The sequence below is a fragment of the Trachemys scripta genome, chromosome 1, assembly GCF_013100865.1.
Source record: "Trachemys scripta elegans isolate TJP31775 chromosome 1, CAS_Tse_1.0, whole genome shotgun sequence".
Taxonomy (NCBI): domain Eukaryota; kingdom Metazoa; phylum Chordata; order Testudines; family Emydidae; genus Trachemys; species Trachemys scripta.
The window spans coordinates 231,052,665-231,124,753 of NC_048298.1; the positions used below are offsets into that span (position 1 = coordinate 231,052,665).

General features: G+C 43.3%; 1 protein-coding gene across 1 annotated transcript; it reads right to left on the bottom strand.

Moving 5' to 3' along the window:
• Positions 1 to 11,036: 11,036 nt before the first annotated feature.
• Positions 11,037 to 54,883, bottom strand: LONRF2 (LON peptidase N-terminal domain and ring finger 2). The gene is made up of 12 exons (XM_034757974.1): positions 54,002 to 54,883; positions 30,151 to 30,269; positions 28,951 to 29,073; positions 27,203 to 27,346; positions 26,238 to 26,460; positions 23,007 to 23,106; positions 22,508 to 22,622; positions 20,643 to 20,764; positions 19,575 to 19,733; positions 16,266 to 16,428; positions 14,640 to 14,789; positions 11,037 to 14,279 (listed from the first exon to the last, which is right to left on the bottom strand). The coding sequence occupies exons 1-12, from the start codon at positions 54,669 to 54,671 to the stop codon at positions 14,121 to 14,123; spliced, it is 2,247 nt and encodes a 748-aa protein (XP_034613865.1). The 5' UTR covers positions 54,672 to 54,883; the 3' UTR covers positions 11,037 to 14,120.
• Positions 54,884 to 72,089: the final 17,206 nt, after the last annotated feature.

The following is a 72,089-nucleotide window of genomic DNA, read 5'->3' on the forward strand; positions in this document are numbered from 1 at the left end:
AAGTCAATGAAGACCCAGAGTTCAGAGGTGTGTTCATGGGAATTCACCTCCTAACCTGGGGTGGAGGGGGATGAAGGGAGGGTTGAGCAACACCTCAGCTGCTGCGCCGTCACAACTGGCTCACACTTGCTGCTGTTCACTCTTCCACCATCGCCGCCCTTGGCTGCTGCTGCCAGCCCCTGCTACCGCTGTCTCTCTGTTGCGATGTCACATAGTGAGGTTCCACCACTTAACCCAGCTCTCAGTGATTGCAGCAGGTTGTGGGGAACCTCGCTGTTAATACAGGTTGTGCAGCCTCTTTCTCTGCAACACTGTCCCACACCAGGTCTAAGGCTCAGCATTTGGTTATCAGCAATTTCAGCTCGAGTGATCACTGAACAAAACAAGAACTTTCAATTGAGTCTAATCAGCTGTCTTTAAACAGTGGAGAGGGAGGGTCAAATGGTGTCTAGGATTTCTTTGGCAGAGTCCACACCTCTTCCCAGTCTCTCTCTCTTCTTCACTGGGATTTGGTATCTCCACCCCTGCTTAGTGAGTGCAGTTGAGTTTAGGGTGACCCCTTCAATCAGGGCAAGCTAAAGGGCAGCAGAACTGTGATTACTCATACAATAAGGATAACATTTCATTAGCACTAATAAAATTGAATCCAGGGGTAATGTTAAAGATTATATAATATACAGGTTAAGAAGAGTGTCTCTGTACATCTAGGTATAGTACTTAGATTTAAAACAAACTTTGTATTTGTGGATAAGGTCGTAAGATACATCTAGTGCATAATCAGCAATAACCCAAATGTAGATAAATTTAATGATACAGTTTAGATATTAGAATCCAAATACTTGGGTACATCACTCATGAAAAGTTATACAGAGAGTTGGTTGTAGAAAGCAAATATAGGAATGAGTGTAGATTGTCCCTCAGTATTTGAGAAATTAGGGTAGGTTGTCCATTACAGAATACAATCCATCAGGGCAGTATTTCAGTTACATTCCCAACTGCGCTTCTCATCGGCACTCCAGCTCATCTCTCCTGGTATTGCCGCTGTCCTCTAGATAGTGATTTGTAACCCAATACCAGCCAAACGTGATCATTTCGGCAAAACAACTCCATCATGCTATGCACCTAGGCAGAGTAGCATGTCTGTGCAAACACGGTCTACTCCTGAGGTCTTTTCCCCCAGCTCATCACTAGATGTCAGGGGAGAGCTCATTCAGACACTGCTTGCATATATAAGATTGTAAGTTTGGATAAAATTAGATGCATGTCATTGAGAGCAATACAGAAGCTTCACTGATTCCTCTCAAAACACTTCACACCATCCTGAATCCAAAGATTTTAATTCTTTCATCTCTGCCCCTTCCTTCTCTTGAAAGAAGTGAAAATGACCCCCATCCCAGCAGGGCGGCTGTTAATTATGATTTGAGCTGGTAGAAAACAATTTTTTGCTAAAACATTTGGGAAAATATGATTGTTTCCCTCCCCCTTCTCTCCTTTTCCATCTTTTGTCTACAGAAGAGAAAGGGGGGAAGGAGGTGGGGAGACGAATAAGGGGGGGACCCCTAAAACCCACCCACAATATTTTTGTGAAACAAATTTTCTGCAGAAATTTTCATTTCCAGAAAACACTATTCTTCACTGAAAAATGTTATCCAAGAGAATAGTGTGATCAGCTGTAGTTATGACAAGCTTTCTATCTAGGTTTTTCTACTGTACTCATGACTGTAGTATCAGAATGGATTCCAAAAAAGTCAGACAAATATTAAGAGTCTTTGTTTGGTTCTCTCTCCCACGTCCACCAACATCTCTCGCACTGGCACACACAGATACAGTGTGACACACCAGTATCTGTAAGAGCACTAGGGAATTTGACTCCAAGAAAGGGGTAATTGGCAAGAGTCTGGAGCTGGCAGCAATAAAGATTTTGAAGCCATGGGGAAAGAGAGCTGAAGGAGCAGGCAGGTGGGAATGGGCATGGAGCCAAGCTTGAACGAGGGAGGTTGTGGTGAAGGGGACTTGGGTGTGTCAGAGACCTTTCCAAAGTTTCTTTGGACAAAATAGCACTCATGCTTATGCATAGCTGTAGTGACTAAGGGAAAGGCTGCTACTGGTTACTGCAGTAAATAGTTCTCTACTGGTGTAAATGCATTTCCTACCTCCAGCAGTTGAAAGCTGATCATTCTCAGCTACCACCTTTCCATTATGATCTAAAAGAGTAAAGGAACTAAGAACAGCCATAATGGGTCAGACCACAGGTCCATCTAGCCCAATATCCTGTCTTCCGACAGTGGCCAGTGCCAGGTGACCCAGAGGGAATGACCAGAACAGGTAATCATCAAGTGATCCATCACCCATTCCCAGCTTCTGGCAAACATAGGCCAGGGACATCATCCCTGCCCATCCTGGCTAATAGCCATTGATGGACCTATTCTCCATGAATTTATCTAGTTCTTTTTTGAACCCTGCTATAGTGTTGGCCTTCACAACATCCTCTGGCAAGGAGTTCCACAGGTTGACTGTGCGTTGTGTGAAAAAATACTTCATTTGTTTTAAACTTGCTGCCTATTAACTCAGCGTTTGATCTGAGCAGTGTCTGTACTGTAGTCACCTCCCTAGAAGGGACTAGAAATAGATCATTTCCCACCACTGATTCTGCTCTATTCCACATCTGGATCTCTTTTTAAACACACCTCATAATTGACATAGGGAGATCAAACTAGGACAAATGTAAAACCTTGCACATTGACTTGTATATGGACTGCCTGCTCCTCCTCTCTCCTTTTCTATACTGTCTGTCAATATACACCGCTACCTCGATATAACGCAACCCGATATAACACGAATTCAGATATAACGCGGTAAAGCAGTGCTTGGGGGTGGAGGGGGGAGAGCGGGACAGCGTTATATTGAGGTAGAGGTGTAGTACCTAACCATACCTGACCTTTAACACTCATAGGTACAACATACCTAGAACTTCACCCCCACCCTCCAAAAAAGTGCAAGGGAACAAGCTGTCCTGAGATAATCCTGTGTCCCTGTTTCTTTTTCACAAGCAGAGGGCCCCTACGTGTTTTTATTTGCAGTAGCTGTTTCCTCATTTCTCCCTGAGCTGTGCATGTCAGACGTGAGCAGGGAGCTCCTGTTCCAGGAACTATTCCAATCTAATACGTGAGGGCAAGACTGACTCCCAAAGCAGGGACAAATGACTCATGCTAGTATTAAGAAATATTTAACCCCTTGGTGCCAGTAGTCAGGCTTTCCAACACTAAGCACTTATAAAAAAATGCAACTCCAAGCAGATATTAACTGAAAGAAGCAGTTGAAAGTATACAGGCAGCTAGGTTTTTGTTTTAAATTCAGGCTACCAATGAAACAAAGGAATTTACATAAGACCTCTTGTAACAGAAGTACCTCAACTGTATCTGTCTTGGCACACATTCTCCCCTCTCTAAGGCAGCATTATTATTGCTTGTAAAAACTCAAAACATCCTACATTAAAAGTAGCTCATGGAGGCGGATGACATTCGAAAGGGGCCAGACAAAACTGACACACACACAAAGGATCAATTACCAGCACTGTTAACAAAAATTACTTGCCTGAAGGTCCGGAAGGCAATGGGGTCACAAAGGAGCCACCACTAAAAAGATAGAGGGTGCCAGCAAAAGGCCAGAAATTCAAATAAATCCAGTCCAGCAGCAGTCAAGAAAAAAAAAAAAAAACAAAAAAAAAAACCCTAATGTTCTTAATGGATTCTAACAGGATTGAAAGTATTATAATGCTATTATATAAATCAGTGGAATGACCTCACTTAGACTGATCACCGTACTCCATCTAAAAAACGGAATTCAGAGACAGGCAATAAAAAGTAGAGCAATAGAAAAAATTGTTGGTGACAAGAGTGAAATACCTGATAAATAAGAGGGGATATGATAATGGTTTACAGGATATTGAATGGTACAGAGAGGTAGAGCAGGCATTTCTATTTATCTTCTCCTAAAACAAGAACAAAACGGAGATTCCAAGCTACTGAAAGGCAGCAGATTTAATGCTGGTCGTTTTATTCAGTACAATTAACTTGTAGAACTCATGGCCATGTGATGTCAGTGAGGCCACAAGCCTTGCAGGCTTCAGGAAAGGATTGGATATTTTTATGATGATTGACAGGAACATCCAGAGTTTCAACAGTCAGGATTTAAAAACTAAAACACACACCAGAAGTTTGCAAGGGCAAGAAACGCACATTTTTCTGGGCACAAACCAACTGCTAATTGAGGGGTTCAAAAGGTCCTGTTACGCAGATTGCCCACTTGAAGGTTTCTTCAACCTTCTTCCGAAGCATCTGATAGAAGCCACTGTCAGAGACAGGATACTGGACCAGACAGACCTCTATGGCAATTCCTACAGATATTGTACAGAATCACACCTCAGCATAGACAATTCATGTCTCCTGATACGGGGGTGGGGGGGAAGAGTTGAGGGAAACACTCTAAAGGGGAGGACAGGTGACCACCCCACATCTCCTCTGCCCAGTGACCCGTCCACGCCCATCCCAGGGCCACCACACTCTCTCCGCCCCCTGGCAGGCGGGCATGGGCAGGAGCAGAAGGAAGCTGCTTCTCACACCAGCTGAAGCTGGCTGCCCCAGGTCACTGCTCTGTGCAGTGCAAGAGCTGCTTGAGAAACAGAGCCCGGCTAGGGAGCCCTCCTGCCTGGGCCCAGCTGTCAGGGACAGGGACCCAGTGAACCAGAAATGTAGGGAGGGGACCCGGCTTGCTCAGCCCCTGTCCCCAGCAACCAGGCCGGGAGCGGCCTGCCACAGAACAGCAACCCGGAGCGGCAGGTCTCTCCCCTTCCGATCTCCGCCCAGGCCCGACTGCCAGGGACAGGGGCTGAACATGCCAGGGGGCAGGCACAGCAGCAGGACGGAGCCCCTCCTCCCACCCTGGCAGGCCAAGCAGAAATCTGGGGGGGGGGAGGGCATATGGCCCACATATTCCCCACACATCATCTATTCACCTCAGTGTCTTGTCTATGCTTAATGTGAGCTTGAATATTAAGTTAAAAAAAAATGTTAGGTATCCTTAATGGTAGCGTCACAAAAACAAACAAAAATGCTATGGCAGCCAGTTTGCAGTATTTTCTACCTTTTTTGTTTTAATTGCACTCCAGGTACCATGCCTTCTTGAACTATTCCACCTCACTTAAGTTTGAATGAAGCGACACTCCTGCAGTTCGCGGACATGGTATTAACCAATGGCTTGCCTACTTGTGGCAAGCAACGTTAATCTGCAAATATGGATTAATACTAAATACTGAAAAACCTGAGTAGAATTTAGATAAAAATTTGGGTACTGTGTGTGCATGTTAGCCACTTTAGCTAATTTAGACTTTTCAGAAACCTCAGATGCATCAAGTAAATAAAAATGGCATTTCTTCCCCTGGAAATAGGCTGCACAGTTCCATGGAAAACTAGAGAGAAGGTGGTCTGAGATTCCCTTGCCTTTATTGGTTTCCTCCAACTCATTGTATGGTGGTGATACATTGCTCCTCTCTGGAATGAATACACAGTTTGCCTCCAAATCCCAAAGCTCTCCCAGGACATATAAAACCATCTCCACTGCATTTGCTCTTGGCCCCCAGCCTCTCATTGGGGGCTCAGACAACGTAGCTCCAATAGGAAGATGTTGCAATGCATCTGAACAAATGAAGAATGAGTTACATTTAAATATGAAGTTATTTCCCCTCTATAATGTATTCAAGTTTCATTTAGCAAGCTCATTCAGAGAGCAAAATGCCAGACCATCCTCTGAGCGTGAATTTTGATTTAGAGATAACACAATCCACACACAGAGAATAAGTCCAATAAAAAAGCCACACCCAAGCTGTTAAAACTGTACAAAGAAATTGTTCCATGAATGTAAAAGCGCTACCATTGAGAGAAGTTATTCACAGCTAATCTACTCAAATCGCCTTTTACTGTGCATATATTATAAATCTTCTCACATTTGTTATTCTAGTTTACTCACTTGTTTTTTACTCCAATAGTTCATAATGAGCAGCAGTGAGTATTCAGCACTCCTGTTCCAAAGTGTAAGCTGTGCTGGACAGTAGCAATTGCCCGCTGGTAAAACGGCATAATTTCTGTTCCTGACTGAGTGAAGGTAACAAGCACGATAACTGCAGTGGTGGCTAAAAGTTTTCAGTCTGTGGGAAGCATCATGGAAGATTGAGAGAATTGGAGAAAACTGTTAGCTTTTCCTTTCTGGGCCACACAACAGCCTTACAGAGAAAAGACTGCAAGAAAAACCTCTTGCTACAGTGAGAGATTTATTGGTTGTGTGCAGCTTTTCCCCCGCTGCCATTATACTCACACCAAGTAATTGTGGGTATGGTCTTAGCTGGGAAAGGTGCAGTCAGAGATCCTTGTCTGGCTCATTTAATTGCCTCTGTGCTGGGACTGTAGAGAGATTTTGGAAATCTTCTTTAGTGTGTTAAAGCAGCATTGTTTTAAATATACTTACATATAGATGTAATTACTTGAACAAGTGATCTTTACTTTCACTCTACAGGAGCACCACCACAACTGAAGCTCAATAGCTTAGGTACTCACAGAAAACGTATATAAAGGGAGGACAAACCTGGCTGAAGTCAGCCTTTTTTTTTTTTTTTAATTAAATAAAAAGTAATTTTTTAGAATATATATTTCCAGTATTAGGTCAGCTATCATGCCCGAGATTCCCCTTCATGGCAAGAGCTACTGAAATATTCTACAATCTATCAATATTTTCCTCTAACCCTCAAAATTGCATTTATATATTTTCTGCACAGCTCCTTGGCAGAAAAGCCAAAGCCAGTATGAGCAGAGAATACATCCTGACATTTTTGTAAGGTACATCTATTGACTATTTCAAACCAAAGAACAGGTGCGGGTGGCAGTGTCTCAAGTATGAATGTTAAGAGTCAATAAACCAGTTCAATATTTGAAGGGGGGAAACTAATTTGGAAATTTATTTAATTATAAACCAGTCAGGTTAGGTTTAAAAATCAGCAACCCAAGCTCCCTATGCTGGAATTTCTGAAACAGAGAAAGTAACTATGTAGCCTCCATCCTTATCCCTGCTCCATTGCCTCCCCTTTTATATACTCATCTCTAACTCCCCCTTTTCTTCTGGTCTCATGTTCTTTACTATCCTCCCACCCCATCAGCACTGCCTCTTCCCATTCACGAATCTCTCACTCTTACTTCCTTCTCCGTAGCCGGCCATGTGTCTGAATCTAGTCCTTTCCCAGATGCCACAACTCTTGCCCTCTGCCCGAGGCTCTGTATGTTATCTTTTGGCTCAATCCCATTGTAGTAAACAGCAAAACCCATTGACTTCATGGCACAGGATCTTGCCTTCTGTTCCCATTCACTACCTGCTGTCCCCTTGCTCTCTGCAGTGAGCACCCCACACACTGGCAACAGTTAAAGGCTGGTGGGCTGGCAGCAGAAGGACTGAGTTTATTCTCGGTTCTGCCACTAACCTGCTGAGACCCCTTGGGTGAGTCAGCTCACTACTCCATGCGGCCATGTCCACACCCACCCCCACCCTTCGTCAGTCTTGTTTATTTAGATTCTGTCTAGTGCCTCACACAACCGGGCCCCACTCACCTCAGGGCCTTGAGACACTTATTTAGAATACAAATAATGCACTTACTTTCTCTCTTGCTCACCCCAGCCTCTTCCTCTCACTGAGACAGAGGGATTCTGTAGTCACAGATTCCTTTACATATTCTCTGCAGTGACAGGCTCCTGTCATCTGCATCTCATTTCCAACTGTTCCATCGCACCTCATCCAAAATCCCCTCTTCTCTCACACTCAGCAGCTGCTCTATCTGCAGGCATCTGCTGCATTGATTGCCATGCTATCAGATACCATAGTGAAAGTATCAGATCCTCAAACGTTTCCTCCACCTTCTTTTTATAGGTCAGCTCTTTCTACTTAGCCTGCAGTGGGGGGAGTCTAACCTGTGTCAGCTGTCTGATGCCTTTCACTCCTTAGCCATTTTGTTTGGCTTCCAACTCTAGATTATTTCCTAGGCTTCTAGCAGGGGTGAGGGGGAAATGACAAGTCAGCTACCCACTTCTCCACTGACAAACCTGGCCCAGACAGAAATAAGTTTATTTTAGGCCCAGATCTCAGGGAGCAGCCTTCCATTTTTCTTGGTAGCATGGTGTAAGAATGACTGGCAATGCCTAGGCCACAGCACACTATCCACCAAGAATGGCAGAGGTCTCAAAAAATTCTAGCATTACTGTACACTAAATAGTGCTTCTGAACAGAGACAACTGCTGTCCAATTGACTCTAATTGGCTATTTTAGCCTTGAGTTTGGCCTCCTTTAAAATGGTCATAGGGACTGGTTTTAATTTTCTTAACCCCAAACCATAGGTCTCTGACTTAATTACTCACTCTAGGACAAGCTCCTGAAGTACTTCAGGGGTGCCATGACATGGCAGTGCAAAGTGCCTCAGCTACATTAGTTTTCAGCATCTCATCCAGATGCCTCAGTAATGGCATTGACTGGCCAAGAAAGGAACTACATTACATTTGTATGCTGACAAGATGCCTGTAGCTGTAATTTTCACTCCATGCCTCTGAAGAAGTGGGGTTTTTACCCACGAATTACCCAAATAAATCTGTTAGTCTTTAAGGTGCCACCGGACTCATTGTTTTTGTGGATACAGACTAAGATGGCTACCCTTCTGATACTTAGTAGATAGTCCATCTTAGAAAGCTTCTGGTTTAGCCTCTTTTTAGAAAGGAGACAGCTTTCTAGCTGGGGCTGCAAGTCTGTCATGGAGGTCACTGATTCCGTGACTTTCCGGGACCTTTGATTTCTGCAGTGGCCGGTGCAGCTGACCTGGGGGCCGCCTGAGCAGCTCAGGAAGCCCCTGGGCCAGCTGCTGCTGGGGCAGGTTTGGGCCGCCGTACCCCCACCCCAGCAGGAGTGAGTGTGGGAGGGGGCTCCAGGCTGAGACAGGGGGTTGGTGTGTGGGAGGGGGTGAGGGCTCCGGGCAGCACTTACGGTGGTGGGGGGCTCCATGGAAGCGGCAATCTGTCCTTTGGCTCAGAGGCAGAGGTGCAGCCACCTGGCTGCGCGCGCTGCCTCCCCCTGCAGACGCCACCCCCACATCGCCTACTGGCCATGGTTCCCGGCCAATGGGAGCTGGAACTTGGGGCGGGGGCAGCATGCCTCTGCCTAAGAGCAGAAGGACATGTTGCTGCTTCCAGGAAGCCATGCAGGGAGCCTGCCAGCCCCCCTCTCCAACAGAAGCAGGGGTCCCCCGCCCCCTCTACCACTGGCAGCACCCCTGGGCTGGCCCCAGACCACCCAACTTTTAGTTACGGGTATATAGTACAAGTCATGCACAGGTCACGGGCCGTGAATTTTTGTTTACTGCCCGTGACTTTTACTAAAAATACCCATGACTAAAACATAGCCTTAGTCATAGCTAGTAAAGAGTGAGAGACTCCTACCGCTTTAAAGCAGATCTCTTGAAGGATCAACTGGGAAAAAAGGTGCTTACGTGCCAGAAAAGACTACAAAGAGGAAGAGAAAAAAGGAAACCCAAGAGTACCTTTTGATATAGGAAGTGTAATACATTCTCCCACCATCCTCTTTCACTTGTGATCTATAATCACCAGGACCTCTTACAAAGAGCTTCAGACTTGTAACAGTAGTTTGTTGACCCCAATTAAATAAAAATTCCAACCCCTACTCCACATGTTAAAGAAGCATTCTTGGGAAAACACACATGTGTTGTCTGAGTGGTCTGCCCCAAGACAGATTTACAGACAATTAAGGTGTTTAAAATTACAAGAAGTGTTAACGGAAACTGATTACAAGGGCCTACAGCCCTAAATCCAAACTAACAGCAATAGATGAACACATGCACACTTCCAAGTAACCTTAACATTTCACATAGGATGAGTTTTTGTTAAAAAAGACACTGCTAAATGTGATCTGTTTATTCAAAATGTCACATAAATTAAATACATTTCCCATGAACATTGCAAATATACATGAAATGAACATTGCAATTTTTAAAAAAAGTTTGGCTTTGCTTATGCAACAAGTACCAAATGTGGTTAGAACATGGACTTGTCCTGAATTTACTAAATACAAAATGGTGGTTTAATTTATATTTATACATATGTACATACAGTTTCCTAACTAGCTTTAAAACAGTAAAAAAATTGTTTCAAGTTTATCTACATTACACATACTTGTTTTAATCTGGTCACAAGCCCCAGATGAAATTTTTTTATTGATACAATCATTTCACAACTGCAAATTTAAGGCGCTACCAAATACCAATTCCACCAGTGTGAAAGGTAATATGAACCGAGTGTACAGCTTTTTGAATAGCTTTATATTTCAGTTTCAAAATGGACTCGAGCATGAGAAAGGGAAGCAGTAAGAAACTGAACTGATCATCAGCATGTTAGAAGTCCAAAGCAATCGATAAAATGAAACAGACTGGACATGTTAAAATACAGTAGATAAAGGCCTTGATGGCACAATTTACATGCTTCTTGAAAGGTGAAGCTACAAAATATTTTGTGAAGTCTTACAGGTGACTCACAAGGGGGAAAAAATAGATTTGGACATTTTTGTTTCTTTATGATGTATAAAGGATCTCTCCAAAGTGGAGACTTTCCTACCACATTGCCCAAGCTAGGAAATAAGTATGAAAAATGTAGTGTTAAAGGACAGCGAAACACCTGTCTTTTCATAGAATCAGAATGTCAAGATTGGAAGGGACCTCAGGAGGTCATCTAGTCCAACCCGCTGCTCAAGGCGGGACCAATCCCCAGACAGATTTTTGCCCCAGATCCTTAAATGGCCCCCTCAAGGATTGAATTTACAACCCTGGATTTAACAGGCCAATGCTCAAACCACTGAGCAATCCCTCCCCCCTTTCTTTTTCCAGCTGCTTAGCTCACGGTTTCAATACTGTACCATGGAGACCAGAACTAAGTAAAGATGTAAGATAGCTGCAATATGGACATTTGCCTCTAATCCAGAGAGGAGGCAACTTGTTCCTCCATCTATTTGCTGCTGCACAAACCACGACGGAGAACTTGGTAGGAATAAAGCATGCACTCTACCCCTAGAGACTATGTGCCCATGAATAGGGTTTCTCTTTAGCTTTGCTATATGATCCAGTATTTGAGGTTTTGGAAGAAACTGAGTTTGGGTTGTTAGTTTAACATTTGCATACAGATACTGACTATTTTATATTATTTATCCAAAATGTTAGTCACTTAAGTGTTAATACAAATAATTAATATTTGTTTTTAAACATAACACCAGGAGCCCCAGTCATGGACCAGGATCCCATTGTGCTAGAAATAGTTTAAAACTCACCAAAAATTCTGTCGCTCAGCTTTCACTCAAGTGATGACATTTCATTAGTTATCCTGGCATCCTTAGACTGTAATGTAATTTAATGCAAAAAAGCTAGACAATCTTAACGTCTTCTTTATTGCTGTTCCATGATGTATTAAAGGTAGCATTTTATTTTGTAGTGTCACTTTTAAAAGTACTTAAAGGACAGACATCTTAAATCACTGGCTTTTGCAAAGAGGAGAAATTTACATTGCCTTCACTAATTAGAATCCAGGAGACAGCAACTAACATTTCAATTCTAAAAGGATGCATATCTGTGTAAGGTTAAGCTCATATGTAACACTGTGCAGGTGCAAGGTCTAGGATTGTATGATTCTGTCAATGTCCCTTTGCAGCCAAAACATTAAAACTCAATGCATGAACGGACAAGGAGAGAGACATGGACGAGTAAGAAAAAGACAGCAAGGACAATGACGACAAGAGTGGCATACAGAACAAAAAACGATGTGAAAGTTCACAAAGAGAATTCATTTTCCCAACTGAAAATGAGTTGGGTTGCCAAACTCTGAAGGTGAACTACCTAAAGAGCTGGTAGTCTAAAATGGGTTAACTGGAAAAACACTGGGGTGAAGTATGGGAGTTACTAATGCATGGATGGAGGGGGAAGTGCCCCATAAGACTTCAAGCTGTTTTGTTTGCAGCTTTGGGGCTCGGATGCCTTCTCAACCCTCTCAGGAATCTCATACAGCTTTTACTTTTAGTACTCTTATGACGGTAGCAGAACTTGCAGCAAGGCTATTGTGGAGATTACGACATCATTGGTTGTAACTTATGCACTTCACAATTGAAAGGATAAATTACAAATCACTATTTAACTAGAAAAGGCGTGTTCAAGGTAGAGGCAATTACAGTACATTCAGAGCAGGTTACAGAAACTGTTTCTGGTAAAGGTTTGCTGAAAGAAAAGTTAACTAGATCACTGGTTTTCAGCCTGTGGTACATGGACCCCCTGCAGATCCATAGACTGTGTCTAAGATTTCCAAAGGGGTCCACACCTCCATTTGAAGTTTTTTGTAAGTGACCTCAAATGAAAAAAAAGTTTGAAACCCACTGTACTAGATACTTTGGTTTCCCAGACCACAAAAGTTGTAATTACAGTATCCAAGAAAGCAGTCAATACATGTTAATGCATTTGTTTATGCAGTTTTCTTCCAGAACTCATGTGCAAATTTTTTTATATATATATCTTCATGGACAAAAACAAAAAGATTCAAAGCAAACTAAAAACTAGGCACTTTAAACATGTAGATAAGACACCATTTTTATCATACCAGAGTGTTGCACATGAAGAAGTGTCTCTAAAAGCATCTCGCTATACTTTGAGCACACAGATTCTGGCTAACTTTTCATGTTGGTAAAATTACTTCTACTTATAGGAAGCTACACAAATTAGTAACACTGTTCATTATTTCAGTGGCTATTTAGAAAACTAAGTAGTTTGACTAACCAGCAACATATTCAATAGCTATCAAAGATAGATATTAACACAACCAATATATTAAAAACCAAGACAAACAAATGAAGGGGACACCTGACTTAAGCTTGCATTGAGACTTGCCTTTTGTTAGTGTTTAGTTTGGACCTCCTTCTATGATGTCATCACAGACCAAGGTTCTAACCACGTGCAGCACTTATGATATAAAACATAACCCTAACTTTTAAACACAAAGTTCTAACAAATATTGTTCTAATGTAACATTAGCTTGGCACATCATTTGAAGGTGGGAAGGGAAATGGAATCTTCCCCAATGTTTATCCTAGCCAAGTTTACTTTAAGAATACACATCAGCTGAGTACTACAGAATGCTTTCCCAGAATTTGGAGTGAAATAGCTATTTCACAACAGCCTTTGACTAATTTCATGTTTCAGAGAATTTGTTTGGTTTGTGTTTAGTGACAACAGACCAGCTGGGATTACTTTGATTTTATAAAAGTAAATGCACACTTTTGACATTTGATATACTCATTCCACTACAACATGCAAATCACAACACAAGGGATTAGTTAAGACTACCAAATTGCTGTTCAGTAGCTACTACTCTTTCTGACACACAGCCGTGACCATGTAAATACTACACTCCTGGACAACCTCCAAAACCTTAATCTTGAAAATTGTTTTATAGACCAATATTTCTTGAACAAGTAGATCAAAGTGCAGAGAGAATCTACCAACTCATTAAGAGAACATCCTGTCAGCTATGCACTTTGTGCATTCTTTATCCACAGGAAAGTTCAGTTTCCCTTCTGCTGACCATCTTAGGAAAATTGTAGTAAGTCCATCTTCAGTCTGTGATCCATTGAAGGGAAAATAATTCTTGCAAAGTGTAAATCCAAACTGCACATAGGCCATTTGTGGTGTTCTAGTACTTAAAACTCAGTCTCTCACAGGCTAGAAACATCAATTCTTGATTAGGAACAGTACTTCAAAGTAGTTATACACAACTACCAACTACATTGTAATTGTAGCACAACTTCATAGGGGCTCAGATTTCACTAGGACGACAGGCACAGAGTGCTTGTTAATTACAGAGTAGAGTGCAAAGTATGGTGAACATCCAGAATAGTGAATGTCAGACAACCAGAAAGAACTGTTCATCTCTGCATGACGGTTTTTAAAACCGTATCTCCCAACATACAGTCAGTGCCTGTTCACAGCTAAGTCCATGTCATCTGGGTCTCTTGCGTGTTACAAATATTAATACACGTCTGATGGCAATAAGACGATCTTTAAGGGAAGTCATAGCAAGTATAGCCAGCTGAGCCCTGTTTTCTAATGGCAACACTGCCAATAGCCACCAGTACCAGGCTGGGCCACTGGGGTTACTCTGCAAGAGAAAAAAAAAAAGACGTGTTTACGGATTACAGGTTAGTGTTAGCAATCTTCCCTCCCATTTTTCCTCTATTTTAGTAGATACAACTAATGCCCATCTATATATTAGGGGTTTCTTGAGCTCTACACCAACTTCAAATGTTTCCTCTTTGTGTAATTAAGTAGCAATGACATCTTCAAAAGCCAAAACCACAGGGAGTAGTTGGCAAAGTTTTTCCAACCTTGATTCTAGTGAACCAGAACTGGGTAATCATTAATAAGCTTGATATGTATGAGACAACAGATCCTTCTATCAGATATTTGTCTGGGAGATCCATAGATCTATGGCGGTAGTGCATGTTTAGGAAATATTTACCTGTGGCTCTGATTCTTTTCCTGGCATTGATCCAAAATGATTGAGAATTTGTGCTTTCATGTTGTCTTTAAGGGAAGTAAACCAGGCAACAGCTTGATCATAAACTGAATCATGAAGACGGACAAGTTCTTCATACTCTGCTCCCTCCACCTAAAAAAAAAAAAAAAGGGATACAAAATCAGATTTCATATTCTGTACAATTTAAATGCCTCAGAGGGAGCCAATTTTAACCCAATTATGCTTAACAGCAACAACTACTCCTTACTAAGGGATGGTTATGCCACTTAACATGGATATCTCCAGCTAGCAAAGTGGTGCACAAGTCTCATGCATCCTAAACTGATGCCAGTTTGGTTTTTTGATCTCTCCTACAGAAGTTTTAGGTCCTTTCAGCAACCAAGTCATAAGTATTGCTATTGGAGTCTTCAGCTGATTAGGAATTCCTCTTATTGAGAATGAGGAGCCCTCCTCTTGGGGCTTCTGCATTAAGGGGATTCTACAAAGTAGTAGTGTTGTTTTCAAATACAGTAGAAATGGTTCTCAGGTCAAGGGAGTAGTGGAAGGATGGCAGGGAGAAACAAAACAAGTATGTAAGTGAGACTGACTTCCCAGTACCGGGGAGGATATTAACAAGGTTTCTGCCAACATACACAAACATCTGATATGACTATATGCTTCACCTTCACTCAGTGGGGACCCTGAGCGGTAACATGGGACATTAGACCACTTTAACCTTGAAGAGACATTTTATCCCCATTCTCTCTTTTTCTGTGTGCTTGTTGGCAATTGAACTGCACAGCACAAATTGGGAGAAGCCTCCTAGAAATTAAACAGGCTTGCAGTTAGCTGTGAAAGTCTGCTTGAGAACCATGTGACCTGACTGGACTTTTCTAATGCCATCCACTGGCCTGAACTCTCCACTGAGCGCACTGTGAAGTGGTATCACTGTTTTACTGGCATTCATTTGAGATATCCAGCATAAAACTAGACCATTATGCAGGCCATTCTGGTTTTGGCCAATAAATTCCAACACATTATTTCGCTACATTTTAGAAATCACCAGATTTTAGAAAAGAAAGTTGTTTTAACTGGTAAATTTCCTTAGATGCCATACATACACAAGCATTTGAATAACAAAATATATTAGTACCAAGTTCTCCTCTGGGTTCTACCTTAAAAAAAAAAAAAAAAAAAAAAAAGGTTTTCTATTCAGTGTGTGGCGAGGTCAGATCATCTGTGGGAGCTAGAAACAGATACTGTGCATCAATGCAAAATATGGAATCTTAAGCACTTTAATAAAACTTAGACATGTGTGTCTTTAGAATGGTTTTGAACCAGTGTCATTTTTAACTGCCTCTTTAGAACCTGATCTAAACAGGACATGGTAGTTTGTATCTTTTCGAGTATCAAAGGTTTGAAAGCTACCCTGAGATTTATGATGACAAATACCACGGGCAGAGAGGATTAAACTACAGAGAGCTAGTAACAGTCAGAAGGGCAAAATAATTTATTCCATGGTTTCAGAAATAAAGAAAATGTGCCTTATGACCATGTAAATAAAAAACTTCAACTTGAGATGTGTCAGGGACAGAACATTTAAGTGAACATGAATGCACAAGAGATCACCTTTTTATCTTCAAGATATTCAATGTTCGCAGTGTTATACCCATCCCGTTGACCATGGTTCAAGACCTTAAACCGACGAACACCAACCGTATCAACAACTGAACGCCCATCAGGAAAAAACTTTACATCCCTGATCTCTAGCATGCAGCCATAATCAGCAAACCTGAAATGATAAAAGGGCACAGAAAATTAGGAAGTCACACTGACAGGTGTTTATATAAGTTCGGACACTTATAAACATACTGGACCCGATTCACCACTGTTACATTGGTGGAAAAATGAAAGTAACTCCATGATTTTCCAACACAATGATGCTTTTGGTAAGAGACAGACACACACACACACACACACACACACACACACACACACACACACCTCTCATGATTAAAGCAACAGCTTTTTAAAATTAGAATAATTTGTGAGGAAGGAGGGAGGGGTAGGTTTTTAAATAAATTGAGCAGATTTCATGCTGTGAGTTCCTGAGTTCTGGGGGCAAGTTATACAGGGGTTTGCAACTATTTTATAGAGATAGCTCTATTACACTGCTGAGGAAGGCACAGTAGTGCCTAGAGAAGATGCTGAAGCTGTGCAAGTGAAGAGAATGTCTTTTATTGCTTCACCACACTTTTACTCCACTTGAGCCTCTGATAAACGTTCCCATTGCTGCTACTACTGGTTCAGCTCCAATAGCTAAGACAATGGTGGGACGTTTTAGCAAAAACAATCTTGGCACAAAGCAACAGAGGGTCCTGTGGCACCTTTAAGACTAACAGAAGTACTGGGAGCATAAGCTTTCGTGGGTAAGAACCTCTCTTCTTCAGATGCAAGCAATGGAAATCTCCAGAGGCAGGTATAAATCAGTATGGAGATAACGAGGTTAGTTCAATCAGGGAGGGTGAGGTGCTCTGCTAGCAGTTGAGGTGTGAACACCAAGGGAGGAGAAACTGCTTCTGTAGTTGGATAGCCATTCACAGCCTTCGTTTAATCCTGATCTGATGGTGTCAAATTTGCAAAAGATTAAACAAAGTGAGGTTCTTACCCACGAAAGCTTATGCTCCCAATACTTCTGTTAGTCTTAAAAGTGCCACAGAACCCTCTGTTGCTTTTTACAGATTCAGACTAACAGGGCTACCCCTCTGAATCTTGGCACAAGATATTCAAAGTTAACACTCCATTGTAAGCAAGTTCTGATGCACTCTAAGGCCTTGGCTACACTGGCAATTCACAGCGTTGCACTTGCTACGCTCAGGGGTGTGAAAACTCCCCCCTCCCCCCCGAGCGCAGTGAGTGGAGCGCTGTAAAGTGCCAGTGTAATCAGCGCCTGCAGCTCTGCAAGCTATTCCCCTCGGAGAGGTGGAGTACTTGCAGTGTTGCAAGAGAGCTCTCGCAACGCTGGCGGCGCGACTACACTCGCGCTTCACAGCGCTGCCGCGGCAGCGCTGTGAATCCGCGAGCGCAGCCAAGGCCTGTGAAGTTTAGGAGTAAGTTATCAGCCACCATGTAGATAATGATGCACTCCAAGAGGATTATTACTCCTCTCCCTCTCTCCTTATTTCTGGTTGGGTGGGGAGAAGGAAGAGAAGGAAAAGAAGTTGCCACCAGTACTTACAGGGGAAAGCAAGGAGAGAACAGGTGAGAGGAAACCTTAGTTGCTGATATTACTACAGCTGGTCTCTGCTAGTAAGAGACACCAACCAGAGACTCCTCACCCACAAGCTGACAGTGCCACCTGCAACTGGAAGAGCAACCAGGAAGAGGTATTTTGTCAGGAAAGTCCTCTCCTGTTCTAGAGAAACTCCGTGTAACTGGGTTACACACTACACCCGTTTAGAAGAAGGCAACTGGAGCTAAATTCATCCATTAAAATTCAGGGTAATTACTGCTGAGTCATGATGGTAGGTGGGTCCAGTACCTCCAGTGTGAATACATTATTTGTAGTACCTAGGGACACTGACCAAGATTGAGACCATGTTGTGCCAGGCACTGTACAAGTCAGGAGGTAAGCTCTTCAGAGCAGCGATTGTCTCTCTTCTAGCAAGGTGATGGGAGTGTCTGTGCCAGAAAGAATTAAGCCAGAGGTGGTCTTACAGATAATCTTAACAGCCACACTTGAGAAGCAGCTTAAGTTGAGGTTTACATGGTGTTATTTCCAGGTTACCAATAAAGCCAAACCCCCAGAAGGGGGAGGATTTTGGAAACTAACTGTTCTGCATGCTCCAAGGACAAAGCAGAGAATCCAGTTATTCTCCACTTCCTCTCTCTTTCAAAGGAATCAGCAATTCACTGTAAGATTCCGCTGTACATGCTCACAGCTACACCATGCCATCAGGGGAAATAGAACATCCATGACCTCTTTAGGATTCTTCGATTCCTACAAATGCAAAGCTCATATCTAGCGTCCTCATCCACCAAGCATGTAATTATCCTTCAAAGAGCCTAATTTTCCACTTAAAAACCTACTGTATGGTCCAGCTTTATTAACCCAGGATAGTCATAAAAGTCCGATCTGAACCCAAAGCTTAGGAGACAGGAAGCTGTTTTAGGGTACATCTACACAGGGATAAAAGACTGATGGCACGGCTGTGGCTGGTCTAAGTCAGCTGACTCAGGCTCATGGGCTAAAAATTGCTGTGTAGACTTCAGGCTGGGGCAGGAGGCCGAGCTCTGGGACCTCACCCCCTGAGGATCCCAGTCCCGAACATCTACAGTGCGATTTTTCAGCCCCAGAGCCCACTCCCCACAACCCGAGTCAGCTGACCCAGGCCAGCCAGGGGATTTTTATCTCTGTGTAGACATACCCTTACAGAGGAAACAGACAGAAAAGCAACCCTCACCTTGATTTAGTCAACAGACTTTACTGGGAACCAAACTGTGGATCAGAAATTGTCCTAATGGGCTCTCTGTAGAACTACTGACCCCAAACCAATCATACATAATGTAATAGGAAATAGATGCCATGTGCACTCCAGTCTTTTGACATATTACTATTTTCTAGTTAAATATAACATAACTATTCCAAAGCACATCCACAATGAAACATACTTTCCAGGAATACGTAAAGGCAGTTGGATGGATAGCTAGAGCATAAGTCAACTTTCTGGGTCTAACATTGAGATATTAGAAAGTTCAGTAGAAAGGGGGATGTTTATAGATTACATAAAAACCTGGCAACAAAACCCCCCTTAACATTTGTATCTGCTAGCATGAGACCTAAAACGGATCCAACTCATTGTGGAAGACCAACAGTACTATGGTTCGCCACTGGTTTCCAAAAGTCACGACCGGGATGTTCTCAGCAAGATTCCTTACCCTTTTAGTTCATCAGCTAAGCACATGCCGAATTGTTTGGTACCAGTTTCCATGCATCTTCTTATCATTAGCCGATACCGAGGTTCAAAGACATGAAGTGGGCAAGGGATGGTAGGGAAGGCCATGGTACACACAAAGATGGGAACATCTTCATTCAAACTGCAAAAATACAAATATGAACAGTCAGTCTCCTCCCGCATACTATATTTATTCAGCACAAAACCTTATAGTTGAGGTTTGATTAGAGTGGTTTCTCAGACTTGTTTCTCGTAAAATAAGCTCTTGGCCAACAAAAATGTGTTTCTTTCACAGGCACCAGAGAACCAAGGGCTCTCCCAGCTATTAATGTACTCTAGGTACCAATACCTCCATTCTTCGGTTTTAACAGAGAACGTTTGGAAAATGCAATCACAGTCTCAAGAATGTGCATGGAAAAAAGCATCTAATTTGCACATCACTGAGTCTTTTACAGCTTTTATCTGTAATTTTCAAAAAGATATATTACTGTACACTACATATACTTTAAACATGGCTAGAAAGCAATCCTTATATTCCAAAGTGACATTGAGTGTTTGTAGGAATTCAGTGGAAACGGGGACTCAGGGACAGAGTTAACTTTCAGCCTCTAGTTTTGTAACATACATTCATGTTACTTTCATTTTTCTGTTGTGATTTTTTTTTTAATTCAGCTATATGGCAAGTACAAGTAATCATGGATAAAGCAACCAATACATGTACTTATAAGCATTTGCTTCTCCTATTCCTAATCCCCCACTTCCTACTTTCGGGGAAGATGTTTTAATTAGTTTTAAATTATGGGGTTTTTATTCATAGAAATAAATCACTATATTTATTGCCAAATAAAATTAATATTTTCCATTGATGTTGTGCACCTCTCACATCCAAGCCTATTTTTTCTTGATTACTATCTACTACAAACATGCCAGCATTGGAACAAATTAAGTCAACCTTTGAAATCTACTTTCATAAATAAATTAAAGGTTTCTTCAGTAATCTGGACCAAAATAAAATTTTACAACATTTAGATACAACCGAAAAACAACTTACTTTGATAACTCCTTCATTTCTTCTTCATAAACTTTCTTTCTTTCTGACAATTCTTCCGGCAAGTAACGAACTATTAGTTCTTCTGTAAGGACAGTCTTTTTATAAGTTCTGCTTGCCAAAAACTATAGAGAAGAGAGTTAAAGTTTAAGTACTAATATTTAATCAATTCTGTCTAGTCCCCATTCCAAGAGCAAGATAGCTCAAGATGGTTTGCAAACAGTGACAAAACAATGAATGCAGCAGCTTCCTGATGTAAAGTTGTTCTAATCCCCCTTCCTCTCTCACCCTTTCAAAAATGTTACATTATCTCTGGGATACAAGAGTGGACACACTATTCACTTCAGTGCCCATAAGCTTCCAGAAGGGTGCATTTATCATAGGCTCTACAACATAATCATAAAAAAAATAGGTACTCTTCAGACCTGTGAGAATAACTGACTTGCAATTAACTGGCAGTTCCAAAAAGAGTTGAAAACAATTCAGTTTGACTCAAAAATTCCAAAATATTTCAGGTTTGGTTCAGCATATCAAAAGAGTTGGGAAAAACTTGTATCAGGCCATCTAAAGAAAAAACATTTTGGATAGCGATGGTCCCTTATTACCTAGCTGTTAAAGCACTGACCCAGAATGTGAAAAACCCAGGTTCAAATCCCCACTCTAGAACAGGGACTTGAATCTGGGTCTCCACCACTCCCAGGTAACTGCCCCAACCACCAGGGTCAGAGAATATTCTCAGTTTCTTCTGTTGAAGCTACTCCACTCTGTGTAAAGTGTTTAAGTATTCACTGGACCGGAGAGAGTGAGCGAATGAGAATGACTATTGCCCAGTGGTTAAGGCACTCACCTGGGAGGGTAGGCACCACTCAGGTTCCAGTCCCTGCTCCAATGAATATTTAATCATGTATGTAAAGTGTAACAGCTTCAGTAAGAAAGAAGGGGGGAGGGTGCTTTAACCAGGCTAAAGGGTGTAAGTGTTCAACACCACTTGTAGTTTGGTGAATTTAAACGAACAAAAACAAAAACGTTTAGGTTTCAGAAGTGTTGAAACAAAGCTGGTTTGACATTTCTGAATTTCTTCTGAGCCTTAACCCTCCTGCCCCCTCCCCATTTTGACTGAAACAACTAATTGAAGCAGACAGGAGCTTGTGAAATTTTTTGGTCTATGCAAATCAGCATTTTTCTGCTAAATATTTTCTGTCCCCCTCCCCCATCACCACAAAAGCCCAAAACACTTTTGTCAACCTCTAGTCCTCTTTACTTAGAGTAAAGGACATAATCCCTTTTGACTCTAAAGCTGCCAAGTTATTGCCACCTGAAGAGTCTAAATATTTGGGAATCACGTTTCCTGCAGCTGAGCATACATTCTCTACACCGGAATGGCCAGAAGCGTACTTTGTTCACCAACACAGTATCAGTAGAGATACTGCAATGACAGTACAGCCTCTTCAGCATTTTCACAGTCTTTGTTAGAGACTACAAAAACAACAAAAGCTTATGCCCAAATAAATCTGTTAGTCTTTAAGGTGCCACTGGACTCCTCGTTGTTTTTGTGCATACAGACTAACACAGCTACCCCCTGATATTTGTTAGAGACTGTTCAGACAAAAACTAAAACGCCTAATTTCAATGTGAGAAAGTAACGAACAATTTTGGTCAGTACTTCCCTTCCCTACAGCCTGCTCCAGATTATTAATACACCTTAATAAATACTAGTGTTCGTATTCAGAATACGTCTGGGAAGAGCACAACAAGACTACTATGTTGGCCCTATATTGTTCAGCTGTATGTATGCAAAGAGATTTTGCACAATATGCCAAGATCTTAATAAGAGCTTCTAAACAAACCCCTCACAAATACAAACTTACTTCAGAGAGCTTTTCTTTGCAGAGTGGGCAATACGGGTTATGATCAAGGCAACGCTCGAGACATTTGAGACAAAACGTATGTCCACAGGGAGTGGTAACAGGCTCGTAGAATAACCTGAACACAACAGTTGGGACAAAATAAAATTGGTTCTTTATAATTTCCATCCAACACACAAACAACACAGATCGTAATGAGTCACTAAGCCTATCATTTTTAAAGCTATTTTCCCCCTGCAAGTTGATCTTATGTGACATTTTTATCATCTAGTCTCTATCCTATGATGTAAAAGGGATTTCATTTTTAAAATAAATCCATTATGTTGACATGTTGCAAAAATAATTCCAGCCTCTCCAGTGAAGTTAACATTTATTACATTTTTGCAAAGATGAAACAAAACCTTTAGTTCATGTTAGAATAGCTTCCAGTACAACCCTTCCCTCAAAACCAAATAAATTTGATCTAAAGTTTAGGAAGACTCTCAGCTCTATGCAGTCATACCTCATGCAGAGGGAACACTCGAAGTCAGATGCATCCACAAGGATTGCTGGTATCTCACGTAACACAGAGGTGGCAGAGTTTTCAAGTACAGTATCTCCATCTAAGGGAGAAGGACAGCTCTATGTCAAACATTCAGGTAAAGCAGGCACTATGTACGTACACATTATGGAATCAGAGTAGTGACCCTATGCTAGTTTTCTACTATGAACCCAGTTTTTGTATCTGTTCTCTATGAACACAAACTCCCCCCCGCAAAAAGCTCCTTTCCACCTTAAATATTACAGATGACCTCCTTCCAGAGGGTAACTTTTCTGAGAGGGTACTGTTTGAGAGCCAAAGTTTGAGACAAGACAAAAAACACTTCAGAGTTGGAAATAGGTTTTAATTTTTCCAAGAGTTTCATGTTTCAAACAAAACCTCCCCAACCCCCTCCACCCCCAAAACAAGCTTAATTTAAGAACTCCACATTTGTTTTTTTAACACCCCCTTCTCCCTCTGAAGTCAGGACTATTGCATTTAAGTATTTTTTGGGAAGGCTGGAGGTAAATGTGCTAACACATTTGAATCTGAGAACTTTGCTTTTGCAATAATGTTTAGTGTTCTCAAGGGCAGGCACTGTTTATAAGAGTGAAGAGCATTAACGAACTTCTAGCATAACCTGCTTTGTTAGGAAGTTCTGTATAGCTGAATTCCTGATTTTCAAGAATTTTAAACTTAATGCACAGCCCAGAGAATTAAGCTCTGTGACTAAACCAAGCAGGCTGAGCGTTTAAGGGCTGAAGCCAGAAGAGCTGGACTAAGAGACCTTACTAAATTCACAGGTTCAGCCTAAGTCCCCCAGATCTGAAGACTCCTAAATTCTTGGGTCTTGAGAAACTTACAAATGCCTCAAAACTGCGTGGACAGGTCTTGTCTCCCTGTAGACAAGATTTCTACAAGTTTGGACCTAGAAGCTCTGTAACAGTATAAGCTCCATAATGGTTACTCTGGCACTTACAAGGTCTGATCCTGCAATAAGATCTCCGCAGGCAGATTCCTTCATCTGTGCACAACTCACGGCAGGATCAGTATCTTTGTCCAATAATTTTAAACACTGTTGTTCAAAAAGTCTAAGCAGCAGAAAGTCTAGAAGTACTAAGCAAGAGTTCCAATACCATTGGCAACTCTGCCTCCTAACCCTCTGGTGGAGGAGTCTAACTAGATGCCACATGAAAAATTAAGTTCCCCCCCTTCATGCGGTTACAACACTATGCTTTGTCATGGGACAACCTGTACAAAACCCTCTGGCCTGTATCAAGCACAGGGGAGAGGTGGAGGGCATGGGGGTCTTGTGGCTGATAGATTAGTGGTTTTCATAGAAAATGTTTATCTTTAACCTATATCTTGAGTGTGGGATCCCTGAACAATAGCAGGACCCTAAATGGGCTATTCAGGGGACAGTAACAGGGCATCCCATCTTGTATAAACTGTAAATTGACAGTTAAAGTGTGAAATGGCTCTAAATCCCTTACTGTGAAGGTAGGGGAAGGTTACATTTCCCACCCCGGTGATTGGGTGGGTTTGCAGTTCACAGGCCACTCTGTAGGAGTTTTCCTATCACAGCAGGGTGGGGGGCCATTTTTATTACCTGGAAGAAATGTGTTGTGTGTGGAGAGGTGGAAAACAGACAGCGGTACTCTGCGTGTAAATTTCAAGGCAGAAGTCAGATTTCTAACCTTCAACATTTGGTGAAACAATGAATGGTAATACAGTGGAGATTTAAAAAAACATCCATTAACCACTTATTTTACTATACAGCACATTACTACCTTCTAGCATTCCTTCACACTGCTAACCCCGTTACAGATTTTTGTTTTAAAAGCCTGAAATATCTATGTAAGCAGATGCATCAAATAGCAGAATGGATGGGGCTACTGCTCTTTTAAATGGATTCTTGGTTTTCTGGGGAAAATAGATATTAACATGTAAAGCAAATTAGCTCCCCCTCGTTGGGCTTACTGTGCATCTTTTTCATGTAAAGAGAGACTCTGAAGTTTAGCTATACCTCAGAGACCTAATAACTACAGCAGTCTTGTCACTAGCAGCACAATATCTAAGCTGTTAGGGAATGAAGCATCAGAAAGGCAACATTTGCAGAAGAGAAGTGTGTATTCCTTAGATGAATCAAAACTGCTCTGGAACAATATTGATTTTTAGACAAGGGTTTCAACTCTACTCATCACAACAAACAAGAATGACTAGTTGTCTGAAGTCGTGTTGCAGCCGTGTAGCCCTCTGACCACACATGCCTACTTGTCACCTACCACCCCACACTAGAACCCATATGGGGTATCAAACAATTGCAACCCATAGCCAATGGGAACCACATCCTGAAAGAAATCTTCCCTGAACTCCCTCTTCTAGCCTTGAAACAACTCCCTCACCTCACCACGCTCATCACCAGAAGCAAGCTCCCCACTATGATTTTGAGTGAACTCACACACAAAAAACAAAAAAAGACACCATATCACCTCTGGGTGAACGCTTTTCACAAAGCGATCACTCTATATCTAACCTATCAGCACTCATCCTCAAAGGAAACCTACACAACACCCTCCAAAGATGAACCTGGGAGCTTAAATTCATAACTTCGCTAGGCACTAAAAATGATGGTCTTAATAAAGAGACAGGATTTCTAGTTTATTACAACAATTTGTAACCCACTACCTCCCCATTTTTGTCCTATTATTGCAGAGGTGTTAATGGGCCACTTCACATTGTATAGTCTCTTAGAATGTGTCTTAACTACTTGTACTAAGATCTGGTCCACACTGAGGGTATGTCTACACTTAAAATGCAACAGAAATGCAGCTGCACCACTTCAGTATAGACACTACTTACACCGATGGGAAGGCTTCTCCTGTCTGCATAGGTAATCGACTGCCCTGAGAGGCGGTAGCTAGGTTGATGGAAGAATTCTACGCTGGGGGCTAGGTCAATATTGCTGTCTCTCTCCGGGTACGGATTTTTCACACCCCTGAGAGACATAGCTCTACTAAAGTAAATTCCTAGTGTAGACCAGGCCTAAGTACTTTCCCAGACCTGAAGAGCGCTCTCTCTCTCTCTGTTTTACCTACAAACAGTAACAAAGCAGTGTTATTTTCCTATCTCTTTTAAAATAGAGTGTCATAACCCAACACCCCCACTACCCCCATCAACCTCCCCTCCCCCCCAAAACACAACAGGACAGACCTTTTTTAGGAATCTTATTAGGGACATCCAAGCTTTGTAAATCCATCAAGTCACTGGATAGCTTTCTTTTTAAACGTGCACTAGGTAAGCTGGAGAGGATTGTTCCCAATGACTTTTTATTGTCTTCAAAATGCAAATCCAGTACATTGTGAGAGAGAGATGAATTAGTGCGAAGTACATCGGGCTCTTGGGACAGGGCTTTTGTTAATCTGAATACAGTATCCTGAAAAGAGACAAACTGCGTGAAAGTCAGACAGATTTTGTTTCCTCGTTTTCTGCACTAATTCTATCCATAGAAATGATAAGACAGTAGTGTCATGGTGGCAACCTGGTAACTGATCTGAGCCAATACTAATAAGAGATACTTGCTCCAATTGCCTCAGAAATAGAGGGCTATTTCTCTCATTACAATTCTCATTCTTTTCTAACCACCCCTCCTGACATCATATAATTGTGCATTCTCAAAGTGCACACAGAATAACAAAAATAAAATGTTATTTAAAACATGATGAAAACAGCAATTTGGCTCTCTTAGAAAGTGGTACCCCAATCTAATATTAGGTAGCCTCAGGGTATGCCTACATAGTAAAGAAAAACCCATGGCTAGCCCGTGCCATTCGACTCAGGCTCGGACTGTGGGGCTATTTCCAGGTTTGGGCCCAAGCTCGGAAGTCTACACAGTAATGAAACAGCCCCACAGCCCAAGTCGCACAAGTCCGAGCCAGCTGGCCAGCCATGGGTTGATTTTTTTTTTTTAAACTGTGTTGAGAGATCTAAATACAATTCATACTTCCTTCTATCTTTTTATCATAGTGCTCTAAAATTTGAGAAAGGAAGAGATGCACTAGTAATAACTAAGTTTGTATATAAACATATGCAACAATTCAAGTCAGGTAGATTGGATATAACAAGATGCTTAATATTAAAACCAAGAGTAAATTTGGTTTGAGTATTTTATTCTTTACCTCAGAGCACCCAGCAGCAGAACCATCATCAACAGTATTTAAGCTGCTTAAAAATGCAGGTTTCAACCTTGTCCGACTAGAGAAAGGTGCAGTGAGGCTGTCATGCACATTTTCAAAGGCTGGGAAAAACATCTCGCACATTATCTAGTAAATGAGAAAAAAAATTTTGAGATAAGTTACAGAAACAAACGTGTGTGGTCTAAATGAAGATTACTTGCTTGTAACCAGGGTTCTTCAAGATGTACTCTGCATATTCACAGGTGTAGCCTGCACGGTTAGAACTCTAGCTAGCAGTAGCTCTTGGAGCGCTCACATGCCTTCCCCAAACCTCCCCACAGTGAACACTCAATGTTCCAGGGAGAGGGTATAAAAGAGGCATGGCACTCCAGCTACCTCAGTTCCTTCCCCATGTGCCAAGCCCTTTGTAAGGTGGACTCCAAGACAGTGGGGAAAAACAGGCAGGGAGTGTGAATATGCTGGTTACAGGTAAGTAACCTTCATTTCTTCAAGTGCCCTTGGCATATTGCCCCACGAGACAGTAGTCCTCTGATGAAGGATGGTGGGACCATGGAATCCTAATTGAATAAAGGACTGCAGAACAGCCATACCAAATATGCATCAGATCTAGATTCTACTTATGCATTTGAGTGGTCGACCTGCTCAGGTGATATACAAGGGTATTTTGTTCCCCTCTATACATGAATTGTTATTGGGTGATCGATCACCTTGTTACGAATCCCAGACACCTTGCCTGTATGCACAATTGTAGGGAACGAACTCCCCTTTATTTCTTCAGATAATATAAACACTGTCCTATTGTCTGTCATGATCTGGCATACCCTATGTTTGACTTGAGGCAGAAGTGATTTGAGCGTCAACCTGATTGCTCTTAGTTTTAGATACTGATATGTAGATTCTTTTCCTTTGGTGACCAGTGAGCTCTTACCAATAAATTTTTGTTTAAATGGGCACCACCCAACCCAGCATAGACGCATCAGAAATAGGTATTACTGATAGCAAGACAGATTACTGATAGCAAGACAGACCGAAAGGTATAACCTTCATTACATTTAGAGCACATCCACCACATCAGTGTTAACTTTTACGGTAGAATTACAAATTCGCAATGAACATCATGTAAGCCAAGTTTGTAATTTCTCCTAGCCAGTGCTCTTCCCCCACCCTGGTTCCTGCTACCCCCTACAATATTCTGTATAAGACTCTCTTATAAAAAAGAGTCCAGGCTACAGACTCTCTCCACACACAGCAAGTTATGCTGTCGATTTGGATTTCTCTGCCTGCAGCATGGGTGAGTCTGATTTTCCTGTGAATCATGCTTTTCCGGTGTTCTGATTTGCACCAACAAAATTTAGGTCTGTGCCCACTGAAAACCTAAACTGTTCCCTGAAATTCTGGAAGTAATTCTATTAGACACCATTAAGTTGAGATTAGACCTCACTTCACTCAGCCTATAAGCATCTGCAACTTGCTTCCACAGGACAGTGGTAAGGCACATAGTTTAGTAAAACTCACCTACAAGCAAGACAAGGAGGTGATCAAGGAGATAGAAGTCTCTCCCATGGCACAGTACTGTGCAATTAGATACACTAAGGTTTTATTTGATATTATGCCAAAATGGGTTGTTGTTTTTTTATTAACATGGAATGCATCTGAATCCAAAGATTTTCCTTAGCTGTAGGGCACAACAGACCCGCATACAAAAGAGTGGCATGATGTAGTTACTGTACCTTTTGGGCTTCTTTCTTCATTAAGCTCCATTCAGGATTTAGGGCAACACAATAAAGAAACTCCTTCAGTGCTTCTTCAGTCCTTCCCAATCCAGAAAGAGCTTGTGCTTTCACATAATGACCCTGCATGCAAACAAAAGGTGTGTGAAACTGACATTTCCAAAGTGACTGATTGTAACACGAGACCAATGAACACTGCTTTTATTTTCTCAAGACACACGGCACTCTTTCAAATGGAGCAGAAGTTAGAAATAGGATGGGGAGTGGGTTGCAATGCTCTGATCTAAAAGTACAAGATGGATGCTTCCATTCCTGTTGTGGCCTTTCCATGAATTGGAAACCAGGAATGGAACACAGCTTTTCCTGAAATTCTTGCACAGCTCCACAGACCCTCTGGATAATGTCAAGTGATCTCATTTGAGCAAACCAATAGGTAACCCTTTTACTTCTGGACCGAGAGAGTCTGGCACCAGTCATGCGGCTCAACTTCAGATAGGGGTAGTTGGGAGACCTACAGATAGATCTGAGGCAAGCCTGGGTGGCTTCTGATGCTGCACTTGTTCTACCTATCACTTGCAAAGAGGCATTAGTTTTTCCCCTGTTGTACTTAATGGACTGCTTCAAAATTTACCATATAACCTGTACCATATAACCTGTATTTCTTTCCACAGTGTCTAACCTTCTCCCTCCCCTTCCCCTCCACCCTCCCCCCCAAAAGTGCAGCCATGGGTCATGTCTGAGATTTAGATACACACATTGTTGAACCAAATTTGAGTTTAAAAAATTTGAAGTAAATGTAGCATTTTCCTCAGAAAAGTGATACAGTGTAGAGGGCTGGTTGAGCCACTGGGGGAAAAAACAAACCTAGAGGGAATTTCAGGAGGTGGAGCATTCCCCTACTGCCAGTGACTGACAAGTCTAGTTTTGTCTCCAAGCATGCCAATGTACCCATTTTAACAGATCAGTGGACCTTAGCATGAAGGACCAATGGATGTTCACGTCACAGCAATTCCATGCACTAACACAGATTTAAGGTTCCACCACAGATCTTGTTGTTTTATGTAGAATTTAAGCTTTCATTCAAGTTTCTAGCCGTTGGTTGCCAAAATAGCCTTCCAAAAGTGACCTGGAAAAGTTCTGTCCTCACCACAAAGAAACCCTGATTCATGCTTCAAAGACAGAAATATGTGAGTACTGTACCTTGGGCCAGAGGGGTTTGTTTTGGCAGAGTGCATCTGCATCATGGAGAGCTTGTTGATAGTTTTTCATGGTTATCCACAGTTCTGCTCGTTGTGCTATTAACGAACATTTGCAGGGAGCTGGGAAAAAAAAAAAAAAAAAAAAAGGTTAAGAACTCCACAAAGTGAAGGATAATCACGTGTAAAACATAATATCCTAGCCTGAATTTGAGTTCTCCCCATGCTATTGCAATGAAGTATTTTATTTGTATGCTTACCTACTAGAAACAAACAAAATCCTTTTCTTCCTGTAAGCTATGTATATTCCTTTCTCAACATGGCACTACTCAATTATTCTCATATATTGAAAGTTCAGGGCCAGACTCTTAAGAGTTTATGGATAGGGCTGGCAGAATTAGATTTTTTTTTTTCTTAATTATGACAATCAATACTGATTCTTATTTAAGGTTTTTTTCTCCTAGCTGGGGGGAGGTCAGGTTGGGGCTGTGGGGAGTTCCCAGCACCAACAGTGGGGCCCATGACATCAGGAGGCTGAGGTCTTGGCCCAGAGGAGCAGATACCTTCTCTTCCTCCCTCCCCTCAGGGTGAGTCCTGGCCCTGGAGGAGGCCAACCTGCTGCCAAATGGCTGTTCCTGGCCAACAGCCATTCTGCAGTGGGCTGGCCGCCTCCAGGGCCAGGGACTCGTCCTCCTCCTTGCAGTCCTGGCCTGGCATCACAACCTCCCCCCCATCCCACCACCCAGGACTGCAAGTCTTCCCTGCATCTTGTGCCTACTGGGATCCGGTGTCACCAACCCTGCGGCAGCACAGGGAGCCCTCTGAAACCCCACTGTCATGAACCCACTCGTTCCTGTGACAGCAGAGCTGGAGAGGGCTTCCTGCGCTGCCCCAGGGCAGGTGCCACCTGAACCCCACAGGCCTGCTGACTGTTGCCCATTGATTCCCCCCCCCCCCCAAATCAATTTCAGCGTCTCAGCTGAAATCCATGTTTACCAACATTTATTGACAAACTGAATCCTGAGAAGCCTAATTATGAATACGTAGCAAATAACGTCCTCTGACTCTTCACAATTCTGTTGTATGCTTTTCCCCGTTCCTTGGGGAAAGACACCTAACGTCAGTAGTGCCAAGCACAATTCTGGGGCAATACAGACACTCCCCAACTTATGCAAGCATTCTGTTCCGAAATGCCTTGCATAAGTCGAATTTTGCGTAAGTCGGGAACGTATACCTGATAATTACAGAAAAAACCCACTTACGGAACCTTTTCCGTAAGTTTGGGTTTGCCTAACCTGGGGAGGGTCCGTATGTGGAAAAACAAATCTAAATAAACACTGCACACATTCACTGAAAAATATAAAATGCACAGAGTAAAGGCACCCCAAACCTTATGATCCTGTTTACCACTATGCTATGTCCCTGCCATCTTCTAACCTCCACGTAAAGTAGATATAGGTCTATGATAAAAGTCTTTTAGCTAGCTGACATCTTAAGCCTTGTATACTTTGGTGGCAATTCATTCACGAATCCGATGAACTATAGATTGTAAGCCACTTAAACATCATGGCTTCCCCTCCCCCAGTTCCCTAAAGACTTGGGTATATGGAGTTTAAGATGCTTAGTCCTACAGCTCTGAGGGTATGTCTACACTACCCGCTGGATCGGGGGGGCAGCGATCGATCCAGTGGGGGTTGATTTATCACGTCTAGACTAGACACGATAAATCGACCCCTGAGCGCTCTCCCACTGACTCCTGTACTCCACTGCCGTGAAAAGCACAGGCAGAGTCGACAGGGGAACAGCAGCAGTCAACTCACCGCAGTGAAGACACCGCGGTGAGTAGTCTAAATACATCGAAAACATAGGTGGAGTTGTGTAATTTTGATTTATTTCCCCCCCCCCCCCCACCGGTGTAGACCAGGCCTGAGCTAGCACATAAATGTATGTGGGAAGATACAGGTTTGAACTCTTCACCCTCACACTAAATCTCTGCACAGCACTTTCCTTACTCCATTGTGTGCCATGGGCTCTGTCTTTCTCGCTGTTACTTTTCCTTTCATGCCTTTTTAAACACTTTCCCTTTATATCTAGAATAATCTCCATTGTCTCCTCAATATGGACTTTTTCCTCTCCTTGGATTTTCACTGCAGAGTTCCCTTATTTTCCTCCCCAGTTACTCAACCTCAAATTTTAAAAACACTCCATTTCATACCCATTCACAATATAACTTGTATTTGTTTTAGCCCTTATCCCACTTCCTTACCCTTTTTGTATCTTATCTTTATTTTATGCATGTTTCCTGGCTCCCCATTTAAAGTTCCGTAGCCATCACAGTTCAGTTATAAGCTTGTCTTCAGAATCACAAGAGCGTTTTTCTCTTTTAATGAAAGGAAAGCAGCAATTCTGGAACACAGCAGTGCAGGGAAGGTTGAATTCAGCATCCAATTCCCAAATAGCCAAGTACACAAGGACATGAAAATATATGAAAGGGGAGAGCGCTGCTCTTTTTCCTCCAGAAGTAGTACAAATGTCAAGAGTTAGATCAAGGAAGACAATGACAAGTATGACAAGCTACTTCAGGATTACTACCTCGGTTTACTCTGAAATGTAAGGCATGGCCCATCTTATGAATAATGGTCTATAAATGTTAGGTTGGCCAGAAATAAGACTTTCCAGAACTGCTAAAGCAAAGTTTACCAAGAATATAGATTGAAGAAAAACAATTTTCTCCAGAAAGATTAGTTGTGACAAGACCCAAGACTAAGCAATTGAAGTTGTGTGTGCACAACTCCAAATGAGTTCACCTGTGCACAAAGCTTAGACTGAATTACTTACATTTGTAATCTTATCATTCACGCACAGTATACCGCACTGAGAGTTTAAATTTACTAACTATACAATTTAAGAATAATAGACAGATTAAAGTACTTCATACTGGATCATATCCAGAACTAACTGTCACCAGGAAAATATATTATGGTATAAGCTGCTACTGAACTCATTCTACAACACTAAATTAAAGCTCATAAAGTAACAGTTTTGGGTGGGGGGGAGGAGAAAAAGGGAGTCACTCCCCAGTGTTAGAGTTTAAACTGAAATTTAGAGAATCCAGGTGGATTATTACATATCTATAAAGTACCTTAACTCCAAGTGATTGCAACCTCCTGGTACACTCATTTATAAGGGAAAATTAGAGACTAAGTTACACATTCGGCTCAACAAATGTGGAATTGATAGGTTCCAAGATGCTGAACAATAAACGATTAAATCTAAGTTAAAAAAACAAACCACCTACACACCCATAATTTAACACAGGCAATCACAAGGGTCTTTCTTTCAAAGCTCCCATCTATCCAGACCCTCTTCCGACAGTTGGCCAAATGGCCATATTTAAACTTGAACATTTGACATTTCTCTGGGTTTTTTTTAATCTGACTTCTACACCCTTTATGAGATCACCAAAATTGCTGCCCCAGGGGTCTGATGACGTCCTGTTCACGCTTGAACAATAGTATCAAGTTGTTCAGGTTGAAGTATTTTATGAGAGCGCCCACCTGAACTTATTAATGAATTAGCTTCAGCTCTGCTCACATCCCCTTTGAGTTCAATTTGAAGGCATTCATCAGAATGAGTTTTACTCATATAAAATGCGAGTAAAAAGCAAGTTTTGAGTACACATGTGCCAGCATTCACACCAAAAACCGTTACACTGTACGTGGGTTAGAACACTGACACAGCCTGCAGAATTCCTCAGAGTGCCCTGGCACACAGACAATTAAAGAAGCCAGACCACGGACTGCAAATACTAAAGATAGGATCCTGTACACACATTGGGTACATTCAGGATGATTAAAGTCATTCTGACAATAATTCTTGTAGTAAATAGTTTTTCCAGGTATTAGGTGTCAGCCAAGCCACGTGTTGCTTGGAAAGGAAAAATATTTAAAGTTTCTAAAATTCTCTTAATCCTGCTCAGCTACCATTTCTCCCTGAAATATTAGAAGCAGTTTCTTCAAGTCCTTTTCCCAATGCTAAATGAGTTACACATCCAATCAAAACAATATCATTAACCCACATGTTCAAAATTTCAGCTTAGGAAATGGTCTATTTCAAAGTCTCCATAATCGTCTATTGTTCACCTGAGGACTCCGAGCTGTCAAAGACGACCTGGAACTGTATAAGTATGTCTGGGGTCCTGATCCTTTTTATTTCAGATCTGCTTGATGCTTCATGCAGGCTTGAGGGCACAAATGAACAGATTTGGCCCAAAGGACACGACTGATCAAAAGATTGTGATCTCTAGTGCATGGGGGACACACACTAGAAGTGGAACACAAACACACACTTGAACTGATACATTACACATACCTGGTCCAGCATACTTAGCAGTTGGTTGGCAAAAGGCAACAATATACAAAACATTTTACCCATGAGCCAGTGGAGTGGTTTTTATTTTAAAAATCTCCCCCCTAAAGATAAATGCATGTTGCATCACCATTCTCGTCACAGTTTAGAATTCCAGCTAGTGTGATTTGAAAGCTTCTACATCCCTTGAGCTGATTCACAAGGGACTAGATAGGAGGCAGATATTAATTATTACACAAGTAGTGGAGAGCATTTCAGGCCAGTTCCCAAGAAAAACGCTGATTCTAACTTGGGAAGTTCAGTTGCAAAAGACAGCATCTTTCCTGACATACATGCAAGTGTTCACAAACTAACCAAGTGATGCTTAGGAGATTAATTTGGAACCCAGTGTACAGAAATACTTTAGATCACTTGTTTCAATGTGCATTTCTTTGAACACTTAATATTTACTATGTAGGTTCCTTAGGTCCTTCTGAATTTTCTTGGGCCTGATCTATACTAGAAAATTAGGTCTGTTTAAAATGCATACCCTGGAGTGGTGGTGTTAAGCTGACCTAAGTCTCCATGTAGATAGTGCTAGATTGACAGAAAAATTCTTCCGTTGACCTAGCTAGCACCTCTCGGAGAGATGAATTACCTACATCGACGGAACAACTCCTTCTGTCGGCATAGGTAGTGTCTACACTGAAGTGTTTCAGCAGCATAGCTGTGCCACTGTGGCATTTAAGTGCAGACAAACCCTCAGTTTTTAAGACTTATCATGCACCCACTTATCCAAGTCATTAATATATTTGTACACCAGATTTAGACCACATTTTTAGAGCACCCTGTTATTAGTGTCATTCCACACTGAAGACTAACCATTTCTCGTCACTTCATTTTCTAGCTTATACATTTTTTTTTTTAAAAACAGACCAGAACTTTGTTCTTTTCACCCTATGATTACTTCCCTTAACAATTTGCAAGGGATTTTATTAAAATCTTTTTGAAAATCCAAATAAGTTGTATCTACCAGTTTTCCTTTGTTCTCTATTTTACTGACAAAGTGAAAAGTGTCAGAGAACGTTAGACTGAAGAAAATTATTTACTTAAAAAAGTGGTTTATTTCTACTATAACATGTGTATCTAGGTGCTTTATACCTCCATTCTCCTCCTCTAAAAACACCCCCAAAGAACCCCCGGATGCTATTTCACCTAGTACGGAACAAAGACTCACTGGCTTCTAGTTTTCATATCCCTCCCCTGCACCCAATTTTAGAAATTTTAGCTTTCCACAGTCCAGGAGCTATTTTAATAATAATACATAGGTATTTATGGCACTCCACAGAAAGTAAAAAACACAACACAACTCAGACTTACAACCTATGTTAAAAATACTTCCTAATCAATATAATTTGGACACTCAGAATGGTTTTTCTATGTCACGTAATAGGTCCTCCAAGTAGCAGACTATGTATATTTAAAACTGCACTGCCATCACTACTAAATCTTGCTAATCACTGAGATAATTAGCCAAGAAACAGTATAAGAGATTCTAAATTCTGCCCAGAAGAAAATCGGACATATCAAGAGGGAACGACTAGCTTCCTCCCCTTACCTTGAAATTACACCTCTAAATCTAATGAGGAAGGAAGTAGTCCTACATCAGATCAGCTACATAATTTATATATAATGTCTGCAGTCTTACCCTCAAAGATGCTAGAATGAACTTTGAACAGTGATTCCTCCCCGCCCCCACCCCCCACCCCTTAAATACAAAGGAAGCCAGCATCAGAGAGATTCAAGAGCATTCTGGTGCAGACTTAGCTTTGCTTATACCGAACAGTCTCCCTCCACTCCCCCATCAAGATCCAAATCACCTAGAACTTTTGTTGGAAGTATATTGCTCACTCTAGGAATTGTGTATGTGGAAACCCAGTTTCCCCTCCTATGGGAACTGAAAACAACTTACACTTCTAGGCAGGGAGGGTGGTTTCTTTGTACAGTGCCTAGCATGATGGGACCCTGATTCCCATTGTGGCCTCCAGTACTACTTAGGGTTACCATATTTCAACAAGCAAAAAAGAGGACGGGAGGAGCCCCGCCCTAGCCCCTCCCACTTCCCGCCCCCCCAGAACCCCCAACCCTCCCCCTGTTCCTTGTCCCCTGACTGCCCCCTCCTGGGACCCCTGCCCCTAACTGCCCCCCAGGACTCCACTCCCTATCTAAGCCTCCTTGCCTCTTGTCCCCTGACTGCCCCAACCCTTATCCATATCCCCACCCCCAGACAGACCCCTGGGACTCCCACGCCCCATCCAACCACTCCCCACCCCCTGACAGCCCCCCCCAGAACTCCCAATCCATCTAAACCCCTCTGCTCCCTGTCCCCTGACTGCTCCGATCCCCCTCCCCACTCCTGCCCCCTGACAGCTCCCCCCCAGAACTCCCAGCCCCTTACCCCCCGCTCCTTGTCCCCTGACTGCCCCCTCCTGGGACCCCTGCTCCTAACTGCCCTCCAGAACCCCACCCCCTACCTAAGACTCCCTGTTCCTTGTCCCCTAACTGCCCCCTCCTAAGACCCCCCCCAACTGCCCCCCAGGACCCTACCCCCTACCTGTACCCTGACTGCCCAAAACTTTCTCCACTCCCCCCAAAAAGCCCCCCCCCGTTTCTTGACTGCCCCCCTCCAGAACCTCCCTGGCCCCCTTACCCTGCTGCTCAGAACAGGGTGTTGGGCTCTGTGCCAGCCGGACACATGGCTGAGCTCCCCAGCACAACAAAACCCAGTCCCTGGCCCTGCACAGTGCTGCCGGACCGGGCTGCAGGAGGAGGAGCTGCCGGCTCAGAATGCAGGGAGGGAGGAGGAAGCTGCTCCGGAGTCCAGCCCGGGACTTTCCTGCAGCCCTCCCAGCCGCTCGCTCTGTTCTGCCGGGGGAGGGGGGAAATCCTGGACATTGTGAGTGCTTTACAAATTCCCCCCGGACGCTATTTTTAGCACAAAAAGGAGGACATGTCCGGGTAAATCCGGACGAATGGTAACCCTAGTACTACTAGAATATTAAATACCTCTCTGTGGGGAAACTGTACAGAGCTTTGTATACTTGAGTGCTAAGCATAATTTTCAGAGTTCAGTGGATCTGTCAGGGTTACATTTTGATTTATGGAAGCTTCAGCAGTATACCTCCATTTGTATCAATGGATATCAACACGGACTGGGGAATCAGATAGCCTTGGCCCAAGGCTGTTATAATTCAGTGAAGAATTAAAAAGAACAAGCTACTAAAGAACATCTTTTACTGCTCAAACGTGACCACACACTATTTTGGCTATGTAGCCAATAGAGGGAGCAAGTTAGCAAACCCTGTTTTGTAAATGTTGATCTCACTGATGCTTATGAAAGCAAACGAGGCAAACAAGAGCCACCAGGTTTTCCTGCTCTCATGAAACAGGGCAAGGGAATTTTAATGTTGCTAAACAAAAAAAGGACAAAGCATGTCATGACTGAAGAGTAGAGAAGTTTCCATGACCATACTTTATCTCAAAAAAGTACAATACACACAGGCTTGGCAGTATCTTTTGAGGGAAGCTACTTATTCACTGACTTCCACAAGCAGAACACCTGGCATCTCTTGCACAAGGAAGATGGTTGTTGACCAGGCAATTTCAGTGGTAGAGCTGCATTCCTCAGAGAAACATAGCAGTGATGTCTCAGAAGGAAGTGGATGTTTTAATACCATTTCTGTCCACCTCTTCCCCCATTTGAAGTTTACTTAATGAAACCCTTATTTGTAACACCCTGAGGCCTTAATCAGGACTGAGGGCTTCATCATGCTGAGCACTATAAAGAAATAGCAGCTATCCCTGCCCCAAAAGAGCTTTCAGTCTAGTTGTAAGACCAGACATAAGTGGCTTAAGAAAAACAACCCCACACAATTAAAAGGGGCAGGGAGGGGGTGGGGGTGCTGTGGCACCCCACAAGGGTAACAGCAGTAAAGTCAAAATTCTATTAGCTAGCTAGTAGTAAACCTGATTAGTCCAATACAAATCTTTAAAAATAAAAATGTTACCTATTGCTTTATTCTCTTTTGTATGAAGGGTGCTTTATGCATCTGTAAAAAGCTATACCAATAAAATATTAAGTAATGCACACAGATTAGGGTGAAATAGGCTATTAATTTTCATTTTTATAATTCGAATCCATCTGTATTTTTATAAAACTTTATAGTCTTGTTTTCTGTGAAAAGAATCATAAAAAACATTTGAGCAGGGAAGTAAAAAAAATAAGTGTCCTGAAATGAACTTTATAGCAAAACTAAACAAAAAAATAAGATGATTACAAAGTTAGGATTAGTTCAAAACTTTGCACTCCCACTCTACTTCGTCCCTTTCTCCATTATAAAGAGAGATTGCAGTTAACATACTAAAAATAAAAAGGTCTTAGCCAATGACTTTCTTGTATTATTAGTAAATCATGCATCATTTAATTGTACATACTACTCTGCCTAGTTTTTTTTTTTTTTTTAAATTAACATTTAGTGTACTGCACAACCAATCCCATAACCTATTCTGTATTTATTCCTCCTCATCCTTCATCTCCCTTGGACGTTATCTGCTTTTCCACCCACTCCTGTATCTGACCATTTTTCATTTAAGTCCTGAACCTGCAATCTAATCTAGAGACTTCTGCACCCAGGTGTAACCCTATTGGCTTCAGAGGGACTCTGCAATCAGGCAGATCTGCTTGCGCATGCCCATCCACAGGATCAGGTCCTTAAACTGTAAACTCTTTAGAGCAAATTCTCATCTGATATTTTCAGTAAATTAACTCAGTGCATTTTAGACCAATAACACCTGAAATAGTATTAATGCTCTTCTGCAATCAAGCAGATTCAATTGTTAAAATAGGAATAGAAATCTGCAAGATAAAAAACAATAATCCATATGTAAAGAATCCCTACCTCATAAGAATGAGTGGATGAGATAGTCTCTAGGTAACCGTACCGCCCACTTTAATTTCTTTTTCTGTGCACGTGCACCAGCTAAAAGGAGCAGGTTTCTGAGTCACGTTTTAAGCAAATTTGATATATAGGGCACTTAAGAAGGGGCATGAATTTCCTTTTTGGCTCAAACCTTTTCCAGAAAGGGTATCATTCATTTGAAACATGTGCTAGAGAGACACACACTTCATTTGGTTTTAAAAACGAATAAAAAAAATCCCACATCATTTACAGTCATAAGGGTGTTTTGTTCTGAGCTTTCTCACAGAAGGACTAAAAATGTGTAATCTGACAACGGTTATATGGTGTTCTGTACTTTGTACTGCAAATTAAACATTACATTGATTAATTCTTTAAACAGCTGTAAAAGATCTTCCAACCCAACAATCAAATTAGTTTTTTTTTTTTTTTGCTAAAGACCATTCCATTTTCAGAAATATTTTCCAACTTAAGCAAAGCCAAATCAGACACTTTCTGCACAGAAACCAGGAAGTGCTTCAGAGCTATTCAAATAAGTAATCGGCAAGTTCTCTATCACATAGGGAAACTAGGTCAACCTGACCCTCCTTCCCCTGTTACCTCCAAAAGAGAGAAGACAACCATAATCTTTGTGAACAGCTCAGGAAGTCCAACTTATCAGAGTCCCTCCTTGCTCGTCTGGGCTAGAGAAGGTTGTTGAAATGCATGGCCTTTCAGAAAGGCGGGCAGAAGGGAGAGCCATTATTATTTGCTATTATGTAATCCAGTACTTAGACTGTAAACTCTTCATGGCAGGAAATCATATTTTCTGCCTTTGTACAGCCCCTAGCCCAAGGGGGTTCCGATCTGTGTAGGATGCTATAAAAAAAACCAAACAAACTTATGTCATAGTCTTCCCTTAACTAGTAATGAATTCCGGTAAATTACGTAAAAGCCCCCACTTTTGAACAGGAATTCCGTTGTTTCTTCACTTTCTGGCTTTAGCCAACATGGATCCTCTCTCTAACCCCCTGCAGCCCTCTACTACAGGGCGGGATGCGGACTGCTTCAAAACAGATCATTGTAGTGCCTCATACTCAGAGTTTACATACACTGAGTTTCTGAAGCAAGGAGGGGAGCAGACTCAGAGGAAGAAAGATGAGAGCGCAATTATGATGTGAAACTTGGAACGTAGCATATAACACAGCTAACCTAACTGTCAGTGGAAGTATGATTGCCCAATTCTAGGACTGCTCTGCTGAACAATTTGCTTCTATCATACTCGTCTAGAGTCAGTTTCCCAAGCTAGGACTCATATGTTAAAATCCAGGACTGCAGTGGCTGTGAATGTGTTCCCCTGTTCATACTCCATCTCTATAAGGAGAGTTGCTTCACATTTGAGGAGAAAGATATGGGAACTCAAAGAAAAAGCACCTAAATATTTCACACATAGAACCAGAATTTCTCCTTTGTAAAAAAAACTGCAACTTTTATGACTTCAAGTCTCAGCCTTTCAAGTTAATTGTTTCTGATATGAAATTTGCTGCTTCTGTTCTAGGTCAGGTTTTTACGGTGGGCTATAAAATCTCGTTGAGTCCAGAGCAGCTCCAATAACTGAACTCCACTGTAAAAGTTTACTTTGAAGTTAATGGGAACTCTCAAGTGCTCCTCTTCTGGCTCCACTCTGTGGAGGGTTCTCTGGGCAGGGGGCGCTATGGTTCTTAACCTATTTATTATTTTGGGCCACAGGTTGAGAACCACTGCTATAGCACATATGAGCCCTCATCACAGGCCAGGACCCCACTGTGGTAGGCATTGTACAAACACGGAATAAAGGAACGGTCTGAGTCTGACCACCCTGAAGAACTTAAGTAGATTGTAAGTGGCAGGTCCCCTGCTTCACACTTTAGTTGAGAGAATTCTTATGCAGGGCTCCCACCAATACCATTCCACCAAACAGATGGCTCTTGAGAGTGACCATCGCTCCTGCTACTCCCACAGACAACTGGGGCACCGCATCACCCTGCTGCAAATTTCATTCATGGCGTCAGAGCACAGCATCATTGCCACCATCCTTGGAGTGTTCTGAGAGGTCTTTCCCCAAACGCCTCCTGCCTCCAACCTCTGTAAATACTCTCTCATCAATTCAAAAATTGCCAGCATCAACAGGCACAAGCCTAGTGATTTTGGTGCAGATTGGAATACTAGAAAAGCTTGAGTCAGTTGAAAAATTGTGGGCAGAGGGGTCTAGACTGGCTAGTGCTGCATGCACAGTAATCTCTGGGGGCCCACTGCTGCTACCTACTCATATCAGAAGCAGCAGCTTAATTTGCTGCATGGGGTGACTGACTGTAGCCTGTACTCTTACAGAAATGGGAGCCTTCCAGGATGGTTTTTGGGGCGGTGGGGAGGGAGGGAGAAGCAGGGACCCAGAGGGCAGTGGAAGGGTGGAGCAGGAACCGACAAGGGAATGAGGGGAAGACATGGTGGAGATGAGGAAAACAATGGCTAGGGGTGGGAGAAGAGATGGGGAGGGGAGGGAGAAAACAAGGACCTGGGTGGGGAGAGGAGAAAGCAAAGGCCCTGCTGTGAGGGAAGGAGGGAAAATGAGGGCAAAGACCCTGGCATAGGAGACAAAGGGTATAAAGGAGAGGAACAGAGAACCTGACTTGAGGGAGAGGCAGGGGGTTTGTAGGGAGTGTCTGCAATAGAGAGGGATGGGAAAGTGGCATACGGGGAGCTTGTGGGGGTAATGGAGGGATGCAAGGAGCTCTTGGTGTGTGCAGTTGAGCTCAGTCTACACAAGCTACAGCGTGTGCAACCCCCTACTAGAAATATCAGCAATGTGAAGCCCAGCTTTTCCTTGGAGCTCCAATTTGGGATAGCAGGAATGGTTCCTGCAAATGCTCACCGCACTGAAAGGGCAGGTGCACTGCATCTTTTACAAACATACCCTTTATTTAAAAGGTCAGCTGGTCAAGTGTACTGAACAGAGTGGATTTTGATTAAAATCAAATAGTTTTAAATCATGATTTAAATCACTAGTTAGGAAGACTCAATTTAATCATGGATTTCTATATAAAAATGCCTTCTTGTTAGTTGTTATAACCTTAATACATATTTTTCACAACTCAGAGATAGATGTAGGTTTCATTTTTAGAAGGCGCACACACTATACATTTCTAAAGTGATTTATTTTGAAAACTTTTCAGATTAGTTTTACAGCTATATCAGAAAATGAATGACTGGTTATTTCATTTATCAAAGGTAACTGAAGCAGATATTTATGAAGTCATTGGGAGGTGAAATATCTCCAATTCAACAAATTAATCATTAATATTTGGAGGATTTTCTTGCCATGCTGTATTAGGAGGAAAACATCACCAGTCAAATAAATAAAACAATTTAAACAACAACATTATATATTTTGGATTCCCCCCCCCCCCCAGGGCAAACAAAATATTTTAACAAAACAAGCACATGTCCCTTGCTTCTCACATTTATCTCCAGACTTCTCCTTGTCCAGATCTATTCCACCCCCAACAATCTTTAGAGAGAGGTAAGGGATTGACTCTGTGTACACAAATTCACAGAGGGACAATAGAGTTGAGGTCTTATTTCTCACCTCTATATATTAATTTATGTAAACATTTTTGCTGTTAACAAGCATGTTGTCTCTGGAGACACAAATCCACAGTTTGAGAACTGCAAAACTAAGCATCTCTGATGGTATCTTCTAGACCAGGGGTCGGCAACCTTTGGCATGCGGCTCGCCAGGGTAAGCACCCTGTCGGGCTGGGCCAGTTTGTTTACCTGCTGCGTCAGTAGGTTCGGCCGATCGCGGCTCCCACTGGCTGCAGTTTGCCGCTCCAGGCCAATGGGGGGCTGCAGGAAGCTGTGGCCAGCACATCCCTCAGCCCGGGCCACTTCCCACAGCCCCCATTGGCCTGGGACGGCGAACCACGGCCAGTGGGAGCCGCATTGGCCAGTGGGAACCGATGCAGCAGGTAAACTGGCCCGGCCCGCCAGGGTGCTTACCCTGGCGAGCCGTGTGCCAGAGGTTGCCGACCCCTGTTCTAGACTGAGCACTGAGTCCCATTGGGTAGATAGAAAGATTACCCTAAATAATCTATACTGAAGCCCCTGGAACCCCATAAAATTGGGTCCCTAATCCATGAACGATTGGAACTCATTTACAAAACTTTTCTTAAACTTAGAATATCATAAAATATCAGGGTTGGAAGGACCTCAGGAGGTCATCTAATCCAACCCCCTGCTCAAAGCAGGACCAATCCCCAGACAGGTTTTTGCCCCAGATACCTAAACGGCCCCCTCAGGGATTGAACTCACAACCCTGGGTTTACCAGACCAGTGCTCAAACCACTGAGCTATCCCTCCCCATGACATGAATATATTGTCTCATACTATAGAATTAGAATGTATAATTCCTATTCCACAATGAGATATCTTTGAGCTAATGTATCTTAATTAAAAAACTATCTTTAGATAAAATGCTTTTTGAGGAAAAAAAATCTTATTTTTTTATTTAAATCAGATTTTTTTTATAAGATTTTTTTTATTTTAAAAATCATTGATTTTTATCCACCCTGGTAGAATTTCTTTTTTCTTTGGGAAGTCTCCTTTTAAAATTAGAGACCATTCAATGCAAACATATTAGCAGTATGCATCTACATGCGAGATAACATGACAATTCACAAGCTGCAATATCTATTACAGACAATTTGTGGCATTAAGGGCTAACAAGTAGGAAAGCACCAGACAATCTACAGAGTCACTTTTGGCCAGCTTTGTCACCTGCAACTGTGGAAATGAGAGAAGTGTTACGTGCACTACCCTGACACAATGTTCAAGAGGGCTCACAAACAGGATTTTAAAATTTGTTTTACTTTTGGGAGAAAAATGCTGCTTAATTAAGTTTAAGCATCATTTATTGTTAAAGCCCTTACTAGAAATGGTTGCTATTACATCTTCAAGTCAGTGCACTTTACACAAAGATAGCATCTAGCTCTGCTGGCCTCATGTTAGGTAAGGTTCGTGCTCACATTCAGATATTAAGCAAATGTACAGTCTGGGTTCCAGAATGTCAGTTATTGTACAAAGTCTCTGTAAATACTCTCTCATCAATTCAAAAATTGTAGAGAATGTTGCCAGCATCAACAGGCACAAGCCTAGTGATTTTGGTGCAGATTGGAATACTAGAAAAGCTTGAGTCAGTTGAAAAATTGTGGGCAGAGGGGTCTAGACTGCCTAGTGCTGCATGCACAGTAATCTCTCTGGGGGCCCACTGCTGCTACCTACTCATATCAGAAGCAGCATCTTAATTTGCTGCATGGGGTGACTGTCTGTCCATATGCGGTCGCCAGGTAAACAAAAAGGTCTCATTAACTTCAAGTAGAGCTTTGCCACACTTACCCGTGAGCAGAATTTTACAGTTATTTTACAAGATGTGCAATTTGTTCAGGAGTTGTATGTGCAACAGAATGAATATGCCGACATCCTAGGAGACCATTAAAAAACTGCAGTTGTCCAGTTGAGCATGGAGAGGAGATCATGTGGCTACTGCCACAAAACTACTGCTGTCTTGTTACCTTTGAGAAGGGTACATCAGCCTTATTTATGAGGTGCTCAGAGGCGTGAAAATTTGTTCTTTTGGCTTGATAGCTCAATGTTTGCTATCCAAAGAGGTTCAGAGGAACTTCTGGCAACTGAAGGCACCAATTCCCCCAGCCAGTGACCGTCTGCTCTCCCCCTAGAATTGATCACAGCCCAGATTCCATTAGCTCCAAACTAAACTGAAATGGGGGAGGGATAGCTCAGTGGTTTGAGCATTGGCCTGCTAAACCCAGGGTTGTGAGTTCAATCCTTGAGGGGGCCACTTAGGGATCTGGGACAAAATCAGTACTTGATCCTGCTAGTGAAGGCAGGGGGCTGGACTCTATGACCTTTCGGGGTCCCTTCCAGCTCTATGAGATAGGTATATCTCCATAAACTTAAAGTCAGCAGTGTGGTGTGGAACATACAGTACATTCCTTCTCAGCCCCCACAGGAATGAAACAAGACAATCTGTTAACTGCGTATAATCTCCAAAATAGAGCATATTCCAGATACATACATGCAACTCAAATACTTCTAGCTTGTTAGCCATCATATATAAATTTAAGAAGGCTACACACATACAAAACCTGAAAGACAGGCAAAACATTTAACTGCTGGATTATATTGCCAGTAATTTTTGAATGTAACCACATACAAAAAAAGCTTATATGCCATATTTAATTCCTTTTTATTCTATGCATGGAAGTCGGATGCAATCTATGGTCACAACTGGGTTTTGTACCTTTGAATTGCACACCCTTACTCAGTCAACTTCCTTGGTGAGTAACTGCCACCTACTTCATCCAGTAATTGCACAGTTCCTTAAAAACATACAGTAGCCCAACTTCAAAATATATTTTATTTTGTTACAGAAAAAGCATTTCCTGTGTTCAGAGGACACTTCCAAAGCTCTAGAAGATGTACAGAAATACTGTATTATTCCTAAATCTAGTTATCAACAGAGCACTTTCATCTCAGTCTCTGGGTAAGAGGAGGAGGGATTTCTGTGGGTGCCATGGCAGAGGCCTTGGGCATTGTTCCACCTTGGTCCCTCACATTCTCTGCCTGTGACACGTAATAGTGGAGCTAATGGAAAAGCGGATATCCCAGATCACATGTGCTTGGTAACTTGTAGTAGTCTATGCCATGACAGTTTTCTGGTCATTTTACTCATATATCTGCCATTCCATTCCTCTACTCTTGTTAATGCTACTGTCTCACTACTGCTTCAAATGAAACAAGTCAGAATGAGGTAGCAGATCAGTATGAGGCAAAGTTAAATTGAACAACGGCTCTTCAATCAGCTTGAATTCCGAGAAACCCAAATCAGACAAACATCAACAAGGTTATTTGCCACTTCAGTCACTGGAGTTAAGATCTGCTGCTGTGAATCTCACTGAAGATCCTCAATGTTTCAGGCCATAGGCGCCGAGCACCCATGGGGAAAAATTAGTGGGTGCTCTGCACCCACCAGCAGCCAAGCTCCCCACCTCACCACCTCCTCCTCCCCTGAGCGTGCCCCGTCCCCACTCATCCAGCTATCTCCCAGCTCTTGCCGCCACCAAACAGCTGTAGCAAGCTCCCAGAGGGAGGAGGGAGGAGCGGGAACATGGCACGCTCAGGGGAGGAAGCGGGGAAGAGGCAGGGCTGGGGATTTGGGGAAGGAGTAGGAATAGGGGCAGAAAGGGGGTGGAGACTGTGGGGAAGGGGGCACAGGGGGATCGAGCACTCACCGGCGCCAGTAGAAGTCAGTGCCTATGTTCCAGCCTATGGTTCTATAGTTCAACAACTAGTAGAATACATACAACTAAGAACTTTCTTAGAACAGTTTAGGTATACATCACTATTTTTAAAAATAGTTAGGCAAGTCCAAGATAACTATTAAGTAATCCAGCTACACTCATGCAGTGAGGCAACTGCCTCCAAATTAGAACATATCAGTTACAATCCTGATTATTTTAACAGGGATAGCAACCTTATTTAAGTCCCAACATCTACACACACCACCAGATTTATTTTGGTAGGTAATAGGTCCCAAAAGTGGACTAAGTAGTTTATTAATGATGGAATTAGTGGATTAAAGCAAGGCTTCACAATAAAAGCTCAAAGTATTTCTACACATAAAAATCCACTTCTGATACTACCCCACATCAAGTCTGTTATTTCTCCTGCTCCATTCAAACTGTCTGTTCTGCCCCCCTCTAGGTTAGCATAGATTATATTGTTGAGCTGTATGTTTGTTTTAGGATGAGACTTTAAAGCAGGAAGAACTGGCCTGTCACTTATCCACAGTTAAGAGGGGGAAGGAGACTAAAACAGCTTCTCTGGCCCAATCCATATTGGCCGCTAACAGCATCACCTGGAAGAAGTACAAATGGTCACCTACCCTGTCTTAATGCTTTGTCCACCACTTTGGAGAAGAAAGGGAACATGTTTTCCAGAGACAAGTGTCCTCCCTAGATCAAGGACACAGTGGAGGGGGAAGCAATCTTAGGCTACATCTACACTACCAGGGGGGGGGGGTGTCGATTTAAGACGACTTACCCCGCAGGCGACTTACCCCGCTGTAGGGACGGCGGCAAAATCGACCTCTGTGGCTTCCCGTCGACGGCGCTTACTCCCACCTCCGCTGGTGGAGTAAGAGCGTCTATTCGGGGATCGATTGTCATGTCCCGATGGGACGCGATAAATCGATCCCCAAGAGGTCGATTTCTACCCGCCGATTCAGGCGGGTAATGTAGACCCAGCCTTACTCAAGATAGTGATTTCTCTGTTGGTGATGAAGTATCTGAGCTGTTTTACTTTAGTCCTCTTTTTTTGTACAGTAGGAGATTCACTGGCATACTTTCAGTTGGTGTATGTGGTGCAACAGGTTTAATTTACCTTTCTTTTGCCTGCTAATCCAGATGGTGCTTGGTCCCATCCCTCTTCCCCCCTCCCCCCCCGCACCTCATCTAAACATTTCATGTTTGCATCTCCAGCTCCACTCCCTTTGAGTTTTGGTCCTCATTTCACTAATTCATTTAAAAAAATAATTATACTATGTTGCTACAACAAAGTGAGCAGAGTACACATACTGCCCAATAGAGAGATTGAAATCAATTATTTTGTTCTGAGAGACTATTCAAGATTGTCCTGCAAAGTGAGTGTAAAGGTGGAGCAGAAAGAAAAAATGCAGGATACCCACAATTTTTGTTTAATTTCCCTGTGGAAGATGTTCTGCAGAGAATGCCTTGCATGTATACTTTTTGCCTAAATAAAATGATGTGCCTGTTTGGATGGAATGGTATGCAGACTCAGATAATCAAACAATAGTTACATAGCTTCTCTTTGTGGGTCAAAACATGGTTTCATATTTAACAGTGCAAGACATGGAGCCCTTAGTTTTATTTACAGCCATGTCAACTTTTCTTAAGACAATAATGTAAACATTAGTAAGTTATTTCTAGCAATTAATCTTGTTGAAAGTGTAACTGTGTATGGCCAAAGGCTCACAGATCTGACCACAAACAAGTTTCTCCCATGCAACTATGACAGAGTGAAGCAGGAGTTCCAGTGTATATTTTACATGAAGGACCTTTTCACCACCAGTCTGAAAGGATTTTCTAGAAATGCTGCATAATGAGTCATCAACCGCAGGCAGATAAGTGTTTCATTTTGAAGTCTGATGCACTGGGTACAAAATCAATAGTGGGACTAAAAAATAAGAACTACCAATTTTTATTGCATTTACCAGCATTCATTCTCAAGCTTTCACACTGTGAAACATCGTAACAGTCTCTCTCAAAACACTTTTCATACCATTAGCAATCAAAGACTGCCTGTTCTATTTGCATGAGCCCTCTATAGCAACTACAGCAACTGTAATGGTCTTCAATGCAATAAGTCAAGGATGCAGAACTGAGCCCTACCACACTAGCAGCCGAACACAGAAACAAGTCACCTGAAGAATGGCAAAGCAGCTGGACTTGACATATGCATGGAGCAAATTAAGCACTTTGGTCCTGCAACCACCTTATGGGTATTATGCCTTTTTAACAACTGTTCATCAACCTTTAGATTACCCAAATTATGGTGACAAGCCTGTGTAATAGCTCTATTGAAGCCAGGAAAGAATGCTTCTGACCCAAAGAACTTCAGGCCAGTATCACTCCTATGCCACCTTTATAATTGCCTTTCACGTCATATCTAACAGGATCCTAATACTGCCAAATTTAGACTAGGAAAGTCCTGCACTGGCCAAACATTAAACATCCCCCAGCATGTAGAAGAGGGATTCAAGAGAGGGATGATAACAGACGGTGTGTTCGTAGGCCTTTCAGTTGCATACGATACAGTCAGCCAACAAAACCTCCTTGCCAAAGTCTATGATACGATGCATGACCTAGTGCAGCTCATCTGATCTCTTCTGGAGAAGACACATTTTTACATAGCACTGTGTAAGAAATGGAGCCACTTGAGACAACAAAATTGTCTCCCACAGGACAGTGTGCTAGCACCAACCCTTTATATATAATTACACACACACAGTGACCAGCGCATACAGAGCAATATGAGGCGCTTCACATAGGCTGATGATCTATGCATCACGTCACAGGAGAAGGACTTTGCCATCGTCTAGAACAGACTATGAGCAACATCTCAACTTACTACATCAAGAACCAGCTTCACATCAACCCAACCAAGATACAGGTGATGGCTTTTCATTTATGCCATCGAGAAGCGAAGCGGAAATTAACCACCAACTGAAATGGAATCCCACAGGCTAATCACCTGAACGCTATCTACCTGGGGATGACCTTGGACCAAATGCTTTCCTTCAAAACACATGTAGAGAAGGTGAAAGGGAAAGTTAGTGTCTGCAACAACATTCTTTGAAAGTTGGTCACCTCAAAGTGGGGAGCTATCAAGCTACTTTGCAAACTACTGCTATTGCTGTGTGCTGCTCCGTTGCAGAGTATGCATGTCCAGTGTGGGAACGATCCACCCATGATAAGAAACTAGATCCTGTCCTAAATGAGAGCTGTCATGTAAAAACAGAATGTCTAAATCCAAGACCAAAGGATAGCCTGTACTTACTGGTTGGTGTTGCACCACCTGATATCAAGAAGAAGATGGCAAGCCAAAGTGAAAGATCACAGCAGATGGCATCCGTTATATGGTCACACAGGAGTAAACAAATACCTTAAATCACAAAAGAGTTTTATGACCAGTGTTGTGTCATTGGATACCACAGCTGGCAAGGCACTACTGAGTTAAGGAATGAAAGATTGCATGTAGTCGGATGCACTGAAACAGATTTGTACCCCCAGGAGGACCTTCCTGGAGGGGCTGATAAAGTCTGTTTAATGTGGTGATGTCTGAACCGCCTATGTACTCAAACTGGTAGATCAAAGTCTAACATGATCAAATGGGGCTACTCTAAACACCAATACATGTGAGTGTTGTGAAGTGCAGACCAGGGATCACCTGCTTGTTTGCAGACTCCTTGGGGAGACCTGTACAAAGGAGGACCTCGTTGCAGTGACGGAAACAGCCATCACTTGTGCACAGTTCTGGAAAAATGTCTAGTCTGTGACAAGGATACAAGAAGCGGTCTTCTTTAATAATAAAAAAAGACAAATACGATCATTCTACTTTTGTTTTTCATTTTATCTCCACCTCCCCCCTACTCTCCTTTCTCTCCATTGTATATTACTACTGTACTGCTTGGTCCTCCATTCCCCAGATTCTTCTCTCCTACCTCCACATAATACCCTACCAATTGATTTCCTTCTCCCCTTGACATTTCTCTACTACTGGCAGCTCCAGCCACAGAAGATACGAACATAAGAATGACCCTCCTGGATCAGACCAGGGATCCATCTAGCCTAGTATCCGGTCTTCCGACAGTGGACAGTGCCAGGTGCCCCAGAGTGAATGAACAGAACAGGTAATCATCAAGTGATCCATCCCCGGTCACTCATTCCCAGTTTCTGGCCAACAGAGGCTAGGGACACTATTCCTGCCCATCTATTGATGGGCCATTCTTTTTAGGTGACAGATCTGAGGAACTGTCCCAGATTGAGGTATCATTAGAGGAGGTTTTGGACCAAATTGATAAATTAAACAGCAATAAGTCACCAGGACCAGATGGTATTCACCCAAGAGTTCTGAAGGAACTCAAATGTGAAATTGCAGAACTACTAACCGTAGTCTGTAACCTATCATTTAAATCAGCTTCTGTACCAGATGACTGGAGGATAACTAATGTGACACCAGTTTTTAAAAAGGGCTCCAGAGGTGATCCTGGCAATTACAGGCCTGTAAACCTGACTTCAGTACCGGTCAAACTGGTTGAAACTATAATAAAGAACAATATTGTCAGACATATAGATGAACATAATTTGTGGAGGAAGAGTCAATATGGATTTAGTAAAGTGAAATCATGCCTCATCAATGTACTAGAATTCTTTGAGGGGGGTCAACAAACATGTGGACCAAGGGAATCCAGTGGATACAGTGTACTTAGATTTTCAGAAAGCCTTTGACAAGGTCCCTCGCCAAAGACTCTTACACAAAGTAAGCTGCCACAGGATAAGAGGGAAGGTGCTCTCATGGATTGGTAACTGATTAAAAGATAGGAAACAAAGGGTAGGTATAAATGGTCAGTTTTCAGAGTGGACAGAGGTAAATAGTGGTGTCCCCCAGGGGACGGTCTGTTCCGGGACCCCTATCAACATATTCATAAATGATCTGGGAAAAGGAGTAAACAGTGAGGTGGCAAAATTTGTAGATAACTATCTTTATTAATTTTGTAAGACCCAGGCAGACTGCAAAGAGCTACGAAAGGATCTCTCAAAACTGGGTGTCTGGGCAACAAAATTGTAGATGAAATTTACTGTTGATAAATGCAAAGTAATGCACATTGGAAAGCATAATCCCAACTATACATATAAAATGATGGGGTCTAAATTAGCTGTTACCACTCAAGAAAGATCAAGATGGCGCCTGTTTCCTTTCCTCTTCCTGTGAAACACTGGCTCTTTCAAAAGGCAGTTTTTTTTTTTTTTTTTTAAAGCACATCTATTTATTAAAAAGGTGCTCTTAGGGCAGTGTGACCTGCCAACTCTCCACAAATCATCAAGTAGTGGTCTCCAGACCACAGTAAGAATCAGTATTTTAAGCTATTTGCACAATTTTACAAGGCCAGAATTAATCCGTCATTTGAAATTTGTCATACTAGTGACAGTGTTACTTGGCAGTGCATTTCCAAATACTGTGCCAGGTTTGTATTTATATTCCTGCACATTCCAAATACCAGCCCTTTCTTTAAAGCAAACTTTTAAGATAGTGGGTATATTTTACTATAACTTTTGAGACATAAAGGCTCACAAAACCATTTCAGAGAGAGAATGAAGAAATACTCTAGGGGCTTGTCTACTCAAACTTACCCCCAAATAATTAAACTGGTAATTCACACCTTTTGATATTTCAGTGCAAATCTGTGTGTGGACACTTATTTTGATTCAAGAGTGCCCTGTTTCAATTTTGCTTATGTAAGTTAAACTACTATATCAAATAGGGCATTTTTCAACACAAGTTTTCAAAATAAAGTTTTCACAGGTCAAGACCAGTAGAAATGCTTCCATGACTACTAAATTTCAATAACAAGACAGTACTGGATATATTTCCATCGCTGCTTTGCTATTCCACTATTCACCACAAAGAACAAACAGTCCCCATCTATGTTTACAAGTCAGTCAACTGCAGTGTTGAGTAAGCAATGAACACCAGTGATAAGTGGACACAAATTGCAAAACTGACTACTCTGTCTATATTGTCCCAAGTAAAAAATGTAACAAATAGTGCAAATACTAAATGAATTATATTGCTTCACTTTCGCTATTCATTACTAGAAAGGGATGAGAATTCCCCCCCCCCACACACACACACAATTAAGGAACACAATCAATTTTAAGAGGTGAATGTAATTACTGTATTAAAGTAGACTAGACTATATCTAGATTTCTAACTAATTAAAAAGAAGTTAGTCTCTTATTTCACTTCATTTGACAGCACCTTGAGTTTCCCCATATATACTGTTTGCACGGATCTTTTACATACCAACAGGAGAAAGGTTTTTTTGTTGTTTCTGTTCTATTTTTAAAGGAAAATGTGATTGTAAAGCCACTGAAACTGTCAGGACAACTCAAGGCCAGGTGTAGCATCAAAAAATGTATAACTCATTTACACGGACTCGGATTTCAGGTTGATTTCCTCTAGATATTTAGAGTGTGGCGGAGTTTGGCAAAGCAGAAAGCACCCACCCCCTTCTTTGGCTGTTGCCCCCCCAAATATACTGTGACAACAGCAGCATGCGGTGCTGCAGGAGCATAGTGGAAAGAGGGAGGTAACGAAGAAGGTAAGGGTGCTAAAGAATTTAACAGCCAAAGAACCATTCTAGCCTCTTAACACATACACCTTATGTTCACATAAAGGACTTGTTCCAACAGGTTTACGTGCATGCGGGTCTATAAGAGATCATTGCAAACTCTTTTATTGCCAGAGTGCACCTAGGCTAGCTGAAGCGGCTCAACCACTCCTCTCCGTGGAGTACACGGGTGGTCGTCCCTAATCTCCCAGAATCCACTGCGTTGTGCCCGTCCTCTGGAACAGGGAGCCAGAGGGCACTGCAAGGGAAATGGTTTAGGACAGCGGTAGTATGAACTGGAGGCTAAACTAGAACCAGCAGCAGCACGCGCCGCTCGAACACACTGACCCACGTGGACTTGGCACAGTGCAGCGCGGCCAGCCCCGAGGCAGCGCCTAGAGACAAAGGACACTGGGGGAGGCCGGGCCGGGGGCTGCTGCTGCAGCCGGGCCGAGAGCAGGGAGCGGGGAAGGGATAGGCCGGAGGGCCCAGCGCAGGGAGGCCGGGGCTGTGCGGACACTCACCGGTCTCCAGGGCCTGGTTGTATTTCTCCAGCGCGGCCGGCAGCTCCTGCTTGTCCCGCAGCTCGTCTCCCTCGGCGCGGAGCCGCCGCGCCCGGCTCGCCCCCTCCAGCCACTTCTCCAGCAGGTTGCCCAGCACCACGTTGACCCGGGCGCTGGCGGGGCCGGGGGCGTCGGCGACGCGCCGCGGCCGGTGGCAGCGGCCGCAGTCGCCGGGCTCGGCACAGCGCCGGCACTGGGTGTGGCCGCAGTGCAGGGTCACCGGCTCGCAGAGCAGCCGCCGGCACAGGGGGCAGCCGAGCAGCTCCGGCGGGCGGCAGCAGGCGGGGTCGCCCAGGACCTCGCCCGCCCCCTCGGGGCCGCCGCCGGGCCAGGGCGGCAGGCGCAGCGCCTTCTCGCGGAGGCTGAGGGCCAGGCTCTCCGCCAGCTCCCGCAGCTCCTCGGGCCGCAGGCGGGCCAGCCGGGCGGCGGCGCTGTAGGCCTCCAGGGCTTCGGCCATGCGGCCGGCGCGGGCCAGCGCGTCCCCCCGGCGCAGGCAGAGGCCCCGCTCGGGCTGCGGCAGCTCGGCCAGCTGCGAGCCGTAGATCTCGGCCGCCAGCTCGAAGTTGCCGCCACGAAAGGCCTCCTCGGCCACCTGCAGCATCTCGGCGCAGGGCCCCGGGCTCAGCTCCATGCCGCCCGCTCCGCTCGCCGGGCCGGCCCGGCCCCTACTCCATGCCGCCTCCCCGCGCCTCCTTCCCGGCAGGCTCGGGCCCGGGGGGCGGCGCTGCCTCGCTCGCTTCCTCCCCCAGTCGCGGGCGCCGGCCCCCCCGCACCGGCTTATTTATTATGTAATGGTTGTGTAACGCGCCCCCGCCCGGGGCGGCGCCGCCTCCTGCCCAGCTGCCGCGGTGGGGAGCGGCGGCCCGGAGATCGCACCGCACACGCCCCCTCCCGCCCTGCACCGGCCGGCTGAGCGAGGGGAGCCCCCTGCGGGCTGGGAGCCTGCTCGGCGCCGCGCAAAGGACCGTGCTCAGCACAGCGGGGACGCTGCGCTGCAGAGAGCGCCCGCCGCTGCAAGCCCCTCTGCGTAGATGGAAAGGCCCCGTCATGGGTCCTCCAAGACTTAGTAACTGGAGGGACGTCAGCCTCTGGGCTGGACCTAGGATGACCAGACAGCAAGTGTGAAAAATCAGGAGGGGGGGGGTAATAGGAGCCTATATAAGAAAAAGACCCAAAAATCGGGACTGTCCCTATAAAATCAGGACATCTGGTCACCCTAGCTGGACCCCTGACTTGCTCTGGTTCTGAAGGAGGCAGGTGTTAGTAGCCCGCCCCCCCCCCCCCCCCACACACACACACAATTTGTGAAAACAGCAGCTTGAAGTTCATGGGCTGTTGTTTCTCACGGATACCTTTTCACAGTCGCTCAGCTTATATGTAAAATGATGCTTTTTCTTTACCTGCCTAGGATGACCAGATGTCCCGAGTTTATAGGGGCACTCCCGATATTTGGGACATTGTCTTATATAGGCGCCTCATCCCCCCCACGCTATGTCCCAATTTTTCACACTTGCTGTTTGGTCACCCTATACCTGCCAGCCCCTGCCAACTCAGTTTGGAATCTGAAAGTCATGTTTTATGGGTGGTGCAGCAGCAGCGGTAAAAGATAATGCACCCGGAGCTTAGTTAAAAGCAGTTGATTCGTGAGTCAGAATGGAAACCAGCTATTTCTGTAAGGCTAACAGGAGTAAAAAGGAGACAAGATTTATTTTAGTCTATAGTGCATGCAGAAATTATTCTGAGGAACAAGGAGCAGATAAGATAAGTAAGTGCCATTTTTCATAGTCACTTTTCCAAGTACAACTGCACAATAGAAGGTGCATTTGCCAATTTCCCTAAGACAAATTCCCAGCCAACAGCCTTTTTGCTTGTCGCCTCACCTCTTTACTGGCTAGCAGTTATAGGTCTGATCTGTCTTCAGCTCTGTCAATTTCCTGCATTCCTGCAATTCTTGCACCATTATTCACACCCTCACTGGCTCTAGGCTACTAGTGTCCAAAATATTGGTATCTTTTGAAAGTTTCCTCAATCCCTTTCCGAGGATCTTTACTTGCCCTACTGTGATAGGACGTTAATGCAGGATTGAACACCATTGCTCCCATTTTGTTGAAGAGAGCAGGCTGGGCACACTCTATTCACATTCTCCACTTCCTACTATGTTGTGGTGCATCTTGGCAAGGACCAGTCAGGAGATCTTGGGAGGCTGACGACGATGGGATCAACCACAAGCATCTCGGTTGAGCCATTTCTCAGAGTTATCCTCTGGCTCCTGGGATTCTGAGCTGGAGTGGCAGAACTTTTGCTGATTCTGCCCCCTGCTCCCGTCCTTGGTTCCTAGCAAAGGGACCCTTTCTGACAACTCTCTTTACTCTTCTGGAAAGGGGGAGGCAGGCACATCACTGATTTCTCTAAATATCTTCTAGTTGCTCTGGGATGGCTATACACCTCAGCTGCAAGGCTGTCTATCTTGATACAAGGTTTTTGTTACCAATACTAACCCACGTGACAGTAGTGAACAATAACTATAATAATTTAGATGGAAAGGTGTTAACGTGACCCTGTCACTATCCATATTTAAACAAGGTTCAGTATACAGAGACCTCAGCCTGCTTAGTACCATGGCAAACATCATTACAATGTTTGACCTTTTATTAAAGATTCAAAAAAGAAGGGAACAGTTAAAGCATTTGAAATGTTAATTATTTAAATAAGGCTTCCATTTTAACAATGTACCTTGTTCTCTTTCCCTTTACCTGGAGAGAGATTTTAGAAGATACTCCCTCTTCCCCCATCTGGAAGACTTTTAGATGGTAGTAAAGATGGTAATAACTGTCTTTTGGGGGGGAAAGAGAACAAGTTATTTGTTGTGGACTGGAGCTGTTGTTGTTGAAGTCTGATCCCCTTTCCTAAAAGAAACGAAGACAAATACACACAAAGGGGGGAGAAATGAACACCAGGGATAGCTAATGCAGCTTCTGTGTCTGGTGTTGAACTCTCATTTGTAACCTCACTGCTGGAGAAACACAGGCACAGTTTATGCTCTAATCCAGTGGTTCTCAAACTTTTTTTTTCGCAGACACCTGAAAATTGCTGAGGGTCTTGGTGGACCACTTAATGATCTTTCCAAATGTTGTTTGTACCGTTAGCTAACTATTGTAAAGTGCTTCGGATAAAAGCTATATAAAAACAAACTTAATAATTAACATTTTGGGGTTCTACAAATAAAAGCATACAACTCATATTTTAATATCAGTAGTCTTACCTTTCTAATGCGATGGATGTGCCCTCTCTCCCCTGCCACGGCAGCCCTCAAGCTGGGGCTGAGAAGGGTGGGGTGTCTCTCCCTCTCTCCCCCAACTGCAGCAGCCCCTGAGCTGAGGCTGGGAAGGAGGGGGGCGTCTCTCCCCCACCACAGCAGCCACAGAGCTGAGGCTGGGAAGGAGAGCCATCTCTCCCTGGCAGTCGCAGCCCTGAAGCTGGGGAAAGTTGCCTCTTTGGCTGGCCACCTGCATGTCCCAGATTCCCCCCACCCCCTCTTCTCACCCCCTTGCCCCCTCCCACCTACCCCTTATTCCCCCCAAGGCCACCACCTCATCTTACATGTGCATCTTCTCCACGGACCAGGCACCTAATTAGTGGAGCCCCACCTGCGCGGCTCTACTAATTAGGTGGATAGCCTTTCATTCTCTTGTGTGCAGCTGCCCAGGCGCACACCTTAGAGGGAACTGCCCATGGACCACCTGAATGGAGCTTACGGACCACTGGTGGTCAGCGGACTAAAACAGTTTGAGAACCTCTGCTCTAATCATCTGAGACCAATCACTCTGAGACCTGGCGAAGTTGTACCTGTGTCAGGTTGTTAAGGGCATTGCTTTTAGTTGCCTGTCTAGTCACTGGCTTACAGCAGCTTTGCAAAATATACAGTCTTGGCTGGTTAAGCCAGAATCTTATTAGACAAAAGGAGGGAAAAGAAGAGAGAGATTCTTATTAGACAGAAGGAGGAAAAAGAAGAGAGAAGAGAGGAAAGAGAAGAAATAAGATGGGGAAGAAAAAGGACACACAAGGGGTGTATGTCTGAGAAAGGAACAGAGAGTCCTATGACACCTTTAAGACTAACAGATGTATTGGAGCATAAGCTTTCGTGGGTGAATACCCACTTTGTCAGATGATGTTAGTCTTAAAGGTGCCACAGGACTCTCTGTTGCTTTTTACAGATCCAGACTAACACGGCTACCCCTCTGATGTCTGAAAAAGGAAGTCTCACATCCCAAGTGGTAGTTGGGATTTAGCCAACACAGATGGAGGTGGCATCTGGGTCCCTTGGTCTGGTCAGAGTATCATGATCAACGATGAAGGCCTAATAGTGTTACAGTAGATCCCAGGGTCCCAGAAGACGGTGTGGATGGCAGTCATGATGCTAAAGCTCACTGCTGCAATTTTTGGTGGACAGCTTCTGCTACTTTCCCCCCAAAAGCATTTTCTTTTTAAGAACCCCAAAACAAGTGATGAGTGGAATAATCCATTACTTCATTATTTTGTCCCCCAATAGGTTTAATTTCCAAATACACCAATTTTGGGTCATTGATTTCAAGTCCCACACTTCTCTTGTTTACCAGACATGATCTTAATACATTCCTTGAGTTATATTGGTATGCTTTTTTATTTGGACTATTCAGTATTTCTGTCTTCCTTTTGTACCTTTTCCCATCATATTTATTGTTATATGTTATTGGACTATTTTGTAACTTTTTATCCACTCTCCCACATTTAGGGTAAATTTGTAGGCCCAATTATTACAGCATATTCCAGTCATTGAATTTGCTGCTGTTTTATGTAATGACTAACTGGAATGGCTGCAAGTCTTTTCTCATCCTTACTTGCTGAGTACTCTCCAGGAGTGCCTTTCACTGAGTCCATTTTCCAAAGCCCTTTAATTAGTAACATAATCAACATTCTCCTAATTTATTCTCCTGGGATGTAACATCTATTTTATTAAGACACCCTCTTGCTACTTGTCAGAGAACAAAATTATCTTTCTGCAATCTGACTGCCTTATATTCCTCCCTGTTTTTCCTGTATTGAGCTCAACCATTACTAATATCTGAAAAACACTTGCCTTTTTCTCTCACTTTTGGTTCTCTGTTCTTCTCTCCCCAGTGTTGTGGGGAAGAAATCTCTCATTCTTAAATATCTCTTGATGGCTAGGGGATTAACTCCAGTCTTAGGTGCCCTGCCATCCAGTGGCATTCACAGACGAGAGCTAGGTCCCTAGCCCTTTCCCCCCTCCCATTCTTTGTATGGGGAGAGTTAGGCACCCAAGAAAGGGATTCTTAAAAGCCAGCAAGCTGAGAAGAGTGCCTAAGCTAGCCAGCAGTGACATGCAGAAGAAAGGGGCAGGGCTTAGGGCTCAGATCCACAGACAGCTAAACACTTAAGTGACAGACAACGCTCTAGAAGGAAACTATCTGGAATCAGGATTCACAGCCATAAACTCTCTCTTGGAGATGGGTGTCTAAGCCAGGGCAGCCTTTGTGAAAAAAACAGAGGGAGAGTGATCCCCATCCACACACCCATTGGTACTTGGGCTATGGGAGACCTGTTTTCAAATCCTTACTCTACCTGATTTAAAACAGGAACTTGAACCAAGGTCTCCCACTTCCCACCAAGGTGTTCTGGTGTGGGTCTTACTTTTTCCCATTGAAGCTGTTCCACTTTATATAAACAACTAAATATTCATTGGGAAGGAAAAGGAAAATGAGAGCTTGACTCTATAGCCCAGGAGAGTCAGGTTCAAACCCCTATTCCAGCAAATGCTGAATTAGTTATACAAAGGAGAACAGCTCCAACAGGAAAGATTTGTCAGATTTCATATATCCCTCACTCACCTGGGATATACGAAATCAGAGTTCAAATGTCTCTGCCAAATCAGGCAGACTAAGGATCCCAGCTGAGTGCCCTAATCACTCTGGGTCCAATAACACAATAGCCAGAACTCCCCCCCAAATTCTCACCTCCAGCAGTCAATTGTGTGGGTTATTAGGCATGTGCCTACTGAATCAGGCCCTGCATTTCAGAGAGGCAGGGAAATGCCTTGTTTGTGAATCCTCCTGCAACTAGGTGTGAGGGCGCCGAGCTACTTGGCAGCATCAGGACTGAAGTGGTTTTGCCCATGCCCACCAGTGAAAACTTGGCATTTAGGGAATTTAGGTGGCAGCTGAGCAGGGGGGCTGAGAATAATATTGGCACTTAATTTTCATATTTAGGCATCTAAAGAGACAGTTAAGTGCCCAAGTCCCTTTGTGAATCAAGTCCTGTGGACCTAGTGATGGCAGAGCCCATTTCCCTGCATTGTGTTCTACTCCTCAACTACTGTGTCCCAACTGCCACCAATGTCTTTGACTTGGTGCCGCTATGCTATGCCAGTAAGAATTAGCTCACCCCAACAGCTCAGCTTAAAGGGGCATATGTAAACCCCATACATTGGGTGTTCTTTGGACACTTCTCACTTCTGTTTCAGCTTTTGAGTAAAATCCTTTCCCTGAAAAATCTTCCTGGAGAGCAGGTTATAGCAGACAGTAGTAGTTTGAATAAAAAGTGTGTCAGAGAGGAAAGCTGATGGTCTGATGGGAATGTAGTGAAATGGATGAGGGATAACAGCAAAAGGAAGGGAGAAGAGAGCTGCCACTAGTTGAGGAGCTAACCAGGAGATAAATCTGGAGGCGATGGTGCTATAGAAACCAGATAGTACTAAATACAGTTTTTTCCATCTATGACTAACAGTTTTCAAAGTAGATTGATATTCTAAAGCAAACACAAATACATTAAAGGGGAGACAATAGGTTCATTCATTATTTTGTTAACAACCCCTCCTCCTTGTAATTAAACAAAGAAAAGAGAAATAATATTTGTTCAGTCAGCTTAGTGGCCACCTGAGCAGGGTTATTTGTTCACGGTTAATAAGCACATCAAGAAGAAATCCTGTCAGGAGTTCAGGACCAAAGGTGCCATGAAGCTGTATGCTCCAGCCCTATGACACCTTGAATCATTAGGAAACCAGGTTCACAAGTACTTCATCACACACACACACAAAAACCCCAGTAAACCAAGAGTAATTCGTGGTGAAAGCCCCAGGGCATGTTTCAATAACAATCTCTACTCTTCTAGAGTCTTTGATTAAAACCTGACCCTGACTGCAACTGTGAAATTACGCTGAACTTCTAATTTATTTTTAACTGGAGTCATTCTATAGGGTTAAGATATAGCCTACTATAGGGGACCAAACACGAGTCCAAACCCATTGAAGTCAACGGTATTGACTTCTGTGGGGCTGGATCTAAGAGCCCCATTCTGCCAAAATTAGCCATCATAGTGGTGGGGCCTTGGAAGCTGCTCCCTATTCCCTCTCAGTAGTGGCTTCATAATGCTAGTTCAAGCTTTAAACATCTGCATGAGTCTGCCTACTTTCTAAGAAGAGATTCACATAGGCCTATGCCACTAGTTTATTCATAGTTAAATTAGCCATATCATAGTTTATTGGAACCTAGCATCAACCTATCGTCCCCCTATTTTCAAATCTCCCACACCCAGCTTCCCCTTAACAAACTAATCCCCTGAGTTTTCCTGTGCCACATATTATCCCAGAGTATAGTTGTTCTTGAAAAGTTTTGGGGAGCAAGATTGGAAAAGGAACTTCAAAATTACACAGTTTAAGAATTTCAAAGCACTGGATTTTTTTGAACATTTAACTTTTTTTTAACTCCAAAATAGCATTAGCCCACAAACTCCAAATATGTTTTGTTTTGTTGGCCTTGTGGAGGCAGTCTGCTTTTTATTGGCTGACAAAAAGTTAATGGGGGAATTACAAAGGTATGTAATGTTACACACACACACAAACTACATTAAAAGAACATTATTAAGGTTACAAAGTCAAATGCCCAAAAGTTAGGAAATACCAAAGTTGAGGTTGTCTGTGCAAGTAAAATTTTAATTCAGCCTTTTGCATATACATTATGGTACTGTCTTTACAGTCTTTCCTAACTTTTGACATTGTGACTTTAATAATGATTGACATTGCGACCTTAATAATGCTCTTTAAAGTGTTTGTAATTCTCTAGGTGTTTAACAGAGCAAGCTGAAAAACAGAAATGTCATCCTATTCACAGCCATATGAGTCCTCAGTAAGGCTGGGACCTTTGGATCCACCACAGCAACCTCTGCTGCTTGAGCTAACAGAGTAACTGACAGTTGTAGTAGGTTGGCATCCACTATGAGAGCCAGCACTAGAGGGGGACACGACGCACACTCTGCCTGTGGGTTTCACAGATAGGTGCTGACAGTAGAGGAATCTCAGGTTAAAGTCCAGACTCTGGAGGGAAGTGTGCTCTAATGGAAACAAAGTTTTCTTCCCATTTCTCCCAAGCAGGACTCCCTTGGCCACTCCCTCCAACCTTACTTTGTCATAGTTGTCTCTTCACCACTCCAGGTGCCTTGTCCCAACCTCATTCTCCTTGCCTATCCAGTCCCCAAGCTTCTCATCCCAGTCCTGGTCTGCTCATCTAATCAGCCCTAGTCATGCCCTCTGGGTTTGCTGCCTGAGTACCAGCCTCTACCCCGTACCATACCATGTCCAGTCTCATTGTCCAGCCACTCCCAGTTCCCCCCTCCCAGCTCCTCATCAATCGGTCTCTCCCTTCCCCATATTGGCTCCCAGTCCCAGTCTCCCTCCCTGGGCTCCCTATCCAATCTCAATCTCCCCTACACTCACTCCCCAGCTCTTTGCCCCAGTCTCCCAACTCCCAAGATCCTTGCCCCCATATCTTTATCCAGCCCAATCCCAGTTCTCTCCTCTCCCCCCAGCTCCTCATCCAATCTCAGTGTCATCCAGCTTCCCCACCCCACCCAGCCAACTGGCTCTCTAGTCTCTTTGCCCCCAATCACTTCCAGAGAGAATATCATTTTTTAAAGGTGGTGGGTGGGTAGGATGTTAGCTGGCATCTACTGAAGCACACTTTTTACCTACTTTTAAAGCAAAGGTTATATGGGGTGGGGGCAGTGAGGGGAGGTGGATGTAGCAATCCATTTTACGGAAATGATGACGGAAACTATTAAGTATGTTTGTTCAGGGAGTCTCTTCTGCCTCCCTCACAACATCCTACCTAACATGGGGTCAGAGTCTTCCCAGGCTAACATGAGTCAAATAAAGAAGAAATCTAAAGGGGATACACCCTGAATGAAGTATTCATTGGGTTGACAACTTTAGGATTAGAGCTGTCAGCAAGGAAGTCGAAGATGGCCAACATGACCTGAAAATTATTACTAACAACCTGTCATATAAAAGATACAAATCAATGGGCAAACCCTATTGGGTTGACATTCAGATGAAGCTTCCTGCCTGCAAGATTGCTTATGGGTGGGGCAGAATTCTTCCCAGGTAAGCGCAGGAAGCCAGTCAAAGAGTTACACGGAAGAGTTATGTCGGCCCTAGGGCATGCTGGGTTGGGAGACACTCTGATACCAAACCACAGGGAGCTGTGGGAGGTAGGTAGTACATTTTAAATGAAGTCTCGTCCCCTGAGCAGCTCCACAACACTCCGCCATGGAGTTAGGGAGCTTTCACCCTTCTGTGCTGGGTCACTTTCTGCTGAATAGACCAGTCTCCTAAAAAAAAAAAATAAACAGAACCCATAGCTTTCTGGGATGTTCATGGTCTGGAAGATCATAGATATTTTCTGTTATAATGGGCCCCAGATCTATAAAAATAAATACATTATCACTTTTGCTAATGTGCTCTGTATTTCATCTTGTTGCTTGCGCTTTCCAGATCTTCTGTGCTCACAGGCAGTGATACCCAGGTGGAGGGTTCTCTTGTATAAGTTGTCTATCATAAGCACCACCTAGGAAAACATGGGCAACTGTTTAGTTAATGGTTAACTAGGCAGCTTTTCCAAAGGAGTCCAAAACCACACACTCAAGTACATTGTTGAACAGAAAGATTTAAGCACATGCTTAAATACTTTGCTGAACTGGTGCCTGAGGGATGAATAGTTGTAGGAGACATCTAGTGGTGTTCAGTAGTAGATGTTCACATGTATGGAATACTGTATACAGACTCAGTAACAAGAAGGGAAGCTGACTGATCTTGAAATACAGACAATGGAAGGGCACACTACCAATCCAGCTTAATTTAAAAATATAGCCAGGTAGAAGTCATGAGTGCTCCATATTTCTCAACCTGCCAAGGCTCAAATGTGGGATGTAATCTGTGGCAAAGACTCAAAATAAAGGATAAAAAATTAGCTTAAGCAACTGAAAATGTTGTGGAACTCATTCATTCCTATAGCATACATCACTGGTTTGCAACCAGGGGTACAGATACCCCTAGGGGTACACAGAGGTCTTCCAGAGGGTATATCAACTCATCTAGATATTTGCCTAGTTTTATAAGAGGCTACAGAAAAAGCACTAGCGAAGTCAGTACGAACTAAAATTTCATACAATAACTTGTTTATACTGCTCTATATACTGTACACTGAAATGTGAGTACAATAGTTATATTCCAATTGATTTATTTTATAAATATATAAGCAATTTTTCAGTACCAGTGTGCTGTGGCACTTCTGTATTTTTATGTCTGATTTTGTAAGCAAGTAGTTTTTAAGTGAGGTCAAACTTGGGGGTACACAAGATCAGTCAGGCTCCTGAAAGGGGTACAGTAGTCTGGAAAGGTTGAGAGCCACTGCATACATAACTCTATAACCTTAACATAATGATTTATTTCCAATGTAAATAATTTTCAACAATAAAACTGAGGGGACATCAACTTGTGTGGAACATATGGAACGCTACAGTTGAAATGAAGGATATTTGATAAGTATGGCTGCAATGTAAGGCTTTTGATTGGGGGTGAGGGTGAGGTGGGGAAGGGTCAGCAATTTGGACAACTCCCCACTAACCATTCTAGGCCTACAAAGGGAATAAAAATATTATAACATCTCCGTGTACTTTCCTTTTGAGGTTTGACAGGGTGGCCAAGTCTTCCATGTCTGTTTGCCCCTCACACCCTCATGTCATAAGCAGATTTCTTTGCCTTCCTTCACCTGTAGGGAAGGGGAAAGTGACCTGATACATAGGTAAAGGAACAAAAATATAGGGCTCCCCCAGAGTCTGGGGTAGTCCAAACATGAGACCATCCCAGATCCTATTGCACACTTACAACTCAATGGAAAGGCTACTGACAGTACACAAGCTCCCCCACCACAAAAAGACAGATGGGCTCCAGATTTGACATTAAGGTAAAGAGATAGATCTTTGAGAAGCACTATGGAGCCAGGTGATCTGAGGTTGATTTCCTGAGTCTTTCTTCTTCCCCTTCCACACATGGCTACCCTCCATGGAAAAGCTGGGCAGGGCTGAATGGAACCTACAGAAAGCTCAGGCTCATGTACAATTGCAGAACTGTCCCAGGAGTAGAACTGTCTTTGCCATATAGACAGAGGTGGGGAATGAGTAGGTGAGCCGGGCGGGTGGAGGGCTGAGGAGGCGAGTGGGTGGGCAGTGGCAGGGAGGGCAGGTGAGCCGGTGGCGGGGGGGGGTGTCTGAGGAGGCAAGTGGGCGGGCAGTGGCGGGGGGGCAGGTGGGGTGGGGGGGCTGAGGAGGCGAGCGAGCAGGCAGTGATGGGGGGTGAGTAGGCGAGCCAGGGGAGGGGGGGCTGAGGAGGCAAGTGGTGAGTCGGTGGCTGACCTGTTCTACTGATCTGATCTGGCTCCCATCCCCTCTCCCAGGGCCGGCTCCAGGCACCAGCAAAACAAGCAGATGCTTGGGGTGGCACATTTCTAGGGGCGGCATTCTGGTGCCGGCCATCATAGGTACCAATGCCAGAGCATGGGAAAAAAGTGCCCTCACCGCCCCAGCTTGCCTCCGCTCTGCCTCCGTCTGCTCCCCTGAGCGCACTGCCGCTGCTCCGCTTCTCCCCCCTCCCTCCCAGGCTTGGAAACACTTGTTCAAAAGAAAAGAATTGGGTGATCGAGGCTGGCATCCTTGGTGGAATGAAGGAGGGACCTGACCTTGTGAAAAGGTCTCATAGCTCTGCCCTGCCTAATTTGTTAAAGATTTCAAAAGTAAGGGTGAGGAGTTTCTGTTTTAGGCCATGGAAGAGGGGTAGGCAGTGAAGAAACTTAAAGAGGGGGTAACAGAGCAACGAGCCAGAAAGATTATTTTAGTAGAAATATTTGGAATGGACTTGAAGAGGGGCAGGATAAGCATGCAAGTATAGCGGCCAGAGAGGAGGGGATTACAGTAGTCCAGGTGTGATACGATCAGATCTTGAACAAGAGTTGTGGCAGTGTGAGCAGAGAAGAAAGGTCAGATCTTGGAAATATCTCACAGGAAGAAATGGTAATATTTAAATACAGCTTGGATGTATGGGTCAAAGGAGAGGACCATATAAAAGATGGAGCCAAAATTACAGGCTTGAGCAACAGGAAAGATAATGGTGCTGTCCACTGTAATAAAATAGGGAAAGAAGACAGCTTCAGATGAAACAATTGGGAACCCAATTTTGGCTATGTTATCATCAATGGCTGGACATCCACAGGAAGATGTTAGCAAGACAGGGTGAGATTTTGGTTTGGATATAGAGAGCATGGGTGGTGGGTGGAACCCCACTTAGGGGAGGCTAGCCCCCCAGCTCCACCCCTTCTACCCACATGCTTCCCCAGCCCCCACAGCCGGAGCCCCAAGATCCCCTGCCCCTCCCCCATGGCCCGAGCCATGAGTCCCCCCCACACATACACCCGGAGGAGTCCCAAGCACCCCACCACCAACCTGCCCAGAGGAGCCCTGGGCCAGCTGAAGGCTCAAGTCTCCCCCCCTCCGCCCAGAGGAGCCGCTGGCCAGACACAGCCACACTGCGCCTCCACTCTCCAGACCCCAAGCCACTGCAGGGAAAAGCCTCTCACAGAAGCTTTTCACATACCCCATGCAGGTTCTGGGGTGTCTGAGGCGGCGATGTTTGCTACTCAGCTTCCTGGGTTCATCAATAATCTCTCTGGAGTCCAGGGAGATTACTGATGAATCCAGGAAGCTGAATAGCACATACTGCCTCCTCAGCCACTCCAGAATCTGCATGGGGCATAATAAAGCAAAAACTTCCCCCCCAAACCCCAGAACCGGGGGTCAGGCAGCAGCAGCACCAGGGGAGGCAGAGCCTCCACTGGCCTATTATATCTGCCTCCCACAGTACAGAGGTAGATTTATGAGTCATCAGCATCAAGATGGTAGTCAAAGCCATGTTTGTGATGAGGTCACCCATAGGAGGGAAAGAAAGAAAGAAAAAGGTTGTAGTGGGCAGCTAAGGGCAGAGCCCTGAAGGACCCCAGCCAAAAGTGAAAGTGGGGAGGAAGAAGACCCAGTGAAGGAGTGATCTGAAGGTAGGAGAAGAAGATGGAGTTACAATGACAGGATTCTGAGGTGGTGGTGCTGATTATGGTCAACAGCCTCCAAGGCAGCTATTGACCAACCAAATAGGAGGATAGCGCTGAAAACTAGCCAGGTAGAGGTAATTAGAGAGCCATTTCAATAGAGCATAGGGGGTCTAGAATGAAATTGGAGGACAAGCATTTAAGACTGAATGTGCCATCCACAGCCAGTATGAGTTTGGAGATGAAAGGGCACAGGGAGATAGGGCAATAATTGAAGGGACAGGTAGGGTCAAGGCTGAAACCAATGCAGTTTGAAGAGTGAGAGGCTGAGATGAAGACTGAGAGTAGGAGTGAGAGAGAGGTCAGGAGATGAGAGTATGAAGTGATTGAGGGAGGCGGAATGGTTAGATGTGGATGCAGCCTTACGTATCTGTGACAGGAGAGTATCATGGAGGAAAGGAGTGTGGAGGTGACAAGATGTCACCTGGATAGTCTGTTTTTTTTTCTTTGAAGAAATTGGCAAGATTCTGTGAGGTGAGGAGGGTTTTAAGAAGGAGTAAAAAATAGTGAACACACAGGTGTGATTGCAAGAACAGGAACCAGAGAGAGTAGGTAATTACAACTGCTTGACCAGAAAGATGGCAGAGCTGAAGGATGTTTTAAAATCTGGTTCCACTACAAGCACACATTTGTAAATAAAAGCAAAATCACCACAAGAAATTGGCAGCTAAATGCAGCCAATTACATGTGTCTAGATTAGGTCAAATACAAAGAAGATTATCTTTTATGCCCTTTTATTCAGTGTTTTCATCCAGATTAATTTATTACCCATCCAAGAATTGGTAAATTCTAGGCCTGAGCCTGCTCATAATAGGGCCAAAATTAGTTCCAGTCATGAAATAACTGGCAGCAGGAGCCCTGCTTGTTCTGTCCTTTCTACAAAATGCAGGTATCAGCTCCTTCACAGAACATTCAATGACATTTTTCATGCACACTAGTCATTGGTTAGAAGTAGGGGAAGGATACATAAGGGAATGCATTAGCATGAGATCTGTTTCCCCTCAACTGAAGATCTATTTGGGCAAAAGTAAAACAGCCCTATTACAGTTAATTACACACGCATTATTCAAATACAAAACATACAGAGGAGTTTGGCATGAGAAGAAAACCTTTTGGAAAATAAGATGGAAAAAGCAAAAAGAATCAGGAGTTGGTCTTTTGGCTTACAGAAATAAATAAGTACCCATGTAGTGCGTACAGCAGTGTTAGCGTGAATAAGGAAAGCAGAACACACACAAACAATATATTAATAGAACTTCAAAAGCCTCCTACGCAGAGTACTTAGCACAAGATGTGTTGGAGCAAAAAGACTTACAGTTTAAAAAAAATGAAAGCTAAACAAGGAATTAAGCCCCACAAAACCAGTTAAGCCTCTCAGATATTTGTGTCAAGCTCTTTCATAAAGTTCATTTTTCTATCCAAAATAAGCTTCAACCTTGTAGCCTCCCCTCTCTCGTGCACATGCATGCACACACTCCTAGTTTCTAGAACCAGAGAGATTTTATAAAAGGTCAGATGAACTCCTTAAAACAACACACACACACAGTTTGTTGTTAAGTCTGAAAGGGTAGAATAGCAGGGCAGATAATTAAATTGCCATGGTGCCTTCTCCAACCTATTCTCAAACACAGTCCATACTGTATGTGTTATCCCAACTCTCCACTTTTCCTGGTTTTGTTAACTTAGAAATTAGTAAAAAAACAAAAGTAAATTCACTTTAGCGCAGGCTTGGCTACTTCTACACTTCCTTCCTCTAGGCTACTTAGCTATATATACAGATGGGGTAAAAAATTACATCCGTCAGCAGAATCCATTTACCATTCTCCAGCAGGATCAACACCTGCTAACAAGATGGGGGTATTTCAGGCAAACATAAGTAGCCTGTTACAATTAACATTAATGAGTAATCTGTTTTTAATGTATGCTATGCCTCATTACTTTGCAAATTGCTAAATTCAGTGTAAAATTCAAACTAGTTGGCAATAGAAAGAAAACTTTCCAAGTCTGTGGAGGTGTACTCTTTTGTGACTTTCATAAGATCAAAGAGAAAAACAATAGTACCATTAAGAAAGAGTATATGCAGCTGACTGACAGGAAGGCATTGACTGCTACAGTAGCTACTGAATGACTGCAAAAATAAATGTGCCCTCTTGACACTATGCAAGTAATTCAGGTTTGAAAGCCACCACAAAAGTGCATGAAACATTTCATGATACACAATTGCTTGCATTACTTTACATCTATTTAGCATTCTGTCAGCCTGATCATGTGAACACTGATCAATCCATAACTGAAGCGAACAAGTCAAGGCAAAAAGCCATCACTATCTTAATAACCCAAAACACAACCTGAAGCAAGTACAGCAATTACTTAGACACAAATAGTATGATAACACTGACTAGTAGTTTGCTGCAGTTAGTTTTTCACTTGACTTCTGGACACTTTTTCACTTGGCTTCTGCGATTGACTCTGAGAGGGGCTATACAGCTGCAATTCCTTTCCATGATTTAGGGGCATATCCTGCCCACTCCTCTGCAAATGTGGTGGGCTCCACGTACAGTGAAACTGGTATGGTCCAGCTGTGTGAGGTCAGCAGGCTTTGGGGAAGGGCTATGCAGCCCAGGTCTGGAGCAGAGGCCAGCTTCAGGAGAGACGTGAGTTGTGATGTGTGCACGGATTGGTGGAAGGGCAGGACATCAGGGATATGCATATCCTCCGCTCCTTTCCACCTCCATCAAGGAAGATGTGAGGGGCCTGGAACCTACTCCAGCTTTTAGGCTAGAATGGGCCTCAGAAAAAGACATCTTGTTATAGCAGACAAGGGTATAACAAGATCCAACGGCTGGAAACTGAAGTTAGGCAAATTTAGACTTGAAATAAGGTGCAACAGCGAGGGCAAATAGCCATTGGAAGTGGAACACTTTACTGAGAGTTATGGTGGCTTCTCCATCACTGGGAATTTTGAAATCAAGACTGGATGTTTTTCTAAAAGATCTGCTCTAGTTCAAACAGGAATTAATTCAGGGAAGTCCTATGGCCTGTATTATGGAGGAGGTCAGACTAGATGATCATCTTCTGGCTTTATAATCTGTGACTCTATCAATCAGAATGGAATCCTGTCCTTTTCTCCCTGTAGAATTTACCAGTGTATATCTAGTCACTCAGGCAAGTAATGGGGAAAATGCTTTGGCCTTTATTCAATAGATCTGTCTTTGCAACAGTCTGAAGAGCACTGTCAGAGCAGGGTTTAAGAGTATCTTAATTTCAGACACAAATGTAATCTGTCTTCATTAATGAGGAATAATCTCTTTGTTCCAAAGTCTCTATGAAAAAACCACGGTGGGCCAAATAGTCAAAGAATGACAGAGTAAGGTAACATCAGTTATTTAAAAGGACGCTCTCCATGAACTTTTCATTCATTTTATAAAAATGTGTTACTGCTTTTGCAGTTTTTAACCAGAAGACTAGTGGCTAGCATTTCTACCACACTCTGAACACTTAAGTAATACTTAAGTGCTAAGTATTAACATAACAAATACCAAGTATTTTAGAGGACAAAACAGTGATTGTATCTTTCTAAAAGTAATAAAATGTACACATAAGAAAAGGGAAAGAGAATTTCTGCCACCATCCCTAAGTAGGAAGGAAGTGGGAAAATCAGCAGCCTGAGACACATAACTAATAAAGTCCCAAAGATTCTTAATTGTTCAGATTGTACCCTGCTTCACCAAAGGTGCAAAATTAGCCAGTAAGTAGACAGAAAAATTCCCAGAGCCAAATTCTCCCCCAGCAGGATAGAGGTGGCTTCCACTGTCTTCTGGATGGTAAGAACTGGGTCCTCAGATTTTCATACTTTCCTGAAAAAATATGCAAACAAGAAAAACCTAATACCTTACATTTAGATTGTATCCAAGGCCCCACCACCCTTCATATGTCATTTCTCTTCTTAGGCCCCAGTCCATGCAATGCACAGAGTAATGCTATGCCCACACAGAGCCCCGTTGAAGTTAGTCTGCCCAGGTGCTGTCAATTGCAGATCGGGGCCTTAGATTGGTAGCTCCTCAGGGTAATATGTTTGCCCAACCCCTAGACCAGGGGTCAGCAACTTTTCAGAAGTGGTGTGCTGAGTCTTCATTTATTCACTCTAATTTAAGGTTTTGTGTGCCAGTAATACATTTTAACGTTTTTAGAAGGTCTCTTTCTATAAGTCTATAATATATAACTAAACTATTGTTGTATGTAAAGTAAATGAGGTTTTTAAAATGTTAAAGAAGCTTCATTTAAAATTAAATTAAAATGCAGAGCCCCCCGGTCTGTTGGCCAGGACCCGGGCAGTGTGAGTGCCGCTGAAAATCAGCTTGCATGCTGCCTTTGGCACGTGTACCATAGGTTGCCTACCCCTGATCTAGAACAATGGGATTCTGTGGCAAGCACTGCTACAGTAACAATAATAGTTTCCCCACATCTTTCTTGTCCAAGAAGGTATGTTTGTACTGGCAAATCACTTATAACTAGACCAATGTTAGGGAAGCAAAATCAAAAGAAATATGAGGAGCATGCAGAGAAATATA

Coding starts and splice junctions, on each gene's coding strand:
- LONRF2 (XM_034757974.1), bottom strand. CDS start 54,671: ATGGAGCTGAGCCCGGGGCCCTGCGCCGAGATGCTGCAGGTGGCCGAG. Junction 23,107..26,237: donor TAATAAGATTCCTAAAAAAG/GTCTGTCCTGTT, acceptor CTTCTCCCTTAG/ATGGAGATACTGTACTTGAA. Junction 22,623..23,006: donor GAGTGTTCCCTCTGCATGAG/GTATGACTGCAT, acceptor TGTTGTGTTCAG/GTTATTCTACGAGCCTGTTA.